The following is a 72089-nucleotide window of genomic DNA, read 5'->3' as shown; positions in this document are numbered from 1 at the left end:
ATATCATAAAATAATATATTACGAGGACTTTAAAATTAGTTTTCCCATTTTCCATTGGCTGCATCTATGAGGGCACAACTCTTTCTTTTTATTTTTTACATTTTAATTTGTTTCTTTCCCATTTCTAAGACAAATTAAAGGGTTATGCGTCTTTAAAATTACTGCTGCCCTAAGAAAGAACTATTATTATTATTACTAATTATTTATTTTTTACACTCAGATACACACAGGCAAGTCAGACAGACAGATACAAACAGGCACACACAGATAAAGAATTGTGCAAACAAGCACAGACAGCGAAAAGCACAGACAAACACAGACAGGTACAACCTTGCTCATGGCCACCTCCTTACTAATGATAGGGTTCACAGAGAGCAGTGCAGCCTGCCAGGACAAAAAGATCAGAGGCTTCAAGTCCCCACATTTGGGTCTCTTCATTAGTGACACCCCAGTCATGTACATCACCCGATTATTTTACCCCATGTGGTATGGAGCCTTTCGGACTTAAGTGAACAACCCTGAAAATGAATTCAAAGTAATTCAAATGAAGGCACAAATAACGAAACTGTTAAAAATCTCCAAGTCAGCTATGATTCAAGTTCGGATGAATCAGTGCTCCCTGCAGGGTATGCCCTCAGTGGACTAACCCAACATGATTGGCAGGCAGTCTGGCCTGTATTCTCCTTTCACTTCTGTAAGCTGCTAAAGTATTGTTTTCTTATTTTATTAGGAGAATATTTTACAACTAAAAATGTCAATGCCAGCTGTCCATTTACTTCTAGGCTCAGTGTCTGTGATTACATATGCACTCTAATAATTTATAATAAATATTTAAATTAAAAATGTATGAATATATCATCTTTATACACTCTAATTCATATTAACATTGTAAATTAATCTACTCAGCTACTTCTGATTTCTTCCAACCCTTGTTTTCATGGAGAGGCAGTCTATTAAATCACTCTTTTCACATATGCAAAGAGAGAGTGACTGCTAGCAAGTGGCAAAGTGGTGGTCCTTGGAAATTTCTTACTGTACCTTGGCCTTAATAAAAAAGCATACCTCTTAACACTGGGAAGCATGAGATCACGACAGGCCTTGATAACCCCCAAGGAAAGGGGGATATATTTGGACAGCTGCGGAAGCAGCACCGGGGGGCCGCATCATGCGGGGGCCCATTGGGTGACTCATGCACTTAGTGCCACCAGGTGGGCATGTGCCTTCCAGGGCCCAGTTGTGCACTGCAGCACCTTAACAGAGCGACCAGGCCCCTTTAATAAGAGTCGATCAGTTCCTCCAAGCTAACCAACATGTAACCACAGAGACAGGAGGACAGAGGAGAAAGCAGACAGGAGGGGGCGCAGACTGCAAGAGCCATACCCTACCACCCAACAGCCTCAGCCAGCAGATTGAACCCCAAGCAAGTCACCCTCCTGCACCCAGAAGGAAGGAAGCTGGAGGGTGGCTTAACAAGTGTACATTTTGACCAGCATGTGTGTCTATGTCAGGCCCGGACTGGCCATCGGGCACACCGGGCAAATGCCCGGTGGGCCGCGGTGGCCAGGGGCCGAGGCCGGCAGGGAGATCACAGGATCTCCCCTGCCGGTCTATGCAGGGCCTGCACTATCCTATCGCCGGCCCTGCAGTAGTCCATGGCGGGCCGGTGGGGAGATCAAAGATCTCCCTCACCGGCCCACCTGCAGTCCAACGCGGCTGCCGGCGGGGAGAGAGGGAAGGAGCCAGCCTACCAGCAGAGGAACCCGGCGGAGCTCTATCTTGCAGCTCCGCCGGGTTCCTCTCGCGAAATCCGGAGCGTTGCCATGGCAACGACCGGATCTCGCGAGAGTGAACTCTAGCCCGCAGGCTAGAGTTCACTCACCACTGGACCACCAGGGATGAAAGAGTGCCGGTCCCCCCCTCCCAGATACCACAACACCGGTCCCCCCGTCCCAGATACCACAACGCCGGTCCCCCCCTCCCAGATACCACAATGTCGGTCCCCCCCTCCCAGGCTAAAAGGTAAGAAGGGACATAATGCCTGTTATTTTATTTGTTTATTTACCCCCCTCCCCACACACACACACACAATCCATTCTAACATTTATACACAGCAGCATTCACACTCAGCACTGTTACACGCAGCACACACAGCACTCTCACACACATCATACACAGCACTCTCACACACCGCACTGTCACACACAGCACTCTCACACATCATACACAGCACTGTCACACACATCATACACAGCACTCTCACACACCGCACTGTCACACACAGCACTCTCAAACATCATACACAGCACTGTCACACACATCATACACAGCACTCTCACACACATCATACACAGCACTCTCACACACATCATACACAGCACTCTCACACACATCACACACCGCACCCTCACACACAGCACTCTCACACACATCACACACCACACCCTCACACACCACACACATCACCCCTCACACACAGCATCCATCACACACACTCTCACACCCATCACACACAGCACAGACACACCCATCACACTCAGCACTGTCACACACATCACACACAGCACTCTCACACACATCATACACAGCACTCTCACACACATCACACACAGAACTCTCACACACATCACACACAGCACTCTCACACACATCACACACAGCACTCTCACACACATCACTCTCTCACACACACCGCACCCTCACACACACCGCACCGTCACACACCGCACACACAGCACCCCTCACACACAGCATCCATCACACACACATACTGCACCCCTAGATCCCTATATACACTCTGAATCCGTTATAAATACACACTCACTAGATCTCCTATACACATTCTGGGTCCTTCAAACACACACTAGACTATATATATATACACATACACACACACACACACTACACTCTTAACACACACACTCTGGATCCCCTATACACACACTAGATTCCTTGTAAGCAAACACATACTACACCCCTAAACACATACTTTCTACAAACACTACATCACCTATACACACACACACACACTATAGCCTGTATGCACACACTTGCTATATCCCCTATACACACACATTCTCTACAGCCCCTAGCCACATATGCATCACATTACACCACAAACACAACAGGACTAAAACCAACCTTATTACACAATACCACACCACAATCCGCTCACTCTACACACACGCAATACCACAAGCAGGCTCCAAACACATGCACAGTACTCTTTAATGGCATTTTTGTCTCCTGGTATCCATTTATAGAGACACCAGAGACAAATTGCAAGGAAACACAGTGCAAGCATGTTATTAAATTTGCTTGCGCTGTGCAGAACAAATACAGGGCTTTTTTTCTCATGCTAGAGCTCTTCAGCAGAGCTCTGGGCATGGTCTGCCCTGGAAGAGCATTGAACCAACATGCTCACTTTGAGAGGGGGCGTGTTTGTCATTGGTGATGACAAAACACACCGCCTCTGCCCCGCCCCCTTCTTAGTGGGCCGCTGTGATAAAAAATGCCCGGGCCGAATTTTTCTCCCAGTCCGGCCCTGGTCTATGTGTTAGTGTGTGTATCTGTATTAGTGATGTCCCGAACGGTTCGCTGGCGAATAGTTCCTGGCAAACATGTGAATTTGTGCGTCTGTGTATTTGTATGTGTGTCACTGCATGTATCAGTATGTCTGTGTATCTGTATGAGTCACTGTTTGTATCTGTGGGTAAAGTGGAAAAATCAGACAAACAGAATAACAATGATGGGCTGTTAGCATAAATATCTCGGCCTCCTCAGCTAAGAGTGTCAATGACAATGACAATACTACTGGTACTAGCTCCAGTGTGCAACAATGACCAACAGAAACAAAGTTTGCCTGCGGTTTCAGTTGAATGTAGTTTTTATTCCATGCCATCAAACATTCCAAAGCATGACCCAGTCTGCGAAATTACAAAAAATAGATTAGAACACCAGGCTCAATTATCCAAAGGTCATTATCAGCTTAAATTGAGTATGTTTCCTAGGAATAATATTAATTTAAAAGGTTTTCAATCCGCTGCGTATGAAAAATATAAGTGGACAATATTTAGCCCTTCAGGTTATGCAGCATTTTGATTTTGTTACCGTCCTTTTTATCAATAGGGGATTCAGAAACTGCCATAAGGCAAATATACGGTTTCAAATCCATCAGTTTCAGATATGTAACTATGTAACAGTTGTCAAAATGTTATGTGCTAAGTTGGTCTTCATGGTGGAGTTTTAAAGACGGTAAACCTACTGATGTATCGTTGGATGAAATCTTGTCTGTCTAAACAAGAAGTACATATCTGAAGTGTAATGGAGCAACTAATTGAAATAGTGCTTTGGTAGACTGGGGTCAATGTGAAAAAGTTATCAATTTTGAGAAAATTATATTTCAAGATTTTGTCTTTACAAAACCAAACAGTTCAGTCGAACATTTTTGGGATTATTTACTAGAGTCGCAATAGCCCCATATAAAGGGCCATTCAGAAGGTAAAATCCAGAAATTATATAAACTATACATCAATGTCCAGATTTTGCAATTCAGGCCCCGAATGGGCAAGAATTTGGACTGGATTTCAATCAGATCGAAAGCTGAATTTATCCATGAACTAAACTCATCCACGTTTGTGTTATGACACTTGTGTTCCAGGAGGTGGCACCGCAAACACCACTAGAGAGGGACTTAAATAGGTTAAGGTAGCGTTTCCCAATTGGTGTTCTGCGGAACCCTACTAATTGGGGGTTCCGCCAAATTTAGTAAAAATAAAATGGCCACGGGCGGCGAGGGAGCAGTGGGCAGTGATCTCCCTGCTAAGCTCCCTCGCGCGCACAGCAGTGATGCCGGAGCCGGAATATGACTTCACTACGGCATCACTAAGAGGTGCGCGAGGGAGCTGAGCAGGGAGATCACTCCTCCCTCGCCGCCTGCACGCCTGCTGCTCAGCAGCACCACTGGACACCAAGGACTCCATGCCAGCCACCCAGCAGCCCCACTGGACCCCAGCGACTCCATGCCAGCACTCCTAAAGGTAGGGGGGCTGGGTGGAGTAAAATGTAAATAAAAGAAAAATTGTATGTGTGTCTGTTAGGGAGTTTGTATGTGTTTGTGTGTCTGTCAAAGAGTATATGTTTGTTTGTCAGTGAGAGTGAATGTATGCTTGTCAGTGAGTGTATGTGTCTGTCAGTGAGAGTGTATATGTGTTTGTATGTGGGTCTGTAAAAGAGTATGTGTGTTTGTCAGTGAGAGCAGGGCCATCTTTAACACGGGGCAAAAGGGGCACCGGGCCCAGTCAATCTTAGGGGGACCAAAGCAGCAGCAAGCGCTCTCAGCCTTGCAGCGGCAAAGCTGACCAAGGACTTTGGCTACAGAAGCATTTCTTACCCTCTTTAGTGTTTCCCCCCTCTTGAATGTTTAACCCCATTTTGGCTCTTGTGTCGTAAACCCCCTTTAATGCATTTGATCCCTTACACCCTCTTGTGTGTCTCTTACTTCCCTCAGCCCCTTTCTGTGGCAATGCACAGCAACGCTCTGATAGTAGGAGGGAGAATTTCCAACTCCCCCTACCCAGGTGGCCGTGGATCATCACCCTCTGCCCTAAGCCGGCGTTAGACAAGAGTCGACCCATTAGGACAGGTAGATTTCTTGATCTCTGTCGATCCCATGTGCCGGGCCTGGAACACGGCCATGCTACATAAAGGGACTGGCAGGAGAAGAGCGCTGTGCGCTTTCCTCCTGCAGGTCATACGGAAATTTGCATCCCCTGGCCGATGTGCCCTAAGGTGGCCACCTGTGACGCCTTCTGATAGCGCTGGCCTCAGTGGCACCCAGTTCAAGGCTTCAAACCTTTAGAAGAAGTGTTTGGGGTTAAACTGTTAATGGTTTAATACCTTAAGGTGAGATGGTGCCATGGACTTCATCACACCATAACAACTCCATTGTGATGAAGGTGTTATGGTTGCTGGAGTATCCCTTTAATACCACAACCACAACTTGGTCAATTAAGTTGTTTATTTAAATGCAAAAAAAAATATTTTGGTATTTAAATACCCCTCTCTGTCTCATTAAATATATCTTTGCCAGAAGCTCAAGGAGGCAAAGTGAATATTCAATGTAGGACCCAACTAAGAGGTCTGCCTTGACGTGGCAGGTGGGCATCGCCTCTCATTGCCATTGGAGTAACTAAATAACCTCCATTTGTTTAAATATCCATATGTATTTGGGAAGAGCGCAGGTAACTTTTTTCTTAAGTTATTTATGTGCCTGTCATTTAAACGCTATTTTAATTTTCAATTGGATTTCATTTCCATAGACCATCATGCAGTCAGCCATTTTTTGCTACATCATAGATCAGCAGGTTCTATTGTGATGTCACTGAGCAGATAACACATTGTGATGTCACTGAGCAGATAACAGAAAACCCTGTTACTGCTGGTTACACTGGCATTTCACAAGCAGTTTCATTGCAGTGAGATGATTTACAGAGACAATGGGTAACGTTATTTCTACGATTAAACGTCCCCTGGTTTCATGGCTGGGGGGTACTCAACCCCCACCCAGGAATTCTACTAAAAAAGAATTCAGAAAACAGCCAAACATCCAGCCTTCTACGGACAGGTAAGTGGTCAGCGGCTGCATGTATATTAGATGGGGGTCAGAGTTTGATTAAGAGTAGAATAAAGGATGGTTTATAAATGGGCATCATTTCTATAAATAACACATCTTTCTTGTAGATTGAATAGTGTTGTCATTAAACGAAAGGGATTAATATAAGGGTTAAAATCCTTAAAATGTGAATTTGTGTTTGATCTTTTAGTTATTTTTCTTAACAAATGAGATAAAAAAAAATGAACCCAACAATGAATGTGTATAGCTCAGCCCATTTGTAGTGATTGATATAAAATAAGCATCCATATACAGGGGTGCAGAAAAAAAAAAGGGAAATATATAGGAATTAATAAAGGTGTTTAGAGTCCATAATCAGACAGCACCATCCTGGGATGAAAATGAGTGTCGAAGAGTTTCACAGGTTTTACACATTAAATCAAATTATTTAACAATTACAATACAACCCAAATAACAACGCATAATATATAATGACTTATTTTATCATCTCCTAAACACACTCAGTTATTCCAAACACAAAACATCAAATGTGTGAAATATGAAACTTCACTAATCACTTTTTCTTTCCTAAACAGGCTACCTCTTAAAGCAGAGCCCCAGACATTCCCCCAATTATCATCTAATCTGGATATTTCTCCAGAAACTGAGAAGGGGAATAGATGGGAGCCACGGGAGCAGAATGGTGGGTTTGTGGAAGAAACTCTAAAATGTTGCCAACAAGGCACAGAGAGACGTCGCCTTCCCCCTTCTGTTTATTCTAAATTTGCTGTGCTTGACAAAAGGTAAATACTATATGATCACATTAACAAATTGCGATAATAACCTCTAGGCTGGGTGCTGTAAGAATTAGCCTGATCATTTTTGTTTTTGTGTTTTTCTTCAAAAGCTTTAGGCATTATGATACTTTCTACTATGACAGATATAGAAAAGAGGAGAAGAAACCCGATGTACCATACTATATTCGGGTGACTCCAAAAAAATCCAACTTGGAAATTCGATATGCTCGACCACCTAGGTAAGTGTATCATGAAACACAGAATGACCGACCATAATCTTATAAGGTTATCCAAATAAAACTGCAGTGTCCTCAGTAGGTCAATACCCTGGTTCTCTCACTGGCTGTCTGTGTACACCGGAAACCAATGAGAGAAGAGCCACAGATAGAGAAAGATGTCAATGGTCTTTCTGAGCCAACATCACAAATCACTGGGGAGTACTATAGCAATGTGACTTACCAGGCATTACCTAATTTCTATAAGATATGTATTTTAAAATAAACAAAAGCTTTAATGGTACAAAATAAACCATTTACTGGAATTACATCATAATTGCATCATAAATGATCTGATAGTGTCACTAAAAGCTGTACAATAATGACTGATAGATAACGAGTGATAGGGTAGCTGACGGACTGAAAGTGAGAGGAAAGCTGAAGAGGAATAAGATAAGTGACAGAATGGGCTGATGGATGGAAAGGGAGAAAAGGATATAATTGTTACAACTGCATTTTAACTATTCCTATTTTAATTGCAGGGACCCATTCCTATTCTCTAAGGTGAAGCCTAAATTACTTCCAAAACAATACAAAACAACTAAAAAGGCTGAAAGTGGAAATTATTGTGCAGAGTGTCATAAACAGGATAATATTCTACAGCCTGAACCTGTCACAAGTCTAAAGTATATTCCTTATCAGCCTTCTACGGACAGGTAAGTGGACAGTTTCTGCAGGTATATTAGATGGGGTTATTGGAAGATGGGGATCAGAGTTCAATAGAGATTAGAATAAAAGATGGTTTGTTACTGGGCATCATTTCTGTAAATAACAGAACTTTCCAGTAGATTTAATAATGTTATCTTTAAATGAATGGTAGTACTCCACGAGGTAAAATGCTTAAAATTGAATTTGAGTTTCACCTTTTAGTTATTGCTTTGCCTTATCTTATAGTTAGGATAGCCTTAAAGCCTATCCCAGGCATGCGTAAACTCCTTTACCGTGTTAACCTCTACCACTTCAGCTGGAAGGCTATTCCATGCATCCACTACCCTCTCAGTAAAGTAATACTTCCTGATATTATTTTTAAACCTTTACTGTGTTGATTCCCTTTATGTATTTAAATGTTTCTATCATATCCCCCCTGTCACGTTTCTAACCGCGACATAAAGACAGCGTCGTCCCTGGATTTGAACCGAGGAACTTCGCAGTCCTGGTCCTGCTTCCTACCTCTGAGCCACAGCAGCTTTGTAAATTTTCTAAACAGATGAGATAAAAAAAAAATATATATTTTTTTAACAAATCCATTAATTTTTGCAGCCTAGCTCATTTGTAGTGATGGCATTTACAATAAAATAAGCAGGCATGATATACAGGGGTGAAAAAAAAGTTAAATATATAGGAATTAAAGGGACACTATAGACACCAGAACAACTACAGCTCAATGTAGTGGTTCTGGTGTCTATAGTCTGTCCCTGAAGTTTTTTTAATGTAAACAATGTGTTTACATTGCTCCCTAGGGACACCTACAGTGGCAGTCCCTCAGACAGCCACTATATGTGCTTCCTGTGGCAGTGCTGCAGAGTGTGCAGAACTGACATTCAGCATCTCCACGCTCTGCATGAAGACACTGAACATTCCTCTTCAAGATGCTTCAATTTATGATTGGCCAGGGCAGCGTTGCCTCTGCCCCCAGAATGCCTTCTTGGCTGGGATCATTAAAATTGACTAACTCAGTCAATCCAATGCTTTCTAAAAGTCAAGCATTGGATTGGCTGAGTTCATCGATTCTGTTTTTCAGCTAAGGAGGCAGTTTAGGGATGGAGACAGACGTGAGGAGCCCTGCGTGACACTGGGAAAAAAATGAGTTTTAACCCCTTTAAATTCTTGACAGGGGGCTGAGGCATTAAATAGTTATATTAGAACAATAGTGTCAGGAATACATATTTGTGTTTCTGACTCAATAATGCCCCATTTATTAAATGTGTTTTGAGACCCCGAATAGACAGCACCATCCTGGGATGAAATGCAGAATGTAATTAGTCCAGACGTGTCAAAGGTTTTAAACATCAAATTGAATTATTTAATCATTACAATAGAACCCAAATAGCAATGCATAGTATCTAATGGCTTCTTGTATCATCTCCTAAACTCACTCTGTTATTCCAGAGATATCACATCACATTATTAATGACCTTTTTGTTTTTTTGTGGGTTTTTCTTCAAAATCTTTAGACATTATAATAACTATGTCAGATATGGAAAAGTGGAGAAGATTCCCGATGTACCATACTATATTCGGGTGACTCCAAGAGAAACCAACAAACTAATGACATATGCTCGGCCACCTAGGTAAGTGTTTAATAAGACACAAAATGACTGACCATAATCCTATAAGGTAATCCAAATAAACCTTTAGTGTCCCCAGTAAGCCAATGCCTTGGTTCTCTCACTGGCTGTCTGTGTACACAGGAAACCAATGAGAGAAGAAACACAGATAGAGAAAGATGTCAATGGTCTTTCTGAGCCAACATCACAAATCTCAAATTGGAATACTTAATCATTACAATATGACCCAATATAATGGCTTCTTCTATCATTTCCTAAACACACTCGGTTATTCCAGAAATATAACATCAAACGTGTGAAATATGAAACTCCAATAATCACTTCTTTCCTAAACAGGCTGCCACTTAAAGCTGAGCCCCAGAGATCACCTAATCTTGAAATTTCTCCAGATCCCGAGAAGGGAAAGAAATGGGAGCCACGGGAACAGAATGGTGGATTTGTGGAAGGAAGTCTAAAATGTTGCCAAAAAAGCACAAAGAGACTTTGCTTGCCCCCTTCTGTTACATCTAAATTTGCAGTGCTTGATGAAAGGTAAATACTGTGTGAGTGCATTAAAGGACCACTATAGGCACCCAGACCACTTCAGCTTAATGAAGTGGTCCGGGTGCCTAGTCCAGCTAGGATTAACCCTTTTTTTTCATTTTTATAAACATAGCAGTTTCAGAGAAACTGCTATGTTTACACTGAGGGTTAATCCAGCCTCTAGAGCCTCTAGTGGCTGTCTCATTGACAGCCGCTAGAGGCGCTTGCGTGCTTCTCACTGTGAAAATCACAGTGAGAAGACGCCAGCATCCATAGGAAAGCATTGTAAATGCTTTCCTATGAGACCGGCTGAATGCGCGCGCGGCTCCTGCCGCGCATGCGCATTCAGCCGATGACGTCGCTAGGAAGGAGGAGAGGAGGAGGAAATCTCCCCGCCTGGCGCTGGAGAAAGGTAAGATTTTAACCCCTTCCTCTCTCCAGAGCCCGACGGGAGGGGGACCCTGAGTGTGGGTGCACCCTCAGGGCACTATAGTGCCAGGAAAACAAGTATGTTTTCCTGGCACTATAGTGGTCCTTTAATCAAAGGGGAGAGATCTTTTTTCTTTCTATTGTTGATGTTTGTTTTAACAAATTGAGATTTTAGCCTCTCCACTGGGTGCTGGAAGAAATAGCCTGACCTTTTGTTTTTGTGTGTGTTTTTCTTCAAAAGCTTTAGACATTATAATAACTATGTCAGATATGGAAAAGAGGAGAAGATTCCCGATGTACCATACTATATTCGGGTGACTCCAAAAGAAACCAACAAACTAATGACATATGCTCGGCCACCAAGGTAAGTGTTTATTGAGACACAGAATGACCGACCATAATCCTATAAAGTAATCCAAATAAACCTTCAGTGTCCTCAGTAGGCCAATATCTTGGTTCTCTCACTGGCTGTCTGTGTACACAGGAAACCAATGAGAGAAGAACCACAGATAGAGAAAGATGTCAATGGTCTTTCTGAGCCAACATCACAAATCTCAAATTGGAATACTTAATCATTACAATATGACCCAATATAATGGCTTCTTCTATCATTTCCTAAACACACTCGGTTATTCCAGAAATATAACATCAAACGTGTGAAATATGAAACTCCAATAATCACTTCTTCTTTCCTAAACAGGCTGCCACTTAAAGCTGAGCCCCAGATATCACCTAATCTTGAAATTTCTCCAGATCCCGAGAAGGGAAAGAAATGGGAGCCACGGGAACAGAATGGTGGATTTGTGGAAGGAAGTCTAAAATGTTGCCAAAAAAGCACAAAGAGACTTTGCTTGCCCCCTTCTGTTACATCTAAATTTGCAGTGCTTGATGAAAGGTAAATACTGTGTGATTACATTAACCAAAGGGGAGAGATCTTTTTTTTTTCTATTGTTGATGTTTGTTTTAACAAATTCAGATTTTAGCCTCTCCACTGGGTGCTGGAAGAATTAGCCTGACCTTTTGTTTTTTTGTGTGTTTTTCTTCAAATTCTTTAGACATTATAATAACTATGTCAGATATGGAAAAGAGGAGAAGATTCCCGATGTACCATACTATATTCGGGTGACTCCAAAAGAAACCAACAAGCTAATGACATATGCTTGGCCACCTAGGTAAGTGTTTATTGAGACACAGAATGACCGATCATAATCCTATAACTTTATCCAAATAAACTTCAGTGTCCTCAGTAGGCCAATACCCTGGTTCTCTCACTGGCTGTCTGCGTACACAGGAAACCAATGAGAGAAGAGCCACAGATAGAGAAGGATGTCAATGGTCTTTCTAAACCAACATCACAAATCACTGGGGAGTACTACAGCAAGTGACTTACCAGGCATTACCTAATTTCCATAAGATATGTATTTTAATATAAACAGAAGCTTTAATTGTACAAAATAAACCATTTACTGGAATTACTGTAACCAAATTGTAATATATGTAACATAAATGATCTGATCGTGTCACTAAAAGCTGTACAATAATGACTGATAGATAACGAGTGATAGGGTAGCTGACGGACTGAAAGTGAGAGGAAAGCTGACGAGGAATAAGATAAGTGACAGAATGGGCTGATGGATGGAAAGGGAGGAAAGAACAATTATTACAACTGTATTTTAACTTTTTCTATTTTTTTTATTGCAGGGACCCATTCATTTTCTCTATGGTAAAGCCTGCATTACCTCCAAAGCAATCTAAAACTAAAAAGGCTACAAATGTCCAAGAAAAAGAAGTAGTCAAAAAAGAACTGGAAAATGAAACAACGTATTCTGCAGAGCATTATAAACACAATATTATTCTACAGCCTGAACCTATCACAAGTCTAGATGATATTCCCTGTCACTTGCTGCAGACTAGGTCTCTAGAGCCTACAGAGGTTATCACACATCTAGAACACAACACTTCTCTAGAATGCCCTGTTTCTACTATCAAACCTCATCCAAGTGGAATGACAGAGGAGTTGCCAGTAAACCTTGGTCAGTCACAGTTCACTTTAGATTGTCCACCTGAGCCTGCAAATCTAGATTCTCAGAACCCAGTTACAGCTATTTTACTACAGCCTCCCTCTCTAGAGCCTGCAGAGATTATCACACATCTAGAAGACAACACTTCTCTAGAATGCCCTGTTTCTACTATCGAACCTCATACAAGTGGATTGACAGGGGAGTTGCCAGTAAACCTTGGTCAGTCACAGTCCACTTTAGATTGTCCACCTGAACCTGCAAATCTAGATTCTCAGAACCCAGTTACAGCTATTTTACTACAGCCTACCTCTCTAGAGCCTACAGAGATTATCACACATCTAGAAGACAACACTTCTCTAGAATGCCCTGTTTCTACTATCGAACCTCATACAAGTGGATTGACAGAGGAGTTGCCAGTAAACCTTGGTCAGCCACAGTCCACTTTAGATTGTCCACCTCAGCTTGCAAATCTAGATTCTCAGAACCCAGTTACATCTTTTTTACTACAGCCTATCTCTCTAGAGCCTACAGAGGTTATCACACATCTAGAAGACACCAATTATTCTACTATCGAACCTCATACAAGTGGATTGACAGAGGAGTTGCCAGTAAACCTTGGTCAGCCACAGTTCACTTTGGATTGTCAACCTGAGTCTATGAATCTAGATTCTCGGGAGGCTGTCAAAGATCAAGATCCAGGCATTCTTCTAGTGGGCCCAGTTTGTCCTGTCAAATCGAGCACTGGTGAAATGTTAGAGGAGCTGCCAGTAAGCTCTGACACTGTGCTTCATCACTCTGAGACTTCTTTGGATTGCCCCACTGTACAGCCAGAGGAGTTGCTTCTAATCAATCAAGAGGGCACCCCTGAGCAGGAACAAACTGAGATAAAGAATAATCAGCCAGGAACACATGTGAGTCTGAGCAGTGACCACGAAGAGCAGCCATTGCAAGAAGACAAAGAAGAAGAACCACCTCTTGAGGCTGATATAGTACGAAAGAAAAGCCAAAACCTTGCAGTACCTTTACTCCAAGAGAGGACAAATATTAAATCAAAGTTAGAAAGGATACGCTATGACAGGGAATCGTTACTTAGATTTAAATCTATCACACAGGAGCCAAAGGACTTGTCTGAAATTGCTAAAATCTATCAAGGTAGGCTCATTAGACCTCACCTTCGACCAGTGGATCCATCACAATTGACCATCAGGAAATGTAAACCTCTAACTGCAAATTTCTCCCATCTTGCTAAGGATAATTACACACTGCCATCTGGAATGGGCCAAATTAGGTCTCAGCAAGCTCCTGGTAAGGAACCTCGCAAAATCCTTCAAGTAACTGAGAATGTAAAACAGCATACATCTGAAAAGGCTTGGAAACCTCCCATGAAAAGAGCAACTGAAGATCCCACTATTGCCAAGGCTCAAGAATTGGTTCGCAAAGTACGCAGTATACTGAATAAAATCACACCTCAGACATTCCAGAATTTAATCAAGCAAGTTAAAGACCTCTCTATACACACAGAGTATCAACTGAAAGCTGTTGTAGAAGTCATCTTTGAAAAAGCAATCGCAGAGTCACATTTCTCAGTTGTATATGCAAACATGTGCAACTGGCTAAGGATGCTTGAGGTCCCAACAGAAGACAACCCTGAAGAAAGCATTACATTCCGCAGGTTGCTAATAAGGCTCAGCCAGAAGGAGTTTGAGAGAGGTGAAAATGGGAATGAAAGAACTGAGAAGCTGCAAAAGGAACTGGATGAAGCCACGTCACCGAAAGAAAAGACTCAACTAAAAGAGGAATTGAGTGATGCTTGTAACAAAGCACGCAGGCGATACCAAGGGAATATCAAATTTATTGGGGAGCTATTTAAATTAAAATTGCTGTCTGAAGAGACCATGAAAGATTGTCTAATGAAACTACTGAACAGGAACAGCGAGGAGTCCATGGAATGTATCTGTCTTTTGCTCACTACAATTGGAAAATCCTTGGAAAATGGACAGTGCCGCTTGGACAACTATATCAGCAAGATTGACATCTTTATCAAAAAACAGAAAACCTCTTCGCGGATTCGATTTTTGGTCCAGGATGTGATGGAATTAAGAAAAAATAACTGGGTACCTCGACATAAACCTCAAGGACCGAAAACAATAGACCAAATCCATAAAGAGGTAGAACTGGAATCTAGACGAAAAGAGCAGTGAAACAAACAAAAACAAAAAAGCACTACTCATTGCAAGGACACATGGATAAACACTATGTATGTACAGGGACAAGGCTGCAGATTCATTCACATAAATACATTCAAAATCATTCAGGCAGCGACACCAACTTTTATGCACAAAGAAACACATATGCACAAGCACAAACATTTATCCAAAGACAAATTCAGACAATCCTGCAAAGTCAAACACATACAGTCATACACTGCCTATCGGCAGCTTTAACACGTGAGCAAACAAAATATTTATTTAGATAAAAAGGCAATCCCATGTTAGGAAACAAACACATTAATGGTGGCATAAAAACATGATTTAGAATTGCACTTGGTAGTTTCATCAATGCCAAATAAAATACACAGTGAAACTCACATTAACAACATGCATGGTTCACTGGCCTGAACCTGCAGGATTCACACTTGTCAGAACCACTACACACATGTTCCTACACACATATATTTTGTATATTGTTAATTTTATTAAAACAATAAAGTATTTTTTTTCAAATTTACTCTGTTATACTGATGTTGGTTTCTACTTTGGAGTGTTTTATTTCTGTGGCCGTTGCTAGGTTTCAAATATACCTATCGATTCAGTCCATACTATATCTCACAGACTCCATCCTAAGGCCTCGTCCCTTGGTTTCTCTGTATAGTACCCAGTCCCTTAAAGGAATCCTCCAATCACCAGCAGTCTGTAGTGGTTATGGTGCCTCGAACGCCCTGTTCCCCTCACAGGATAAGTATACAGAATTAAACAGAGTGGAAGCCTACTATAGCATAGATCATTAGGGCAGTGAAGGGGTTAACCCCGATTTAGGAATATGAAACAAGAAGGAAAGAAACACTGTCCTAAGTTGGGATTGATAATTAAAACATAACTTTAATAATGAAACAGATATAGATAAAAATAATTAATGTGTAAAGAGATGATTACTCTCAAAAGAACCCGAATACGAGATAAAGGAATAGAGAGGAGATAATACATGAAAAAAAAGTATTAAACTAATAGACATTAATGTGCTAAGACAAAATGTCTATGTAAACAGACCTAAGGAAAATATATATGTCTTACTATAGATATAGAAGTGGGGCTGGACTGAATAGCTGGTAAATGTTGCAATAAAGTAGCTAATAAATATTGGAATGAAGTATGCAATGAAGAGCAAAGATACACATTAGCACAATCCCAAGTGTTTGTTGGCAACAATTGTGATCATGCCAAGTTCCGACAATAATACTGATCAGTCCGACACAAAATCTATCTATCTATATATATGTGTGTATTGCCTAAACCGTAATCTTTAAGATTCAGACAGTATATACTATAATGTGTCTGTCAATCGAGAACAGCTAAACAAAAGGAATACCATTTTCCGGTCTGCCTACTAACTCCAATCATTACCGGAGTTGCAGGCAATGCTGGAGAATCTGTTAGTGCCGGTTAGCGTTATAGATAAGATTACAAAGTTGAACTATAAGCTATATGTAGAAATCTTCTTTACTTTGAGGGGCAACTGTCAATATTATCAGTTGCTGAGTTCACTTCCTAACGGAAGATACTGTCTAATGCTGATGTGGACGTAACGAAACCTCCAATAGTAAATTCTAATAGCTATATAAGGTACAACTGTGCCTTCGAGGGCACCTATCTCATGAAATAACTACTCAACTAGCTAACTAACAAGAGAAACCCCCTGCAAGACACAACTCTGCATAATCTTAATGGTATCTATGCTTCTTTGCAGGGTGTATGCGCTGTATCAGCGCTTGCCGTGGTTTTGCAGACGGCTAAGTCTGTCCGCAGCCACAAACCACGTTCAGTTTTAAATCAAGTATCAAAGAAAATCCCAAAATATAACGTTAATCTAATAAGGAGAGGTCTAAAGAAATGGGAGGCTGAGGGTGTCAGATGGTGACGAGCCTGTGAATTCAGGTTTAAATATCGCGCTCTAGATCATGATTGGTGAATGAGGATGATGACATCACCAATTGGTGCCTGACGTGGGATGGTGGTCAGAGTGGACCACAAAGATCTTTATTATTTGCAGATTATTGTTTGTGCATTTAAAATGATTATCAAGCATTTTAAATGGCTATTGATTTTTATGCATTTCAAAAATTTCCAATGGCTGTTGATTTTATCAGTCAGATATACTTATCATACTCATACACAATGTTCATAATTAGCTATTGGTTTATATATCAAACACCTCAAATAGAGAGAACACTTGAAAAATCATAATAAATGAAAATAAATATCAATATGAAAGTAGGGATAGAAAATAGAAATGAAATAAAATAAAATAAATATTAATATAAATATTAAATAGAGGAGGGCTATAAATGTTTTTTTTGATACAGTGATATTCAATATCATATCACATGTTGAAAAAGTAATCTCAAGAATAAACAGATAAATACATAAAAATAATATAAATAATGAAAATGATAATTAATAATAATGAAAAATGATTGTAATTAGTTCGTATATATATGTATATTTTATGTGCCAATTAGAGAGCAAACATCAGAATATTTGGAAAATAGTTGAAAGGTACATTGAGGGGACAGAAGGATGCCATTGAGGGGACAGAAGGAGAACTGTTCAGGTTTGCTAGAAGTGGTCTTTTAAAACTCAGACTGAGGAAGACAGAGATGATAGGGTCAAAACAGGACTGCAATAAAAGCTATGGAATGGAGATGCACAGAGGAGGTGAGGATTGGTAAAGCAAGACATTCGGGTGGGTATCAATAAAATAAGGGGGGGGGGAGCAGAAATAACAGAGAAAGTCTTTAGAGATAAGCAGAATGTTGAATAACATTTAAGTTAACAAACCAATGATGAGCAGGGCAGGGACCAACTAGGGAGCAACTAGCTTTAGCATGCAGGACAAGACAAACTGCAGAATATATGTATGTATGAACAAACACTTTTATATATATATACATGGATGGCATTGTGTCTCGGGGCTCTATTGATCACTGAAAACAATCTCTGACACCTGTGATAATTAGATTGCCAGATGAGCCCAATTTAAGGAAAAACTACTAAAGGAGGGGGTTCCACATATTAAGCAGAGCACCATTTTTATGCAATATGGGGAAGAAAAAGAAACTATCTGCTGCCGAAAAGAGTGAAATTGTTCAATGCCTTGGACGAGGTATAAAAACATTAGATATTTCACGAAAACTTAAGCGTGATCATCGCACTATTAAGAGATTTGTGGCTGATTCAGAGCACAGACGGGTTTGTGCAGATAAAGGCACATTGAGGAAGATTTCTGCCAGATTAATGCATCGGATCAAGAGAGCAGCTGCTAAAATACCATTGCATAGCAGCAAACAGATATTTGAAGCTGCTGGTGCCTCTGGAGTCCCACAGACATCAAGGTGTAGATTCCTCCAGAGTCTTGCAACTGTGCATAAACCTTCTATTCGGCCACCACGAACCGATGCTCACAAGCAGAAACGGCTGCATTGGGCAGAAAAATACATGAAGACTAATTTTCAAACAGTCCTGTTCACTGATGAGTGCTGTGCAACCCTGGATCGTCCAGATGGATGGAGTAGTGGGTGGTTGGTGGACGGCCACCCTGTTCCAACAAGGCTGCGACGTGAGCAAGTCGGTGGTGGAGTCATGTTTTGGGCCGGAATCATGGGAAGAGAGCTGGCCGGCCCCTTTAGGGTTCCCGAAGGTGTACAGATGACCTCTGCAAAGTATGTGGAGTTTCTGACTGACCACTTTTTTTTTCCTTGGTATAGAAAGAATAACTATGCTTTCCGTAATAAAATCATCTTCATGCATGACAATGTATCATCTCATGCTGCAGAGAATACCTCTGCATCAATGTCTGCTATGGGGATAAAAGGAGAGAAAGTCATGGTGTGGCCTCCATCCTCCCCTGACCTCAATCCTATTGAGAACCTTTGGAGCATCCTCAAGCAAAAGGTCTATGAGGGTGGGAGGCAGTTTACATCCAAACAGCAGCTCTGGGAGGCTATTCTGATATCTTGCAAACAAATTCAAGCCGCAACTGTCCAAAAACTAACAAGTTCAATGGATGCAAGACTTGTGAAGCTGCTATCAAATAAGGGGTCCTATGTTAAAATGTAATGTGACCTGTTAAAATGTTTAAAACGTTAAAATGTTGTTATAAGTTTGATTGAAATAACTTTTGATTTCAATAAATATGCTGCAAACACAACAAATGACAATTTTCAGTCCTTTACAACCTATAAAGTGTTTTGAAACTTAGTGTGCATAATAATTTGGAACAGTGCATTGTAAGTTTTTTATGTTTAAAAAAATACTGTTATCATTAGAGGTTTGTTCAATAAAATTTGAATTGTACTCTTAATAGTTGATAACATGAGAATTGTGCTGACTGTTTTTTACATCAATTATTTAGGTAAATGAGAAAAATATCATTTGCATAATAATTTGGAACAGGGTGTATATTACCTGCCTCCTACAACGCTTTGCTTCTACCACTGCTCGAGTTTAAAAATTTACATGTTTGTTATATTTTATTGCTTCCTTTAGCACCATTTGGATAACACTTAATATTGTTCATCTAAATTACAAGACACTTATTAAATAACACTTACCTGTGCACAACCCCTCACTTAGACCTAAGACGCCTGTCATTATCACAGTTAACGTTGGTGCTTCTGCTTAGCATGGGCACCCGGTTATAGTGTGGCACAGAGTTCACCTGCTGATTTGGCGACTACCTACATAATTTTTTACCACACATAGACACACTGATGACGACTGTCTTGAACGCACCATGCATCAGAAATCTGACAATCTGGATGGTCTTAACATCAGAAATACACTTTATTCCCCCATACTGTAACATACTCAGCTTTTCACTGCATTATAACTGTACTTACGCAAGCTACACGCATATCTGCATTATATTATAGCTTTCACTATGTCTGTGTACTTTGACCTATATGCCTCTGCGAAGGCGACCGTGTGCTTTATATTGTAATTTGACATATGTCTGCTATTACTCTGCTCTCAAAATAAAATAAAAAAAACATTTAACACAAGTGTGTATTGCCTACAGTCAAGCATGGTGGTGGCAGTGTCATGGTCTGGGCCTGCATGAGTGCTGCCAGCACTGGGGAGCTACAGTTCATTGAGTGAACCAGGAATGCCAACATGTACTGTGACATACTGAAGCAGAGCAGGATTCCCTCCCTTCGGAGACTGTCTAATCAGCATCTTGAGATGCCACACCTGTGAGGTGGATGGATTATCTCGGCAAAAGAGAAGTGCTCACTAACACAGATTTAGACAGATTTGTGAACAATATTTGAGAGAAACAGGCCTTTTGTGTACCTAGAAAAAGTCTTAGATCTATCAGTTCAGCTCATGAAAAATGGGGGCAAAAACAAAAGTGTTGCGTTTATAAATTTGTTCAGTGTTTATAAAATGTATTTTCACATTTATATATATTTTCTTATATCTTTCTAGTGCCATTATATTTTTTTAATAATGCTACTCAGAATCATTAATCTTTGTCAAGCTTTTTTCTTTTAAAAAAATAATCTGTTATCACCATTTATCAATAAGTTTTTAGTATGTATGTGTCTAATTTGCTATGTTGTATCTTTATTTTGTAACATTTATCGTTTTGTATGAGTTTGTTTTCGTTAACTGAGTCCTATATACAGTTCTGTTCTGTATTGCATGCTTGTCTTGATAAAGTCCCTACCAGACAAAACTCGTAGACCAAATATAACGCTATCTTTCTGAAGGAGATTGGCTCATCTATCTTTTTGCTGCATTCTGTTATCTGTACACATTATTTGCTTTGAGGAGGCAAAGCAAATATCAATTTGTATGTACCTTTTTACCTATTTACTTTACCTATTTATATTTTATGCTTATTTGTTGCTTATATATGCTGTCTAAGGTTACCATTTCTATAAGAATACACTTTAAGTTCATTAAAATGCACATCGATATAATTCTATGTCAAGTTATTTTATCACTTTAAGAAGGAACTTATAGTGTACACTTAAATCAGGCATAATGTGCTGCAATATGTAAATTAGGGTCTTCGAGATTTGATCAATGAGGAGAATTCTCGCAGCTACTGTGACCCTATAATAGACCTTTTCCATGATGGAGATTCCAGACTCTTTCGTCCTGAAGAAGCTGGAATGTCTGGTAAAACGCGTAGACGTCACACGCATAGTATGTGGTATGTTTACTGATTAATCTGATCATTGAGTACATGGATTCATAGAGCCGCATGTTGGGCCCATCGAATGATCTTTAAAGTAACAAAGCTTGGCAATGAGTAGCGGTGTATACCGTATGTACTCACCACATACTCCTGTAAGAGACTGTGTGTTTGATGTTTGATATTGATTTTATTTGAAATAAAGCCGGTAATGCACTCTTTGCTTAAACAGCTTCCTTTATATGTTCAATACATCTACATCGTGGACCTTTGCATTATCTTTTATTACTTATTTATTAGCAAGACAGTCTACACTATTATTTCTATTTTTTCTTTTCCATGTCCTTATGAAATGAGATGGTTGTTTGGTGCCATCTATTGTCTAATAAGTATAACACAGCACTTTGAGTTTCAGTGAGGTATTTTCTACTGAATGTGTATTTGTGACTTATAAATTTGGTTACAGTATGGTGGGCAATAATGCATTTTTCAATTCGCAGCGGTCAAATTGCGAATACGTCACATGCTCAGTCCGATATCATATCACGTGACCACGCGTGCCTCGTAAAATGGCGGTTTAGGACCTGATGGCGTCTGGACACTCATCTCCATTGTGGGTGGGATTAGGTTGATTGTTTTTTTGCACTTCTGTTAGAATATATCTGTACGGGTGAGTGTGGTTTCTTTATGTACTTTGCATAGACAAAGGAGAAACATTTTTGGGTATTGCAGTAACCCGCCTCTATCTCAATGCGGCCCACTCTGCTGCAGACTGGCTTCCTTTACAAAGACTGGGCCTTTACTCCTGCAGATCAGTCTTTGTAAACAAAGTCAGGCCTAGTTGATTTATAGCAAGCCAGTCTGAAGCAGTGAAGGCCTAGTTCCTGTATAGCAAGCCACTTTGCAGCAGCGAGGGACCAGTCCCTGTATAGGATGCCTTTTACTGATTCAGTCACACTAGCTTCCTGGGCTTTCCTGGGCCTTCACTGCTGCAGAGTGGCTTCCTTTACAAAGACTGGACCTTTACTCCTACAGAGTGGCTTCCTATTACATATTTGGCATCTGTTGCTGCAATGTAGATTGAGCTTTCACTGCTGCAGATTGGCTTTCCTATAACAAGATTGAGCAATTACAGCACAGCCCTGGATTTTAAATATTAAACAGTAAAGGCTCCATGACTGGACCCAGATTGGGGGAAGAGGTTATGAAGTTTATCTAAGTGAATGGGTTTTTGGCCAACACCGGCTTTGAGTGACAGGTTAGTAAGCCAATGGTGAGTGTCCTGAGGGTGGCAACTAATAACCAGGTCCCCAGGTAATATACCAGGTCCCCTCATGGCAAGTCATCACTTTCAATAAGATTATGGTGTTGAAGTTCCCCAAGGGGTACCTGGAGCTGCCAGACACTCAGAAAGGGCACAAGCTAGATGAGTATGGAGTCCCAGCATGTTTAAAAATGCTTACTATCAGATGTCTTCTTTGTTTTTTGTTTTTTTAAACCTTCTTGTCCCAAAAAAGGGCAAATAAAAATACAGAAATCCAGTCGAACTAATAAAAAAGAAAAAGACCCGGTTACAAAAATAAAAAAAAATGCGGAAAAAAAACAAATCCTGACGATAAAAAATAATCCATCTTCACCCATGTATGGGCTCAGTGCAGTGACTGAGCTCTGCAGGGAGGAAAAGGGGTTATATAGCCTTCCCACGGCCTGCCATTTGACTCAGAGCGCTCTGATTGGTTGACCTGCAAGTGCACTCTGAGTCAAATTGCAGAGTGTGGGAAGGCTTTATAAGCCTTTCCCCACCCTGTGGAGCTCAGTGTGAGTGGAGCCATCTCTGGGTGAAGATGGATTAATTTTTAGGGAATAGTAGAGCCCCCCCTTTATCACTTAGGGCCCTCCCCCACCACTAATGGGTGGGGGGGAGATAGTTGGTCCCCCCCTTTTGTCACTGAGGACCTCAACCCACCACTAATTAGTGGAGGTTTCTTATCCGACAAGGTCCCATGAGCGCCAGGAAGCAATGGATTCTGAGTCAGTTGCTCTCTCCATCAAGCCCCATCCGTTCTTAATTCAGAATGCTGCCTTTCTTGTGAATATTGGAGGAAGCAACTGTGTCAGCCAGCTCTGGGTCTGCGGCATAGGAAGGAGCACTTACCTGTGCTGGCTGAGTGAGTCAGTCTGTCTGTCAGAAGAAAGGGAGGAGAGTTAGGGCTTGATGCATGGCTGGTAATACTGTCAAGGACAGTTTGCTTCCTTGATACTTTAATGTGTCAAAATAATTTAATTCATCTGCAAAATGTCAAACATGTGGAATATCTGTGTACTGCATGAGGTTTGTGTGAAACGCGTGGTGTGGTGTGTACTGCATAGAGCGGGGTCTTGCTTTGTATAGCATTCAGGGTGTCTGTGAGGTGCATAGTATGGCTCTGTATAGTACACGGAAGTTGTTTGAGAGCTGCATGTAGTGTGAATGTGTGTCATGATGTGTGTTTGTGTCACTGGAACGTGTCCTAGTGAGTTATATTTTCATCAGCATTACATAGACTGGAATGTCAATCATTATTTCTTGGAAACAAAACACACTATTTAAAAAAAAAATTAAGCTTTGGGAAATATTTATTTAAGTGCACAAAATGACAGGATGGTTTCCTAATTAGCTGTAAAAGAGCAGGACAGCTGCCTCCGTTATCTCCTTGCTGGCACTCGATCCTGTGTGTGTCCCATATCCGTCCCAGTCATAGGCAGCAAAATCTCCACATTGACGGGGATTCCCCTCTGGGAAGAAGCCCCCACCTCCAATACAGAACTGTGAGAAATAAGGCTACAATTAATTAAAAAAAATCATAACAAATATGTTTTATATATTTAACCCCTTCGCGACCGTGGACGGTTCAGGACCATCATTGAAAAAATCGCCTTGAGGACCGGTGACGGTCCTGAACCGTCATAACGGTATCATGTACTGGTGTGGGGAGACTGCCTGACAGCCCCAGGCAGTCTCCCCGTGGCAAATCAGGACCCTGTGGCCACGTGATCGCTCAACAGAGCGGTCATATGGTCACAATAGGTGTCCATGTATCTGCCTGTGCTGACAGGCAGTCTCCCTGCTGCTGTAAAATAAAAAAATTTCAAATGTTAATGTTAATAAAAAAATATAATTATGAGACACAGAGGGAGGAAGAGGGGGAATAGATAGATGGTGGAGGGAGAAGAAAGAGACACAGGGGGGAGAAAGAGACACAGGGGGAAGAGTGAGACACAGGGAGAGAAAGAGGGGGAATAGAGAGATGGTGGAGGGAGGAGAAAGAGACAGAGGGGAAGAGAGATGTGGAGGAGGAAAGGGGGAGAAAAAGACAGAGGAAAGAGAGATGTGGAGGAGAGAGAGACACAGGGAAAGGGGGGAGAGAGAGACAGAGGGGAAGAGAGAGACAAAGAGGGAGAAAGGAGAGAGACACACAAGGGGAGGGGGAGAAAGAGGCAGAAGGGGAAGAGAGAGACTGGGAATGAGAGGGGAGACATTGACACAGAGGAGCAGTGAGGGGGAGAAATAAACATACAGAGGGACTGGGGGGAGACAAAAAGGCACACAGAGGGGCTGGAGATAAAAAGAGACACACATAGGGGCTGTATATATCACTGGTGGATGGGGGGGCAACGGGGCAATTCCCCCCCCACGAGGCTCTCCCCTGCTGGCCGATCTCCCTCCCTGTTCCACAGGCACCGTGCGGGCAGCCATCAGGGGAGGGAGGAAGAGAGGACCCGGGAGCTCAGCCTGCAGCTCCTCTGGGTCCTTCTCGCGCGAGCACACGGCAATTACCACGGCAACGCTCCAGCTCGCACGAGAGTGAACTCTAGCCCTGGAGCTACGGGCTAGAGTTTACTCTCACCAGTACGACCACCAGGGATTCCTGGTGGTCACAGTAGTGAGAGTGAACTCTAGCCCCATACACACACTGCCCCCACAAACACACACCATACACATTCACACACTGCCCCCACACACACCATACACATTCACAAACTGTCCCCCCATACACACATTGCCCCACACACGCTACACATTCACACACTACCCCCCCCCCACACACACACACTGAACCTTTCACACACATTGCACCACTGCTTCTATACCCTACTACAGCCCCATATCCCAGCAGACCCCAGGTAAGTATTAAACTGTTCTTAAACGGTTTGACTACTTACTCTGGGAGGGGGTCCCGGGACTCCTGGCACCATAACCACTACACAGAGGAGTAGTGGTTATTGTGCATGGAATACTTCTTTAAATAATCTACAAGTGCCCCTCCCGGGATCAGGCTCTGGATCCGCCACTGGTATATGACATGTATATTAATGTGTGTATTGACTACCATTATTTTACTTTAGGGCCCCCACGCACTTTTTTTTTTTTTTTTAACAGTGAGCAGCCACAGGCTGCTCACTGTTTAATAGACATGCCCCTACTCGCGGTATAGCGAGTAGGGGCAAAATTTACTAATACTAAGTAATCTTTACTTAGTATTAGTAAATTTGGCTGAAAGACCAAGTTAGGTCTTTCAGCCTTTTGGTAGATAACTCCCTAATACCGTGGGAATTAGGGAGTTATCTACTAAGCGGCTGCAAGAGAAGTTCCGAAGTCCTGAAATTCTGAAATGCCAAAGTTGCCGAAGTCCCGAATTTCGGAATGCCGAACCGAACCAAAAATTTTCCCCATTCACATGCCTAGTTGATTGACTCGACCATTGCAGAATATTCCACTTCTTTGCCTTACACGCCTGGGTTGCTGTCACAGTATGTTTTGGGTCTTTGTCCATCTGTAAAGTGAAGCACCGTCCAATCGACTTCGCTGAATTTGGCTAAATCTGAACAGACAATATATCCCTATACACTTCAGAATTCGTCTGGCTGCTTCTGTCTTATCATGAATAAACACAAGTGAACCAATGACATTGAAAGCCATGCATGCCCATACCATCAAACTGCCTGCTTAGTGTTTTACAGACGATGAGGGATTTTTCTGATCATGAGCCTTTCCACGCCTATCCATAGTTTTTTCTTCCCATGATTCTGGTACAGGTTGATCTTAGTTTCATCTGTCTAAAGAATGGTGTTCCAGAACTGGGTTGGCTTTTTTTCAATGTTTTTTTAGCAACGTCTAATCTTGCTCGTTTATTCTTGAGGCTTACGGTTTGCACCTTTTGGTGAACCCTCTGTATTTGCGCTCATGAAGTCTACTCTTTGTGGAAGACTTGGATAATGATATGCATACCTCCTGGAGAGTGTTCTTCACTTGACTGGATGTTGTAAAGGGTTTTTTCTTTACCATGGAAAGGATCCTACAATCATCCACCATTGTTGTTTTCTGTGGACGTCCAGGCCTTTATATGTTGCAGAGCTCACTAGTACCAAACTGTTGACTTGGACACTCATATTCTTCCGGCTATCTCTCTGATGGATTCTTTTTTCTTGCAGCCCAAGGATGGCCTGCTTCACTTACATTGAGAGCTTTGAGCACCTTTGAGTGCATGGTAAGGGTTCACAGCAACAGCTTCCAAATGTGAATGCCACACCTGAATCAACTCCAGATCTATTACCTGCTTAAATGGTGAAGGAATAACCTGCACCTGTCCATGAAACAGTTCTTGAGTCAATTGTGCTATTACTTTTGGCCCCTTGAAAAAGAAATCCTACACATCAAAGTGCTGTAATTCCTTAACCTTTCCTCCAATTTGTATGTGATTACCCTAAAATTAATGCTGAGAGTTCGCACTTTAACCCCTTAAGGACACGTGACATGTCTGACATGTCATGATTCCCTTTTATTCCAGAAGTTTGGTCCTTAAGGGGTTAAGCCCATTATTTTACTGTAACTTGAATTTATTTTCGTAAACAGACAATACAACACAACTTGTCAGTCTCCAAATATTTCTGGACCTAACTGTACCTCTTAACACTGGCGTCAGGAGAATCGGGACACCAGTGGGAGTGGGACGGGAGGTGCTCTGTGCAGGGTCTTAGTGCCCAAACTCGGGATGGATGGAAGGAATGAAGATATTTCTGGTAAATTTTTCAGTAAACCATTCCACCATGTTTGTTTTCTAGAAGTTCTATTACCGTATATACTTGTGTATAAGTCGAGAAAGTTTAGTTGTAAACTACATTTTACAATGCAGAGTCGACTCCACGGGTCAGTGCTAGTTTTGATAGAATTTTGTACATTGGATGCAGGGCAATGTCAACTCCCAAACACTGTTCTCCTAATTGGTGAGAGGTCGAACGGGCAGGGTTACAAGTTTCATCGGGGTTCGCAACTTGCATAGCCGACTCAGAGATCCATGCTGTTGATGACCATGTACCGCTGCCTGCGTTCAGGAGGCAAGATGGACACCAATTGTTCGAACACGTGCGTTCTTTTATACGAAAGGCTGGCCACCCAGGGAATGCTTGTTTGTGGTTAACAGCCAGGGTCGGTTGGTGATTACGAGGTGTTAACAAGGAGGACAACACAGAGTCTGTTCGGTAACTGAACAGAAGGGGACCAATTCCATTCGAATGCAGGGGGAAACAAGACAAACAAGTTACAAATAAGGGAACACGTACCCTCGACTTATCCATGAATCATCGCATATTTCACAATTGTTGGTCAAAAAACTGCACTTGACTTATAGACGAGAACGACTAATAGACAAGACTATACGGTATGTGCTGGGTTGTTTTTTTCCCCTTTGTGAATACCATAATCTTGCTAGGGGCTATTAATGTCTAGAGTTCAATGATTATTGTTATATGTAAATTGTAAGAAATGGATTCCAGGATCACAGGGACAGCTGTCTTGGTATGGTCACACTATTTCTCCAGAAACTAATGTGAGAAAGATTTCACAGTCCTTCACCATACAATAGGGAACTAGACTATTGCACTTTAGGGCAGACTGACAGCCAATGTAAGCAAGAATAGAGGGACGAAATTAGTTTGGACCCAAATTGGGTAAAATATTAGGGACAGGATTCGTTTGTGTCATCGTCACAATGAATCTCCTGATCTGAGATATTAACCTATAAATTCTGCTAGGCTAGTGTATCCTGCATGGTCACAGTTTGCATGGATTTCATATGTATAGTTTGTGTCTATGGAAGGTTCTAACATGCACTCCTGGTGTACATGCCCAGGTGGTGACCTGGTCGGCCAAACATAAATGTATACTTGCCCTGCCCAAAATTATGCCCTGTATTATTTGTGTCTGTGACTGCTTCAACCATACATTCCTGCTGTAAATACGTACATGTTCAGTATGGCATGACTTCGCCTTCATTCCTGGGCACAGAGCCAGTGGTGCTCTTTCATAGTTAAAAACACGAAACTGGATAAAGCCAGGAGTAAAATAACCTGCATAATGAGACAGAGGGAGGACATTGTATGAACAAACCTGCTAGTCCTGACTTAGGGTCTAAACGCATACATAAAATGATGATTAGGACTAAAAGAGTTGAAGGACCAGAAGGGTACAGGGTTGGATGATAAAACCTTGGGACACACCTTCTAGTGGGCAGGTCCTAAACACATCCACATGGGTAGCCATGACTACTCCTTGTTCGATATACGTGTGACCCCTAATTTCATCCTCCTTGTATCACCCTATTTCTTTTACGTATTCTGATGTTACTTTATGTACCTTTCTACTACCGTCTATATTTTTGTCTTAAAAGGTTTGTGTATTTCAGCGGGGCATATGTGTAGCCTGATACTCTCCACAATGCAGTTTGCCAATATTAATAGCATGGCGTGATAGACACGACTTTATGTTATCAGTTTGCTATATGGTATTTCCCTTGTTTTCCCTCTTGTGATGTACTGGGGTGGTTCCCTTGATTCCCAGGTATGTGGGGGGTTTCCTTGCCAACCCACATCATTCACTTGCAGATGCCGGCCCTGATTGCTTCCATTACCTGCAGCATGCACATTACCTGCAGGATGTCTACAGCTGTTTAACCGTGGGGATCGCCTGATTTCACCACATGCAATGGAGACTGCGATGTGATCATAGTATGGGAGGCATTTTTTGACAGAGTGCAGCTCTGATCACATGGAGTACAACCGATGAGCAATCAACTGGTGTTTATAGTTTCCATAGTGATTGTACAAGGCCTTTGAAAACTACCCCTAATGTCTCCTCTACATTCTGATGTCCACACTTACACTAAGGTAGATGTTCGGTTGGGATTCCACCTAAGTGTATTCCACAACCCTGTACATAACTAAAGCCTAATTATTCATTAATTAACCCCTTCAGGACGGAGTCAATAGTGCACGTGTTATGGTAACCCACTTTATAAGTCTCACTACCACGTGATGCGGAAAACAAGCAATGCCTACTTGAATCCCCCCAGGAAACTGAGTCCCCTGCCACAAGACTAAGTCCCCTACCACAATTAAATAATCAGGAAGCCCCCAACTCAACTAGAGCCGGAGGGTCCGGGTCAGGAAGCCCCCAACTTAACTAGAGCCGGAGGGTCCGGGTCAGGAAGCCCCCAACTCAACTAGAGCCGGAGGGTCCGAAAGCGCACAGTGAAGCTAGCTAAGCTATCAAAGTGACACAAAATGGATCACAGGAAACTATGATTCTACACAGATCCCACAATTCCGCAAACTTCTTTTTCCATACAGCCACAGCCACGAGGCTCCTAAAAGAAGTAAACAGGCAAAGAAGACCCCCAGGAAACTTCCACAGGTCAACCCCCCTTTTTCCCTACAGCCACAGACACGTGGCTCCTAAAAGGAGTAAAACAGGCAACAGGACTCCAGGCAAATCCCCCGGGTCCACCCCCCCTTTATCCCAAAAGGGGCAACATACAAACACAGGACCCCCAGGCAAACTACCACAGGTCCACCCCCCCTTTTATCCCAAAAAGGGGAAACAAATAAACATTCAGCCCGGGCAACCAAACTAGACCATGCCAATACAGACACACCCAGGTAACAGATAGACTGAATGCAGGTAACAAATGGGTAATGAGACCCCGGGCAAGATATTACCTGTCTTTGATGTCCTCCCGGGAAGCAGTCACAGACACGTGGACGGGTCAATCAAAGGGGCCGGAACATACCGGTGGCTCTGCAGAAGTCTCTACCGTGTACCTGGAGGTGATCAATCTCCTTTCCTTCCCCCCGGATTCCTCCGTCCAACTGCGTCTTCCTTAGGATGGCTCACCGGCCAGACATAGCCCGGGGTCCCTGTTCGGGCGCCAAAGTTGTTATGGTACTTTTTCAGTAAACCAAAATGTTTAAATGTCTATCTGTTCCTGTCCAAATTAAAGAGAATTGAATTGCGTATATACGCTGAAGTAATTCAGTCTGACACACGGAGTTCAGGTTAAAATAACTTCGAGGAAATTTATTGGCAAGTGAAGCAAGAGCGGGCGCGCAGGCCCTTTTAAGAGGCATTTTTCGTCATCATTGATTATCAAGATATCAGTGAATAAACATCATTAATTGGATTAATTGTTAAGTGTCTGGATTAGTGTCCACCTATCAATATAATTAATTGGCTCAAAAACTAAGTGGTTAGCTTCGTGTCCACCCACCAAGAGGTGGTATTCTTTTGGACACGGGTGGGGACAAGGGGGCTTGAGCGTCATTTTACACGGTCAGTGATATCAGGTCTTGTGGTCAGGTGCAAGGTCTCTTATGAATAGAACATTTCATTACTACTGTGTTCTCATGGCCTTTAAATTATACTATGTTGCGAGTTAGGGGAAATTCAACAGTTCCTGGGTTAGTCATGTCCTTATGGAGAATACAGTCTTTGTCTATTGTGTTAGATGTGCTGAGAAATTCTGTCATGTAATGTAGTTTTCAAATGGAGAAGTCAGGTTATGAGGACAAAATGGAGGATTTGTCACAGCATCAGGTTAAAATGGAGTTAGTGCAATAATTCAATACAAGTTCAATAAAGATTTTTTAATAATTCTACATCACACGTTCTGATCAAAACAAAACGTAAACAAAAACTGGAATTTGCGCTATATGTCTGTTCAACCGTAATTCACCGCTGTCACATTAAGTGCACCCACACTTATTAGATATCATTTTGTTCAGGAGAAACAGGGCTTTAATTTATCAATAACTATTCATATATGGAACATAATTTATTATAAATAACATTTAAAAAAATTTGAGAAAATAAGATTTTTTTTTAAATTTGTATTTCCGTCTGCCATTTTAGCTGTGAATGTCATAATACTGTTAGGTTTTACTGCATAAAAATGCACATATTTGTAATATTTGTAAATGTCTCACGAGTACAACAGTACCCCCCATTAACAGGTTTTATGGTGTTTTGGAAAATTACAGGGTCAAATATAGAACGTTCCATTTTTAAATTGAAATTTCCCAGATTAGTAATGTTACCTTTGAGATGGTGTGGTAGCCCAGGAATGAGAATTACCCCCATAATGGCATATCATTTGAAAAAGTAGACAAGCCAAGGTATAGAAAGTGGGGTATGTTTAGTCTTTTTTAGTAGCCACTTAGTCACAAACACTGGCCGAAGTTAGCGTTCATATTTGTTTTTGTGTGAAAAAAGCAAAAAACGAATATTTGGCAAGTGTTTGTGACTAAATGGCTACTAAGAAAGACTGGACATACCCCACTTGCAATACCTTGGGTTGTCTACTTTTGCAAATGGTATGCCATCATGGGGGTAATTCTCATTCCTGGGCTACCATATGCTCTCAAAGGCAACATAACTAATCTGGCAAATTTCAATGTGAAAAAAATGAAATACAAACCTTATATGTGACTCTCTAACTTTCCAAAACACCCTAAAACCTGTACATGGGGGGTACTGTTATTCTCGGGGAGACTTCACTAAGCACAAATATTAGTGTTTTAAAACAGTAAAACATATTACAACAATAATATAGTCCATAAAAGTGCAGTTCGTTTGTAAAAAAAAATGCAAAAAACTTAACTTTTACTTAAAATATCATCGTTGTAATACAATTTACCAGTTTTAAACACTAATATTTGAGTTCAGCGAAGTCTCCCGAGTAAAACAGTACCCCCTATGTACAGGTTTTATGGTGTCTTGGAGAGTTACAGGGTCAAATATAGTGCTTGCAAATTAAATTCTCTGCACTTTCTCCCTGTGTTGTCAGGCATGTCAATCAAATTTTAATTAATCAAATCACATAATTATGTTAAAAGATTACTTAAGGGGGCGTGTCCTAACACTCCATGTTAGCGGTCGCATAGCTGGTGAGCTCCCGGTGCCTACACAGCACAGACCCACTTAAACACAGAATTTACCCACAAATGGGGAACAAAAATAAGTCTTTAGCCCCCCCAGGAGCTTCTGGACCAAGGCACGAGCAAAAAATCGGGAGACCCGGACAGATACTTTCGCAAGAAAGTTAAGGCCCTAACGCACGACGAAGACAGCAATATGGCGGCTGCCCCGCGAGACGCGGATTCTCCTCCCCTGAGCCCTGCATCTTCACATCACTCCACTGCCTCTAAAGACATGGATATAAGGGAGATCCTGCAGAACCTGCCCTCTAAATCCGACCTGGCCTCTATGCTGGCGAAGTTGGAGGAATCCATGCAAGAAAAAATCTCTGACATTATCAGAGATGTACATCAAGTGGAACAGAGAGTGGGGGAACTGGAGGATGAAAATCTGCAAACACTTACTGCTATTCAGGCAATAGAAAAAAGGCAAGAGACGTTGGAGTTGAAGTGTATAAATCTGGCCAGAAACTATGAAGAACTGGACAATAGAGGTAGGAGGAATAACTTGCGCTTGAGAGGCCTACCGGAAGCACTACAGGCCTCGGAAGACCTGCAGGCTAAATTACAAAAGCTTTTTAATAACATCCTCCAAAAGCCTGTGGACACACCGATCCTCCTAGACCGGCACACAGAGCCCTGAGACCAAAGGGCCTCAAGACAAGCCACGAGATATCATATGCAGGGTACACTATTTTAACTTAAAAGAAGAAATTATGACATTTTCCAAAGACTCCCCAGCTATGAAGCAAGGCAATGTACAACTTCAATTGTTCCCGGATTTATCCTGGACCACATTACAAGGCCGCAGATTGTTACGCCCCTTAACCGGACTGCTGCAAGAACGCAATATTAGATATCGCTGGGGATACCCATTTTCGTTGTCTGCAACAAAAGATGGAGAAACTATCACCCTACGATCCGCAGCAGATGTCCCAGAGTTTACCCGGAGGCTGAACTTACCTCAAGTCACCATCCCGGACTGGTATGCAGACATGCCACAACGCCAGGCTCCACCACAACCCCAGAGGCAGCGCAGGAGATCCCCCACGAGCACCAAGAGGACCCTACCCCGGCAATCCACGCAACAACAGCAAATGAGACCTAGAAGAGAAACTGTCACACAATGACTTTGAATCGACCAGTTAATTAACTTTTAAAGTTATTGATGAATATTCGGACGATACATAAACATATGGCCGTTTATGGATGTTGGGTATCGTATCAATAGGGACAGTTATTTTACAATAGACAATCAATGTAGAGCCTTCTTAATTGTCCCTCCTAAAGCCCTTTATGTTATCCCAAAGTAAGAATGGTGGCAATGAGTACTCTCTTTGTCCTCCCGGTGACAAGGGGAGACCTCAGAAGCGGGATTTACCATTATACATGCAATAACATTTACTAAATGTTGAGCCGTGGGGAGAAGCCACATGACATCCCATACAGACCCACTGGCTATATATCTCAAAGTTGCGTGAAGGCGAGGGGTTAATAGAAATTAAATAAAAAAAATACAAAATTATGCTAGCCCCCAGACAATTGATAAATTTTTACTTTTAGACAGTACGTAAGTTAAGTATGTACCATATCAGAGCTGATACCCTTCATGTAGGCTGAGACGGGAAATTATAATGGATCGAGAAAAGATAAATTTCATCCGAGTTGCGAATCTGAATGTTCGCTTATAGATAGAATGCTAGGGAACTGACGTTCCAATTAAGGTATCCGGGTCAAACACCACTTACTAGATACCTAAACTTTTAGGCGCCGGGAGCGCAGTAACGCAATTACATACCACCCCGATAGTGTGTTATTCACCATAGACATTATTGTTGCACAAATTACTCACACCAGACTAGAGTGCAAAAACCTGTCGGTAAACCCTCCCCCCCCCCACACCCAATTTAGTTGCGACAGAGCGGTGTAATTAACTCCTTAACGCACGACATACAGCATAAAATTCCTTTCTCCTATCAGCCGACTGATAAGGAGTACCAAGGATCCACACCGACTCCTTCTTTGATGCAGTTGCGTCTATTCGTATTGCAAAAGTAGCAATCTTTTATGTTCATTGTTGTACATAGTTATATATATATATTTTTATTTTTGATTTTTTTTGTTAACATTGTTCAAGATATACAGGGTTTCATCTTCGTGACAGAAGAGCCACAATATGGACAAGCAACTACACATAATATCATATAATGTCAAGGGCCTAAATTTAACTGAAAAAAGACATATGGCAATGAGGGATTTCCATAAAATGAGAGCAGACATTGTATTTTTACAAGAGACCCACCTTAAAGGGCAGTCAGCTCCAAAACTAAAACACAAACAATTCCCAATGGGTTTCTACAGTAACTTTGCCCTCAAGAAATCCAGAGAAGTAGCAATTTTGATAGGAGCCCAAGTCCCCTTCACCCTGACACAACAGATTTCAGACGACTCAGGGCGCTATATCATCCTAATAGGCCGTTTAGGTAATGCTCTGATCACGCTAGTCAACATATATCTACCAAACACTCACCAATGTGCCACCCTAAGACGTATATTGACTAAGGTCAGAAAATACGCCATGGGTATAATTATTATTGGAGGGGATTTTAACTTGTCATTAGATGCCCAATGGGACAGTACATCACAATGCCCTGCACATCTCACTTCAGCGAGGTCCCAGATGAGAAAGATACTTAGGGACAACCAACTAATAGATTGTTGGAGAGTATTGAATCCCAAAACAAAAGACTACTCTTTCTATTCCGCACCGAACCATACATACACGCGTATCGACTATTTCCTCACGACACATAAAGATCTCACTCTTGTACGTAAAGCTACTATTAGTAATATCACGTGGTCGGACCACGCTCCAGTACACCTATGGATGTCTATACCCAATACACCCACGACAAAATACCAATGGAAACTGAACCCCCACCTATTGCTGAATAACAAAGTAAAGGACGCGCTTGAAACATCCATACACCAATACTTTGAATCTAATAGAACCCCAGACACATCACTCACTACACAGTGGGAGGCCCATAAATGCGTAATTAGAGGGGAATTAATCAAATGGGGATCCCACGTGAAACGGGAAAAGTCCAGAACTAGAAAACAATTAGTAAAAGACATTCAAACTTTAGAAGACTCCCACAAGAAGACTCTTTCAGAGTCAGAATTTATTAAATTAACAGCACTGAGATCAGAATTGAAAATACTATTGAATGACATAACTAAGAAAGCTATGCTATGGTCCAAACAGAGATATTTTACACATAGGGATAGATGTGGAAGACTCTTGGCCTCGGCACTTAAAGAGCAACAACAACACACGTATATACCCAAAATGAAAAAAATCAGACGGCACCTTCACGCATACCGCGGAGGATATCGCGGAAGAATTCCGCAAATTTTATAGTTCCTTATACAATCTACAACATACGCCACCAGACAAAGAGACTATGAGACGATACCTAGAGAAACATACACTTAGGAAACTTTCTGAAATGGAAACACAATCCTTAGACACGCCTTTCACGCTAGAGGAACTTCAAAAGGCTATACGAGATACCCCTCATAACAAGGCTCCAGGCCCTGATGGGTTTTCGGCGACTTACTACCAAACATTTCAAGATGAACTCACACCACACTTCCTAGAAACCCTGAACTCCTTGTCCCAACACACACCATTTCCACATTCCAGTCTAGAAGCTACCATCCCTGTAATATCCAAAGCCGGGAAAGATCCAGAGGTATGTGGTAGTTATAGACCTATTTCCCTAATCAACGTTGACATCAAAATTTTAACAAAAATGATGGCGACGCGATTAAGGCCGTTTTTAAATGAGTTAATCCATCCTGATAAGGCAGGATTCGTGCCGAAAAGGGAAGCTAGGGATAATACTACTAAGGCTCTAGACCTGGTCCATTTGGTAAGGGGGAGAGAGGAGCCGTCCATCCTGTTGGCAATTGACGCCGAAAAAGTGTTCAACAGGGTGGATTGGCCCTTTCTAAAGATGTCTCTTGACATTTTGGGATTTGGCCCTAATTGGCAGGCACTGATCGATGCCATATACTCTAAACTCACAGCCCGGATAAAAGTGAATGGGATACTCTCAGGCCCACTGTCCATAACGAACGGAACCAGACAGGGCTGCCCCTTGTCACCTTTGTTGTTTATATTGGCTCTAGAGCCTTTACTCCAGGCAGTTAGGACCCATGACAACATACAAGGCATCAAAGTAGGCTCACAGTCGTACAAAGTATCGGCTTTTGCAGATGATCTCATTTTTACCATTGTGAACCCTCTCCAATCACTGGAACCGTTAATGCAGCTTCTGACGGAATATAGCTCACACTCCAATTTTAAAATTAACCCCACAAAATGTGAGGCACTTAATATAAACGTTCAAAGAGACATTGAAGTGACACTTAAAGGGACGTATACATTCCACTGGAATACAAAGTCCATTAAATATCTGGGTATTAATATTACAACCAGCATAATGGACACATATCAGGCAAACTTTCCCCAATTACTAGACGAGATCAAAAAGGACCTCCATAAATGGGACAAACCCCACTTCAGATGGTTAGCGAGGGTTAATGTCATCTCCATGAATATCCTCCCTCGCTTACTTTATATGCTGAATACGATTCCTATAAGAATTCCACAGAAATTTTTCAACACGGTCAAAGGCATTTTCACTAAGTATATATGGGCGGGAAAAATACCCCGTATTGCTTATCACTTCCTCACACGACCCAGACATCGGGGGGGAGTGGGGTTACCAGACGCCCTTCACTATTACTATACTATACATATGACAAGAATAATAGAATGGTCTTGCCAACCTCCTACGAAGCGTTGGGTCGCGATAGAACAAGCGATATCACATACTCCCTTGGAAGCTCTCCCGTGGGCTTATACGAACGTTATGGACTATCCTACACCTTCCCATCACACCATTGATGCCACGATTAATGTGTGGAAAAAAATCTTACACCTTCCCGACATATCTCCAGGCATATCACTGAGATACCCTGTTTCTCATAACCTAAAATTTCCGATTGGGGCTAAAGGTATCTCACTCCCAATTACAGTCCGATTGGAGAATTCACCATACACACCCTTGGACAGCGTATGGTCCGCCCAAGGGCCACTATCTCTGACCTATATAACACAAACAACCGCACATACTTTAAATAAAAAATTCTCGTATCAATAGGGACAGTTAGGGATGGTTATTTTACAATAGACAATCAATGTAGAGCCTTCTTAATTGTCCCTCCTAAAGCCCTTTATGTTATCCGGAGACATAAGGTCTGGGCGACCAGCCTCGAAAGTCCCGGATCACAAAGTAAGAATGGTGGCAATGAGTACTCTCCTTGTCCTCCCGGTGACAAGGGGAGACCTCAGAAGCGGGATTTACCATTATACATGCAATAAAATTTACTAAATGTTGAGCCGTGGGGGGAAGCCACATGACACCCCATACAGACCCACTGGCTATATATCTCAAAGTTGCGTGAAGGCGAGGGGTTAATAGAAATTAAATAATAAAAAAAAAAATGCTAGCCCCCAGACAATTGATACATTTTTACTTTTAGACAGTACGTAAGTTAAGTATGTACCATATCAGAGCTGATACCCTTCATATAGGCTGAGACGGGAAATTATAATGGATCGAGAAAAGATAAATTTCATCCGTGTTGCGAATCTGAATGTTCTCTTATAGATAGAATGCTAGGGAACTGATGTTCCAATTAAGGTATCCGGGTCAAACACCACTTACTAGATACCTAAACTTTTAGGCGCCGGGAGCGCAGTAACGCAATTACATACCACCCCGACAGTGTGTTATTCACCATAGACATTATTGTTGCACAAAATACTCACACCAGACTAGAGTGCAAAAACCTGTCGGTAAACCCCCCCCATATTCCTGACAAAAATTCCAGAGATGTCACTAAATTCGAACAATTGTGTGGGAGTGGGATGTTGATTCCGAAAACAATATCTAAATGCTTGAGAATACTTCAGACGAATATATACCAGGGTAGGCCATGGTTCACGCGCAAATGGGAAAGACACCTTAATTGCACACTGAGTAATGGAGAATGGGAGCGGGTATTCGACAGAGCCTTTCACTCCCACCCCAGCACTGCCCTACACGAGATTCATTACAAAACCCTATCGACGTGGTATAAAACACCGGCTGACATTCATAGGTTTTCACGTGATGAGCCCCCAAAGTGCTGGCGCTGCGGGGAGGATAACAGGAACTTAGGACACATGTGGTGGCATTGCACATATTTACGGTCATTCTGGGGAATGGTTAACGCAAAAATAAAGGAAATCGATGGTAAGACAATCCCTTGCGAAATAGACACAATGGTACTACTCAATGTAGACATCCCGAAGCAAAAATTAAAATACTCACTTCTGCTGTTTATGTTGACAGCAGCAAAATCAGTTATTGCAACTAACTGGAAAAACGTATCACACATAGGACTCAGGGAGTGGAAGAATTAAGATGGGTAGATTGGATAAGTTCACGGAAATATGGCAGCCGTGGACAACGTACATGTCAAAGAACAGAAATGAGTGATTATATTGGGCATTATACAAACTCTCACATAATGTGGACTGAAATGTGGGTTCTATAGTAGATCAGTAACTAGGTCACATACGAATATGTTATGATATGTTATTATTATTTGCTTGGACAATGTAACACGGTATTATTATTTAGTTTTTAGTATTTAATTAATTTGTTTTGTTTATTTTGTTTTTACCACTTGTATTATCCAATCTCATATCCTACGATATAACTGTAATGGAATGATTTGTATATGGAAAAGACAGTATGGATGTAATAGAGATGTTCCGCTATAACCTGTACACCATGGTTCGTCAACCTGGTCCCTACCGCCCACTAGTGGGCGTTTCAGGATTCCAGGTGGGCGGTAGGGATTTCCAGGTTGATAGTGCGGGCGGGCGGGTGCGAGCCGGCGGTACCCGTGCGACTGGGTACCGCTGTGACCATTTGCGGCTCCGGCCCGCGCGGTAAACCGCCGGGGCCGCCTTCCAAAGTGTCCATCGGGTGGCCCATGCTGTCAGGGCCACCCGATGGATGCGGATTGTAAGGGGGCCCGGTCAGCGCTGGGCGCTTTAACAGCATGACCGGGCCCCCTGTGATGACATCACAGAGCTGGGAGGAAGTGATTCCCCGGTCACTCCTCCCAGCTAAAACTGAGAGCCGCGTGGGAGGAAGCAGAGGGAGTCAGAGTGGGAACTCTGACTCCCATCCACCTGAGCCACCACTGGACCCAGGAAAAGTCACCCTCCTGCACCTTAAAGGTAGGAAACAGGAGGGTGACTTAAATATAATGTGTTTGTTTGTGTGTGTGTGTCTTTGTAGGTATGTCTTGTGTGTGTGTGTCTTTGTATGTCTTGTGTGTGTGTCTGTCTGTATGTGTCTTTGTATGTATGTCTTGTGTGTGTGTATGTGTCTGTCTGTATATATGTGTGTCTTGTCTTTGTATGTATGTGTCATTGTATGTGTGTCTTGTGTGTCTGCATGTGTGTGTGTCTATGTATGTCTTATATGTGTGTCTGCATGTGTGTGTGCATGTCTGTGTGTGTGTGTGTCTGTATGTGTGCCTGTCTGTATGTATGTGTCTTGTGTGTGTGTGTGTGTGTGTATGTGTGCCTGTGTGTGTGTGTGTGTGTATGTGTGCCTGTCTGTGTGTGTGTGTATGTATGCCTGTCTGTGTCTGTATGTGTCCTATGTGTGTCTTGTATGTGTGTGTGTGTGTGTGTGTCTTGTATGTATGTGTGTGTGTCTTGTGTGTGTGTGCATGTCTGTGTGTGTCTGTCTGTATGTGTGCCTGTCTGTTTGTATGTATGTGTCTGTATGTGTGTCGTGTGTGTGTATGGGTGTCTTGTATGTGTGCCAGTCTGTTATAGTGGACTATAGTAAGTGGGCTACCTAGCTTAGCCTTCCTACTGGGCATTGCTATAAGGACGGTTAAAAAATAGAAAAAGGGGGAAAAAAAGGTGGGGAGGGGAATTGAGGAGGGAGAGGAAATGAGCTGACGCACAAATGAGAAATCATATTATGCGCAAACAGAGAAGTCGTCTGAATATCACTGAAAGAGACCTTCGTTTGTTCCTTACGAAAATCGAACCAGATATCAAATATTTAGTCTCGCAGCATCAACCTCAAGGATCTCATTAATCACTAGTAAAGGTAATTTCAATTTACTTTATTGTTTTCTCATTAAACTCTATAAAGTTAGAAACCTTATAAACCTGCATTAAGTAGAAATAAAAAGATAAATGTACGTACATTTCTTTTTTTTTTTAAAACACCCTCCTTTCTTAAAAATATTCCGCATTTGCGCGAAAACTGGTGGGCGGTAAGGAAATTTTTTCAACCAAAAAGATGCATTAGTGGGCGGTAGCTAGAAAAAGGTTGACTACCACTGCTGTACACGATGGATATGCAATGTGTGTTCTTTATGCATTCTAGAATTTTGTGATATTTGAAAACTCAATAAAAAGAGATTAAATAAAAAAAAAGATTACTTAAATATACATGTAGAATTTTAATATATACATATATATGTATTTAAATTCTACGTGTATACTAATGTAATCTTTTATGTAATTATATGTATTTATCTATATATATATATATTTGCGGTTATTTGTATATTATATATAGATAGATATATATAGAATGTCATTCTAAGTGTATTTTGTTACCAATATATATATATTAATAACAAAATACAGTTAGAATGAAATTACATATGGATATATAATTTATATAAAATTTTGTTTCAATATTTTATTTATTTATTTATTATTTTAATTAAACGTGTGTATATATATATATATATATATATATATATATATATATATATACCGTATATACTCGAGTATAAGCCGAGTTTTTCAGCACATTTTTTGTGCTGAAAAACCCCAACTCGGCTTATACTCGAGTCAGTGTCTGTATTATGGCAATTTGCATTGCCATAATACAGACAATGGGGCTGTGGGGGCTGCAGAGATCTTACTTACCTCTCCTGCAGCTCCTGTCAGCTCCCTCCTCCTCCGCGCCGTCCGTTCAGCACAATGTGAGCTGACAGAAGAGCTGAATGGACGGCGCGGAGGAGGAGGGAGCTGACAGGAGCTGCAGGAGAGGTAAGTAAGATCTCTGCAGCCCCCACAGCCCCCATTCTCCCCCCCACTGAACTGCCAATGCCACTGGGCCACCAGGGAAGGAGAGCCCCCCTCCCTGCCATGTATCAAGCAGGGAGGGGGGACGAAAAAAAATAAAAAAAAATCTAAATAATAAAATATTAATAAGTAAAAAAATAATATTACAAATATAATAAAATAATAAAAAATAACAATAAAAAAATATTAAAATAATAAAACAATAATAATAATTAAATAAAATAAAATAATAAAAAATAATCAAATAAAATATTAAAATAATGGCGAAACTACAGGGCCGCCAAGACTCAAACCCCAGACGCAGCCACCAAGATGGCGGAGGCCACATGCACAGGCGATAGGGCCAGTGCCTCCACAGGACGCTTCCTGGCAAAAGCAGAATGCCGAGCAGCTGAGAGTTGCCAAAGGCACGGACAGGACGGCAGCCCGAATTACCGGTACACACACTCAGCAAGCATTCCGCACGTACCTGTCGCGGCTGCAACGACTCCCGCCCGACAGGGACCACAAGAGGGCGCCGACAGCAGAGTCCCTCCGCACACAGCCTAGGCGAACGACCCGACAGGCGAGACTGAGGGGCGAGAGACCCAAGAAAGCACCTGCACCCAAAAGCACAGGGCTTTGCTCCAGCTCCAGGCATGAGAAACCAGCGCAACAGGCAGCCACATCGCCGCACAACACAGGAGCCCTGAGCCCACACACACTGAAAGGGGGCACCCAGCTAAGAAGAGGCATCGGTTAAGGCAAGGCAAAGCACCCACGGACACTCTCTTTCACTGTATCTCAAGTGACTCAACGTTAAATCTAGTCCACAATATTGCAGTGTATGGCTTAAGACGACACACAGCCTTTAACCTTGGCCTACTACTTAAGCCTTGCTTCAATACCCTGCTGCAACTCAGCTATTATGGCTTATTCTGTGTCAGATTTGTGAAACTTGCTTTAATTATTTACTTTAACCTGTTTATATGCATATCTAGAGCGTTAACCCTTTGCAAACTTATGTCGGAAGCATAGCTTAGATGTGTACTTTAGGCATGTTTATATAATCTTGACTCCAGTAATGCGTTCAGTAATATATGTACAAAAAAAAGTGCATTGTCTATCTACCCCCTACTGTAACTAATGTCTTCAAACCTGCATATGGAATGCCGTTGGGGTACCATATGTATGCCTGTGATTAATATATGCACTACAAAAATAAAGAATTAAAAAAAAAAAAATTAAAATAATTAAAAATAATAATAATAAAATTGCCCACCCCCCACCAAGGCTCTGCAACACACACACACACACTGCACACATACTCATACACACACTGCACACATACTCACACACACTGCACACACACACACATACACACACTGCACACATACTCATACACACACTGCACACATACTCACACACACTGCACACACACACATACACACACTGATCACACACACTGCACTCATATACACACACTGCACTCATACACACACGCTGCACTCATATACACACGCTGCATTCATACACACACGCTGCATTCATACACACACGCTACATTCATACACACACGCTGCATTCATACACACACACACACACACACACTGCATTCATACACACTGCACTCATACACACACGCTGCACTCATACACACACGCTGCACTCATACACACACAGCATTCATTATATACACACACTGTAAATAAATATTCAATTAATATAATTTTTTTAGGATCTAATTTTATTTAGAAATTTACCAGTAGCTGCTGCATTTCCCACCCTAGTCTTATACTCGAGTCAATACGTTTTCCCAGTTTTTTGGGGTAAAATTAGGGGCCTCGGCTTATATTCGGGTCGGCTTATACTCGAGTATATACGGTATATAATATATATATGTAGATCTATTATATATATAATATATACATATTATATATATGTAACGTCATTCTAAGTGTATTTTAATACTAATATATGTACTTATATTAGTATTAAAATACACTTTGTATGACGTTACATATGTCAGGCAGCCCTCCAGAAGAGGATCGCGGCGGTGGTGAGTACCTCCTGGCTCCTGGGGCAGAAAGCCGTTACGGCGTTCCATGCCGCCGCAACGGCTTTAAAGCACATTTAAAGCGCGACGGCATGGAACGCCGTAACGGCGTTAAGGGGTTAAGGCCAAGTGATCCAATACATTGTCTTAATGCTCTACATTGTGATGCATTGTCCTCCCATCCCTCACACATAACCTAAACTTTCACAGTCCATTCAACTCCTCTTTGTCACGTATTCATCCGCTTATAAAAATGTGGTTAATGGGGGGCGGAGCCTGGCTGTGGAGCTGATCAGACGTGTGCAGCATGAGCTCCAGCCTGAACTCACACTTTAAGCGACATAAAACGGAATTTTACAGTATAATCTTACTCAAAAAGCACCACCCTGATAGGGGCTGCAGATTAGACCGTATAGAGACTACTCCTGTAACGCTGAGCCGCCGAGAAAGCGGGCTGCATCGTCGGGGCCTACCGCAGCGACTACAAGCCTGACTAGAGGCCTAAGAGGAGGTAAGGGCGTGGGTGAGACGGGCGATCACCCAGCCTGGGACTCCTAGAGGGCCAATACTAACTTTGCGGAGGACCACCCACAGGCCTTCCTCCCCCCCCCCCTTGCCGGTGAGGGATATCCCAGCACCAGCAGCACACCTCCCGCTGATTCACACACGAGGCACCTGAGGCCTAACCAAAATGGCCGCCCAGCAAGGACCTAGGGAAAAGACAGCGGTCGCCCATGCCCCATGCCACCCTCTGGAGGCCCTAGACCGGCTGTGCCTGAACTTCTGCACAACGCTGTTGGACAGGGGGGTGACCTACCGGCGGGCAGCACAACTAGTGGCCTCATGGATTAGGCCAACCACCCGTCGACGCCACTACGAGATCCCATCTCTGGCCTTCCAAGCGGCCGCGCAGACATCGGGTGGCATTGGGTGCACACACCCGCCTTCACCCACAGAGGAGTGAGACAGCCGGGCTGGCCCTCAGACCCAGGAAAGCTTGTGGCATCGTCGGCAACGAAGACCGGGAGGCAGTGAGGCTTGCTACCAGCGGGAGACACAGGCGGGAAGCCACTCCACAGCACACGAATGGGAGGTTGCTGATCCAGGAGACCCACACAACGCAACAACGGCCTAGCTCCTTCAGCATATTACCTCACGCTATCAGAATCACCTCACTGCAGTGGAGCTCTGACCTCGCGGTTGCAACGCCATCCTGCATCTCATGGAGCGGCAGACTACACCACATCGCTGAGCGGATCCCTACCACCAGGCAGCGGGCCTTGAGATCTGGAGTTGGTTGAGTGCCTAATATAAACTGGGTACCTGTGTCCAACAACTAGTTTACGTTTCACTGGGACACCTGTTTCTTTTAACTATACTGCTGTCATGTCTAATTGTTGTTTGCCAAGGACTCTTTACTGCAGCTGAGCATGGTTTTAATTAATTTCTATCATTTTTCATTTTGAAACCTGTTCCCAGTGGTTTAATTCACAGTAAACCTAATTTTGTGTTTAAAATACATAGCAAGGTTACTCTACGTCCAGATAGCACAGCGATGTTATCTGTATAGCTTACTTAATTTACCTGCATTAGCCTGCTTAATTAATTAGCACACTGTACTCACTTATATATTTTACCAGCGTGATGCGTTGATTGCATTCCATTTCATTATTATAGCTATGTGGACCAGCGGAAACCTAATGGCTTATTCGCCCTATTCGCCCTATATGCTAAGTTTATGTTTTTGTTTCTCTCAGTTAGGCATATATTTTAACAGCGTGCATGGATGTATATTGACATCTTAGTCCGTAAGCTGAATAGGTCTGACCATGTCTTTATTAATGTGTCTTATCTACTCACTATCTTTTCCTTTTATTGTTATAAGCTAAATTGTGCACAGGTTGCTTATATGCGAAATCACATTTAGAATCATATTACCTTAAACACCTGAGTCAGTTAGGCTTGTTACCTTACTATTCTATCATATGTCAGTAAGTCAATCTGTATATACACCTGCATTTGTAATCTTCCCTGACACATCAAACTAAAGCTTAGTAAAGCATAGTTTAACATACAAACTACTTATGAGCGATGACATGCAATAGAAACGTTAACCCTAAACTACTGTTACCAAACGAAGATGTAACTCATTATGACTAATGCGAATTACCTACGTGTACCTAGCCTGCCTTATTAATATAAAAAATGTGTACGTTCCATCTAAATGCTATATAACAGCTAACAAATCTGTATGTTCAAAATGTTGGAGAATGCTGTTGTGGCATTGCAGACAAGCGCTTGTCATTCTTATTCATACACAACAAAAATAAAGAATTAAAAAAAAAAAAAATGTGGTTAATGGCATTTACTGTCCACACAGGAAAAGTTGTGCTGAGCAGCAACCAAATCCACAGAAGGGTTAATGCTGAGCAGCAATTATGCAAATGAGAACCTGTTAACTGCCTTTGGGGTCAAAGGACGGTTACAGCCTATCAGATCTAGAGGGGGGGTATTTAAGCCCAGTTCTCCTCTTGCTCAGTGCCCTGTCGTGGTTTCCCTTGTGGTTGTCCGAGAGAGCGTTATTGATTCTGGTTATTTGACTTTGGCATTGTTTTTGACTTCCCTGTTTTCTGGTAACCATGACTCCTGAAGCCCATGGAACAACGCAGTAGGAGGAGTGGGCCTTGACAGAGCCAGGAAGTGGGCAGGTGCTAGTGTTTGGGGGTTGGATTAGTTTAATGGAGCTTGGGGGCGGAGACAGGGAGTATAAAGAGCAGCCATTTTAGAATAGGGGCCATTTTAACCAGAGCCTTTCTTACCTGTAAATTGTGTCAGATCGGCGAGGTTCTTTTTCTTTGTCGTTTCTGCAGGATTATGGCGTCGCTAGATGAGATTCTGGATGGTGTTCGGGCAGCTGTGAAGGACAGAGGACTGGATTGGCTTCATCAGCAGTTGGGGACTGCCGGGCCTGCTCCTGCGGTACCGGGCTGTCGACCGGCGAGGAGGACGAGACCACCTCAGCGTTTGAGCCCGGGCGCTGGGCCCGCAGCGCGGCGGAGGAGGAGCCCTTCGGCGGGATGTGGTGTGACCGACGGTCCGGGTGAGGCCCGGTCAACAGAGCCAGGCAGGCGCACGGCTCGCTCCGGTGGACGCGGCAGCGGCCTGGCGAGGACGGCCGCACAGCGCATGGTGGCGGAAGGATCCAAGCCACGCGGTTCCGCGGCTGGCAGGAGGAACGGTCCGGGCGGATCTCAGAAGACGGCCGGGACGGAGGCCAGGCTGGCTGGGAGTCATGTGAGCGGCGGCACGAAGCAGTCACGTCCCGGTGAGTCAGCCACTAGTGTGAATGCTGGAGGGCAGGGGAGTGATGGTGATGGCGGATATATGACGGCCCCTCAGGCCTTGGGGGGAGGCCAGGACAGCGGAGTGATGGCAGGGACGTCTCAGGCTGAGGCAGGTCGGGGAGACAGATGCAGGGACAAGGGGACCTCACAAGAAGCGAGTGGGTCTGGGCGCACGGCGGGCTGCCAGGATAGTGATGATGAATCTGGCTTGGGGCAGACGGCCGAGGAGAGGCCAGGCTCGGCACTGTCAGTTGAGGGACAGGGTGCTCCTACTGTTAAGCTAGTTCGGGATGTCAGCGGTAGGCGAGAGGGCCCATCTGGCCGCTCCCAGGGTCAGCTTCATGACATGGAGGCCGCAAGGAGTGAGGGGAGAGCAGAACGACGCTTCTCTGGCGTCAGGCACAGCGTATCGAGGAGCAGAACAAGGAGTTCAGGGAGCAGGGAAAGATCACCTGCGCGGAGCGGGTGCAGCGTAGCAGGCTCATGTTGCAGGAGGCGTGATTCCAGGGATAGCAGGAGGAGGAGTCAGCGGAGAAGATCAGGTTCACCGGGAGGGAGGCTCAGTGATCGGTGGAGGGGACCACCTCGTGAGGGCAGTCGCCCTGCGAGACGAAGCGTTGCTGAGGAGGATTGGGAGGAACGTAGGGAGGAAAGGCGGGGGAGGAAGGTTCAGGACAGACTACCCAGATTTCCTTCTCCCTACAGGTCTCGGAGCAATACTCCTACGGTCTCGAGGCGAGTCCAGGCGGATGGGAGTCGGCGACAACGGGATTCTCCGGTGCCTGAAAAGGTGGACGGAAGGACGGCGCCTCTGCAGCCAACTGCGGCCAGAGGTTCGAGTGGTGAGTTCACACACACACGACACCCAGGACAGTTGTTAAATGATTTAAGAACGTTTTTAGATTCTTGGTCTGGGACGGAGGGGTCGCCTGCGCAATTCGGGAAGGTGTGGGCGCGAGAGGGTAGTCGGGACGCGGCGGCAGGGCTCGGGGGGACACGGTTGAGTCAGGAGTGGGGGCTGAGTTGTCTGGGTTGGAAGGAGGGGACGAGGAGCGTGAGGTAGGTGATGTCCCGGATGCGGCGCGGCAGAATGTGCACGTGTCCTTCGCGGGCCCCCTCGGATGTCATTTAAAAGTGGAAGTGAAAGAGAAGATATGGAAAGGTGAGTTTGTGGAGATATTTTCCCTCCTTCCCCTAGAGGAATTCTTAGACTTGAAAGAGGAGGATAAGAAGGATGCCAAAAAGGAGGAGGAAGAAAAGAGGCGGAGGTATCGCAAGATACCTAAGACCTTTGGGAATTGGTTGAGGGCCTTCTGCATTCTAGCTAGTGTAATCGGGGAGAAGGCTCCAGGACGTTGCTCAGAACTATTTTGTTATTTGGATGGGATAGGAGACGCGTACCGAACCTACGGAGGTTTGGCTTGGTGGAGGTACGACGAACAATTTAGTCAACGGCTGGCAGCGAATGCGAGCATGCGGTGGGACCAAATGGACCTGCCGTTATGGATGCGCCTTATGATGGCCCAGAAGACGGCGCCCTTTCCCGGGGCAGCCGGCGCGGCCTCAGGGGCCGGGTCGGCTGGGCAAAAGAAAGGTTTCTGTTGGATGTTCAACGAGGGACATTGCAAATGGGGAAATAATTGCAGGTTTCGGCACGAATGTTCAGGCTGCGGGGGGACCCACGGTGTCAACCGTTGTTTCAAAAAGGGTAAGTCTGGCGGGGGAAGTGGGCCCGCAGGGGCGGCGGCTACCGCAGCTTCCGTTGGGAGTGTCTCCGGTGAAAATAGACGTGATGTTGCCTTGGCTAAGGCGATACGTTAACAGGGAAGATGCTATTTTCTTGTGGCGGGGTTTTCGGGAAGGGTTCTTTATCCCCTACGTAGTTAGGGGACCTGGTACGTTATGTGGGAATCTTAAGTCAGTGCGGGAACACCCGGAGGTAGTGAGGGAAAAGCTAAGTAAGGAAGTGCAACTGGGGAGGATGGCGGGACCGTTCTCGTCACCGCCATTGCCCGATTTGCGAATATCCCCGCTGGGCGTGGTCCCCAAGAAAGAGGCAGGTAAATTCAGGTTGATTCATCATTTATCATACCCGAAAGGGGCTTCGGTGAATGATGACATTGACACGGCTCTTAGCTCCGTCTCTTATACGTCATTTGACAAGGCAGTCGAGTTGGTTCGGAGGCTGGGGCATGGTGCGCTGATGGCAAAGGTAGATGTGGAAGCAGCGTTTCGACTGCTCCCGATACACCCGGACTGCCATCATCTGCTCGGTTGCTGTTTTGAGGGGGAATTTTTTGTTGACCTGTGCTTGCCTATGGGGTGTTCGATCTCGTGCGCCTATTTCGAGAGGTTTAGTACCTTCTTGGAGTGGTTTGTGCGGACAGAATCGGCAGGGGGCGCGGTGGTGCATTACCTTGACGATTTTCTTTGCGTGGGCCCGCGGGACTCGGACCGTTGTAAGCAGATATTGGACGTGTTTCAGTGGGTAACGCACAAAGTAGGGGTTCCCCTGGCGGAGGACAAGACGGTAGGGCCTACGACGTGCCTTAGTTTTTTGGGTTTAGAAATTGACTCCAGTAAATGGGAATGCAGGCTACCGGAGGACAAATTATCACGGCTACGTGAGCTGGTGGCCACGGTAGGGAGGGCCAAGAAGGTGACACTGCGTGGGCTCCAGTCGCTGGTAGGGAGCCTTAATTTCGCATGCCGGGTCATACCCATGGGGAGGGTTTTCTGTAGGCGCCTTGCGCAAGCCACGAGTAAGGTGCGACTGCCGTCGCATTACATTAGGGTTTCGGCGGATATGAAGGCGGATTTAATGGTGTGGGACCGGTTCTTGCAGGCTTTTAATGGGACGGTGATTTTTCGAGAGCCGGCGGCATCAGGGGAGGTTGTTGGTTTATACACCGATGCTTCTGGTAGCATAGGCTTTGGGGCTTACCTGGGGGGTCACTGGTGCGCTGAGCCATGGCCGGAGGCCTGGAGGCGGAGCTCGCTGATTACAAACTTAGCGTTTCTGGAGCTATTCCCGGTGGTGGTAGCGGTGAGTTTGTGGGGGCAGGTGTTGTCCAACAAGCATATTGTATTTCACTCAGATAACATGGCGGTAGTACAGGCGATCAATAGTTTGTCGGCGTCGTCTCCCCCGGTTTTGTGTTTGCTGCGGCGTTTTGTCCTTCTTTGTATGTCTTTTAATTTGGTGTTTAGGGCTAGGCACATCCCTGGTATGATGAATGTGGTAGCTGATGCGCTTTCTCGTTTTCAGTGGGAACGATTTCGGGAAGCGGCGCCGGAAGCTATGGCGCAGGGGCAGGCTTGCCCTGGCGAGATGTGGCAGCTCGGGACCGCATGCTTGGGGAGTGTATAAAGAATTCTCTTGCGCCGAGCACTTGGTCGGGCTACGTCAAGGTTTGGAAAGAATGGGACGAGGCGGTACAGCAGGTAGGGGGTGACAGTTCGCAGGGGCAGAGGGTAGACGTGCTGTTGTGGGTCCTGTGTCGCTTGTTTGCTAAACAGGCATCACCGGCCGTGATTGATAGGTGCATGTCTGCCATGGCGTTTTTGTTCAAGTTCAACGGGTGGGAGGACATTACGAAGAATTTTCTAATACGCCAGGCTTTGAAGGGCTTTAAGAGGGGTAAGAAGCTCGCGGACCCGAGGCGACCGGTGTCGTTTTCGGTCTTGCAAAACCTGTTAGGGGTGTTGATCGATCTGTGTAATTCCCCTTTCGAAGTAACACTATTTTCTGGGGCGTTTGTCTGGGCGTTTTTTGGTGCTTTTCGCATTAGTGAGCTGGCGAGTGCCAACAAGTTGGGGAACGGCGGTTTGATGTTCGAGGACGTGGTCATAGGTAATGATCGGGTGCAGATATGGCTGCGCCGGTCTAAAACGGACGTTTACGGCAAGGGACGTGCGGTGGTACTATATGAGTTGCCAGGATCAGAGGCTTGCCCGGTGGCTTGTGGCACAAGGTACTGTGAGGTTCGGCCGGAAGGTAAGGGTTGTTTCTTTTTACACGCCGATGGTTCGGCGTTGTCGCGATTTCAGTTTCTGCGGGTCTTTCGAATGGGTTTGCAGAAAATGGGCCTGGAGCCGAGTCAATTTGGGACGCACTCCTTTCGCATTGGGGCAGCGACGGAGGCTGCGTGTTTAGGTTTGGGGGACGAGAAGATCAAACAAATAGGGAGGTGGGAGTCCGTGCGATTCCGCTCGTATGTAAGGCCAGATAAGTTGGTGTAATTGCTAGGGTGCAAGAATATGGGATGGGGACGTTGCCTTTTTTCTGCCACTAATTTTGTCTCTTTTCAGGTTTGGAAGTTTGGTTGCTGGGCCACTCGTATGTGTACTGGGCGGAGAAGAGAGCCGCAGTTCGCAGAAGCGGATCACAGCTGGGCTTTCCTTTGGAACGAGTGTGTCACGACACTCCTTAGTCGACATGCCCTCGTGCAGTACTCGCACTCACGACTCTTTCTGTTTGGCACTGTTCTCATTTCCTTTCGTTAGGCACTACACCTGGCCCTTGTTTAGCACCTATATATTCTGGTTTCTCCCCTCACTCCCGGTCAGATCATTATCCTCTATCCTTGACCCTGTACCTGCTGTTTCCTGGCTCCCGTGATCCTGTCTCCTGTCTCCTGAGTATCCTGAGTATCCTGAGTATCCTGAGTATCCTGAGTATCCTGAGTATCCTGAGTATCCTGAGTATCCTGAGTATCCTGAGTATCCTGAGTATCCTGAGTATCTTGTGTTTCCTGATCCGGTGTTCCGATGTCCTTATGGTCCTGTGTCCAGTGCCTCCTGTTCCAGTGTTCGCCTGCAGTGTTCCTGCCTAGACTCCTTCTCCAGTGATTCTGACCTAGCTGCATTATTTCTTTGTGACCTGCTTAGGGCTTTGCCCCTTGATGTTCATTTAGTCTTGGTGGCTGCACTACCCTGACTAAGCCTTTACCTTTGCCTAGGACTATCGTGGACTCTGCCTGCTCTATTGTATATATTGGGTTATTGTATATATTTATATATTTGTGGCATTGTCATATTTTGTTTTGTATATATTATATATATCTATATCCTTTTGGTTTGCCTTAATACATTTTCTTTATTACTCCATTTATCGTGTCCTAGAATTATTTCTCTGCTAAGTTGGTTCCCACACTTAAAGGGACAGTGCTGTTGCAGGGCAGCACCCCTTCATGCCATGACAGAATGATCTGACCACTTGGAACCGGCAGAGTATAATGTCTAGGATCACAATGAAGAACCTTGTTGGTATTCATGCTGATTCACAGCAAGAGTGTGCTCTCATTGAGACTTGTTGTAATCAGTTAGGAAAAATTCAGCGGCAGATTGGAAAGGCCTCTAATTTATGCTTATCTATTATAGATGTCTCCTGTCAAATCCAGAAATCTGTATTATGTGGATTTATCTATGAACTTCAAACTTTTCACAAAAACATATGTGATTCATTGCTTTTTCAGTTACCTAATTGCGATATATGGTTGAGAGAGCCTCCTGTGATAAGTAGGGTGTATACACTTATCCGTATGTCTCTTAAAGAGATATCACATAAAAAAATCTTTATCATATTTGCAGAGACAAGTGAGAGTAATGCACAATAATCTTGTTGCCTTGTTACCTGAAGTGCAATTTATTATTGATCTTGTACAAGAAAGAATGACTGTCTTTATGCCTGATAATAATGATGGTATTCCCTTTTCTGATGTACATAGCATAACAAATCCTCCTGACTCTGACTTGGGAAAATGGCTTGTTGGTCCTCTCGACTGCAAAACCGAAGTCCCTCTGGAAATTAAAGCTGAATGCCTTCCTGCCCAAACAAAAGACGAAGATGTTGAGGGGTTATACAGCACTGGCGATCCCCTCATGGACCAAGTCTTTGATGAACTGGGTGCTCGTTGCATAGCAGCTTTAGAGGACGAGCAGTCTGAATGGGAAGGTAGTACCAGTACGCAGTTTCCTAATGTTGTCTCAGTACCAGAGACACATAGTACCCATATATTACCATCTCTTTTCTGCAAGATCCACTCACCTATTCCCAAGGTGAAGCTACCGGCTACCAAGATGAACGATCTCAACACCGTTCAAGAGGGTACATGTCTGGTCAGAGAAAGTCTCAAGCAAACTCTGCCCAACCACGAAGCAGAAACAGACTCCCCTGAGTCTGCAACCAGAGATACGAATTCCTACCTCACCGTGCCAATTGAGGAGACCACCAGTGACCTTAACCAGGTAACGGGATCTGATCTGAAGGCCTGTCCCACAAAGGACAATGCATCCGAACTAGAAGAGTCACCTATAACATGTGCTCCGGGTGATGCAAGTGACGACAAGGCTGGACCATCGAAATTGGGGACCAATCTCGTTGAAGGTGAATCTCCTGTCAAAAAGTCACCACGTAAGAGACGTGGTAAACGACCTACTTCTTTCAAGACACTGGCTGAGAAGGCTGAAGAACCAAAGGTGAAAACTTCAGAACAACCAGTGGAAGAAGAGGCTATTGTGCCAAAGGCAGCTCATGACGTTGATGTGGGGAGGCTTGATGATTCCAATTTTAACCCGTCTACCTCTGGGGGTTTGAAGATTGGCACCCCTCTCCCAACCGCAACTGTGGAAAATGAGTTGTCGCCAAGTAAAGACAGTTATCTCCAAATAGAAGACAAAGACTCAAACTGGGTGCAACGTGACAAACCCGTGATGGATCAGCCGCTTAACCAAACGCCAAAGGAAAGGAGTGTAACCGAACAAGGAGGTACCTGTTCCCATGATGAAGGAAGCTCCTTCTATGACATTTCAGTTACCATGATGTCTATCACTCCACCTGAACTCCAGCAAGTGTTAAATGAAGACTTGCCTTCAGTTGAAAGTCTATCTACGGCAAATAAAGAACTACCTCGAGCTGAGTTCACAAGGGAAGAAGAGAAATTTGGGGAACCCTTCCTTGATGCATATCTGCGGTCTGTGGAGGAAGGCTCGCAGAATGTTCTTGATCCTGTACCTATTTATTTAGGGGATTCTCCTTGTTTGGTTCCAGTGGTGCCTACCCAAGATTACGCAGAGACTGTTCTCCCTTCGACTGAAGTTGCATCGCAGTCTTTGTTCCGAGGATCCCACAAGCCAGAGACCAAGTTAGACCCAGGACTTCTGAGTGATGAACCAGTTACTAGCAATAGTCCCAGATCTAGTGGGTTAACACATTTGTCGGTCACTGGTATGGAGTGTTTCTTATCTTATGTGCCTTTACCTTCTGTTTCTGTGTCTGCCCTTCTATTGCTAAATGTTACTCTACAGTCCTTGCTTTTGTATGTTTCTATTCTGCCTCGTTGGTTTCTCCCATGGGATTGTCCACCTCTCATTCCTCCTAAGCCTCCTCCTTGTTTTCCTCTACTGGTTGGGTGGCCCTGATTTTCTTCTGTCACCCGTGGGGGATCTTTGGGTTTTGGAGCGCCGGGAGTCGCTCCTTAAGGGGGGGGTACTGTCACGACACTCCTTAGTCGACATGCCCTCGTGCAGTACTCGCACTCACGACTCTTTCTGTTTGGCACTGTTCTCATTTCCTTTTGTTAGGCACTACACCTGGCCCTTGTTTAGCACCTATATATTCTGGTTTCTCCCCTCACTCCCGGTCAGATCATTATCCTCTATCCTTGACCCTGTACCTGCTGTTTCCTGGCTCCCGTGATCCTGTATCCTGAGTATCCTGAGTATCCTGAGTATCCTGAGTATCCTGAGTATCCTGTGTTTCCTGATCCGGTGTTCCGATGTCCTTATGGTCCTGTGTCCAGTGCCTCCTGTTCCAGTGTTCGCCTGCAGTGTTCCTGCCTAGACTCCTTCTCCAGTGATTCTGACCTAGCTGCATTATTTCTTTGTGACCTGCTTAGGGCTTTGCCCCTTGATGTTCATTTAGTCTTGGTGGCTGCACTACCCTGACTAAGCCTTTACCTTTGCCTAGGACTATCGTGGACTCTGCCTGCTCTATTGTATATATTGGGTTATTGTATATATTTATATATTTGTGGCATTGTCATATTTTGTTTTGTATATATTATATATATCTATATCCTTTTGGTTTGCCTTAATACATTTTCTTTATTACTCCATTTATCGTGTCCTAGAATTATTTCTCTGCTAAGTTGGTTCCCACACTTAAAGGGACAGTGCTGTTGCAGGGCAGCACCCCTTCATGTCATGACAGAGTGACTCTATGTTGGTTTGGTTTTAGGGGCGCTAGTTGGCAGAGTTTGTGTAATTTCTTGTTTCAGAAAGTGGTTGGTGGGTCGGTCCCGGATGTGGTATTGATTCATGGAGGGGGGAACGACTTAGGTGGGATTCCGCAAAGGGAATTGGTGAGAAGGATGAAAAGGGATGTGGATCGGCTGAGGGAGCTGGTTCCTGGTGTGGTGGTGGTATGGTCCGAGATGGTTCCACGCTTTGCGTGGAGACACGCCAGGGATCCGGCTGCAATAGCTCGATCGAGGGGTAAGGTTAATAAGATTATGGCAGTTTTTATTAGACGTTCTGGGGGCGTAGTGGTGCGTCACAGAGAGTTGGAGGGCATGTTACCTGGGTATTTCAGGAGGGACGGTGTACACCTGTCAGACGTGGGGAATGATTTGTTGAACCTTGGCTTCCACGAAGGTATTGAGCAGGCCCTGTTTAGGTGTGGTGGGGGTCGCACATGCGCTTAAGGAGGTCAAGCCATGTGCTGTGGCGGAACAGGGCATAGTAAAAATTGGAATTTGGCGTGGAGTTTGAACTGGACAGGCCGAGGTGTAGGCCTGATGGAATTAAGGACTGGTTGGTTCTAGCTCTTTGGTGGCGACGAACCTGTGGGTGTAGGGGTGTCTGAGGTACACCCCTACAGTTAACAATATGATGTGGGGCCTCTTTGGTAGGCCGTGTTTCAAGTGAATTGTTGTTTGGTTATATATTGTTCAATTGGTAGGGTCATTGTCAGGGGTACTGTGTGGAGGGTATAGTAATTTAATGTATAGTTGGACAATGACCCTAAATTATGTTAATTATGTTAATTTATGATAATTTAATTAATTATTTAATTAATAAAAGCTGTGGACTTTATACTCCAACAGAATTAACTGTGTCCGTGTCTTATTTAGTATAAGGTTATAGTGCATGACGAATAACGTCTGTACAAAGGTTTATATAAAGTTTTAGCACATGCCGAATAACGTCTGTGCAAATGTCATGGCTTTTCCTTATCGTTGTGCCTCTTTCTGTGTCCCTTGACCTCGGCTATTCCGGACTATTCTTTGGTACGTTAGTCCGGCCATTCTAAAGTCCGGTATGCGTTACCTATCAGTCCTCTGTGTTACACAATTCTACGTGCTGGATCATTCTGTAATCCTGACACTTTTCTTCTACCCTACATTACCTCTACTAACTAGTCCCACACGGTTAACTAAAGGTATGGGTAATATCCATCAACCTCTTCTCTTTTTAAATGTTTTCATTCTCTTTTATTCCTCTTCCCTTCCTCTTAGATAGTGAGCTTGTTTGAGCATGGCCCTCTTCACTTACTGTATCTGTCAACACTACTTTGTAAATCAATACTTGTTGTTTTATATCCGTAATGTATTATGGTACAGCGATGCCGAATATGTTGGCGCTATATAAATTATAATTATCATGTAGACTTACTTTTCACCAGTGGAGAGAAATAATTAGCTGTTTTTTCAGCATTTCCCAAGTCGTACACAACTGGCACAACAGGTCCATTGTTGGTCGGGCAGCTCCTAGCGTTATAACTCACTGGATATTTCTAAGTGCAGAGAGATAAAATGGCTCCTTAAGTGAATATTAGAATTCTGCATGATTATACACTATGCAACAAAAGAGCAAAGAATTTACTTTTTAAAAAATCTTAAAATAGTAATGTAATAATATATTACAGAAAGACCATCAGACCATCAGCTCAACCTTTACACTACCCGGTTTATGCTGCTGGTCTAAACAGAAGAAAGAGCCCATCACAAAGCACTTTCTAATTTTGCTACCATGAAGGAAAAAAATATGGCCATTAGATTTCTCTTTTGAGCTGTTAGCCATGATCACATTAAAAGGAACATACATAAATTTGAGACTACTGTCTGATTCAAAAGTCTTAGCTTTAAATGAGAAAGTTGCCTCCCTCTGCAGGCTGAAAAAGCAGGCAAATATGATTTTGTTTTTCATATTTACCTGCTTTGTCCGTCTTGTGCTTTCCACACCCACTTCAGGGTGGACACAGATCTAACCAATCTGTGTCCTATCCCTAGGAATGCTGTAAAAGTACATTGAGCATGCCTGACAGATTTACACATGTGCAGTTTGAAGGAAGACCCTTTCACCTTGCAACATCTGACGGAGGGAGATTATTTCCTACGTTTTTAAATTCTACCAAGTTAAACTTAGTTACCTAAATAAAAACAGCTGTGGAAAATAAAAAAAATCGCCTATCCCTTTCTTTAATGAATACCATATGTGTTAAAGCGATTTCCGTCTTAAGCATCTGACATCATTTCTTACGCTATAAGTCAAATTTCCTTTATGTTTCAGAAAAATATTGTACCTTATATAACTTAAAAAGGTTTCCTCCTTCTGCAGTTAAGAAGCCATTTGCTGTACGATATCTCAGCAGAGCTGTGTTCCTCCATTGAGAAAGCGGAGTCCGGTTGGGCACATGCCATAGACCCAAATCCTTGGCGAGATCATAATATCCTGGATTCTGGGAATATAAATTGTCATTAAATCAGGATACCTTTACTCAACCAGAAACTCAGAAAGAGACTCATATGGTTTTATAGTATATGAAGTATAACAAAGGCACATATTAATCTAATTTGCGCACCAAGGTAACATAGTGATATCAAGCCCCAGAGACCCTTGAATGTAAAAATGTGTGGGGTCCATTTGTAATGTTTTTAAGTCACCGGTTACCGCAATTCAAGAATATCATTACAATTTCAAGTTATGGCAATACATATAAATCCTTATCTGGTTATGTACACCAAAATTCAGTTTAACTATATATCAGTATGGACCCTAAGATAAAACAAACTCTTTTAGAAATTTACATACAGTATAAGGTGGAGTATCACTCTTATTCGAATGTTAGAACAATTTGATGGCGGTATATTTCTAAAAATAAGAATATAAACAGACAGATAATAGTGCAATATAGCCAATCTTTCACAATAAAGTGCAATAATAGATGGAAAAGCACTCACAAGCGCAGAGCCAGTAAGTAAGGCTCAAATTTCCAGCTCTGTGGGATATGAAGGTTCCCACTCCCTTCTTTCTGCTGATAAGAGGTCTCAAGTCCTTTAAGTAAAGTCCTTAAGGGGAAAACGCGTTTTGGCTCATTCAGAGGCTTCCTCAGTTGCTGATGTGCTGTGTTAATTGATTTTCTTTAAATCATCCAAGAATGGCGGGATTTCCTCGGCCGGCGTCAACTCGTATCGGTACTTCCGCTTCCGGGTTGTGCGTTCCAACATTGGATCGCAAACGTCATATGTTGGTGTTAAGACGCATCTTTGCGTTCCACTGTGGTCGCAAGTTGATGTAGCGATCTCTCATGGTCTATTCTGAAGCAGTATTCGGAACAGTTCATAATTAAGTCCATTGAAAAAGAGTAGGCAGCAAAAGACATATGTATATTACAACCATGAATGGGAATTACATATTTAAAAATGATTTTGTTGAATACTGTAATATGGTAGAAAGGTAGAATTGAGAACAAATAATTAATTCCCATTCGTGGTTGTAATATACATTATTTAAAGAAAATCAATTAACACAGCACATCAGCAACTGAGGAAGCCTCTGAATGAGGCAAAACTTAAAGGACTTACCTTCAACATTGTTAGTTTTTATTATTTTCTTTTATTACATTTTTTACTTATTGTACACTTTATAATAAAGCACTTTACATTCAAATCGATTACTGAGAGGACATCCCATTACTTGAGACCTCTTATCAGCAGAAAGAAGGGAGTGAGAACCTTCATATCCCACAGAGCTGGAAATTTGAGCCTTACTTAGTGGCTCTGCGCTTGTGAGTGCTTTTCCATCTATTATTGCACTTTATTGTGAAAGATCGGCTATATTGCACTATTACCTGTCTGTTTATATTCTTATTTTTAGGAATATACCGCCATCAAATTGTTCTAACATTCGAATAAGAGTGATATCCGCCTTATATTGTATGTATATTTCTGTTTGTTGTGAGGTATAAGGGAAAACTCACAAAGGTGTTTGAGTATCTGCTTATATTGGTATAGCTCACTGGCATATTGTAACTATTCACTGTTATCTTTTAGAAATTTAGAAAAAAAAATCCTATATTGTTGTATACCTTGAGATATTTAAAAAAAAATACATCTATGCATACAATTAAAAAAAACATTCTTAAATTTTTAAAAAATTTTGCTTTTGCAAAAAAAATAACAAAAATACGCATTAAAAATCTGTGCAAAGTATGTATTGTAAGATCCAACAATCTGACAGCAGCTCAATATTAACCCCTTAACCCCTTAAGGACAGAGCTTCAGAAGCTTGTCTTTCACTTAATGACACAAGCATTTTTTGCATTTTTTGCTGTTTGCGTTCAACTGCAATTTGCATTTTACTAATTTATTGCACCGACGGATATTATATACCGTTTTTTAAAGGACAGAAAGGGCTTTAATTTGATGTAACATATATTTACATAAATGCTTATTTATTATTAAAAAATATAGAAAAATGCAAAAAAAATGTTTTTTCAATAATAATGTGTGCACAATTAGTGCAGGTTAAGGAAAGTAATTAAAAATAAATGCATTTAGTTGTTCTCATTTACAGAATATATAATGTGTCTGGGATTTTAAGTTTTTTTTGGTAGTTACAGGTCACAAAGCACAAGGAGTAAAATAAACTTTTAATGTGGAGCGATTTTAGAATTTGGTATGTTTGTCTTGTAAGCTTAATAGCCATAAAGGAAAAAAAAATTGCCACACAAAAGTATATATTTATATAAAGTAGACACCACAGGCTATTTACCTAAGGTTGTTTTGACACTTTCTACGTAGCCATTTTACCGCCAACCTCTGCTAAATATTGGAGTAAAATTGTGTTTTTGGGGGGTTTTCGCACACAAACTTATAACAAAGAACTTCTCATGTGTATTTTGTAAAGTTGGTGTGTGCTATTCCTGTACAAAGTTTTATTATGTGTTCAGTTACTTCTGCTGAGTACAACGGTACCCCCATTGTATGTCTTTGGCACTATTTCGTGAAGCTACAGTGCCATACAGGAGACCTGTCCCTTTCAGTATTCACAGTAGAATTTTGAGAGACGGATTTAATGAGCCTATGCTTCCATTTGGGGTATTAGAACAGTTTGACTGTTCAAAAAAAAACCACACAGGCCTACCATTTGTAAAAGTAGACACTCCAGGGTATATCATAAGGTGCATATTGTGCCTTAGCATGCCCCCATTTTTTCACCAATATATGCCAAAGTATGTGGTAAAAAATAATTTGGGGCATTTTTTTACATACGGATTGCATTTTTGCTGGGCATTTTGTATATTTCATATGTGCCACTAAGTTCAAAACCTCCAAATTATGCTCAGCTAAGTCTTCTGAGTAAAAAGACATCCCCAATGAATGTCTTTGGCACTATTTTGTGAAGCTACAGTGCCATATTGGAGACCAAGCCATATCAGTTTTTACAGAACTTTGAATTTTGACGCTGGGCCTATGTGCAATTTCCAAGCATCTTCGAAGGTTTTAAATTCAAACTACCCCACAAAGGCCTACCATTTCTTAAAGTAGACACCCCAGGGTATTTCAAAAGGCATATTTTGAACCTTAGCGTGGGATCATTTTTCCGCTAGCTTGTACCAGGTGTAGTGGTAATAAGCGTTTTTTCTGCCTTTTTGACACACAAAGTGAGTTTGCACAGTATATTTTGCAAACCTTATGTGTACCAACACTCTATAATACTTTATATGTTGCTCAGCTATGTCGGCTGAGTACAAAAATACCCCCGTATGTACCTTTGACAGGTATATGTGAACATCGGAGGGGCACATTTGGGACACAGCCATTCCATTTTTTTTCAAACTTTAAATTTTTACGCTGTGCCCATGTCCCATTTTAGAGTATTTTACGAGGCTATATAATCCAAATACCCCATAAAGCCATACCATTTCTTAAAGAAGACATCCCAGGGTATTTCAAAAGGCATATTTTGAACCTTAGCGTGGGATCATTTTTCCGCTAGCTTGTACCAGGTGTAGTGGTAATAAGCGTTTTTTCTGCCTTTTTGACACACAAAGTGAGTTTGCACAGTATATTTTGCAAACCTTATGTGTACTACCACTGTATAATACTTCATATGTTGCTCAGCTATGTCTGCTGAGTACAAAAATACCCCCGTATGTACCTTTGCCAGGTATATGTGAACATCGGAGGGGCACATTTGGGACACAGCCATTCCATTTTTTTCAAACTTTAAATTTTTACGCTGTGCCCAAGTCCCATTTTAGAGTATGTTACCAGGCTATATAATCCAAATACCCCATAAAGCCATACCATTTCTTAATGAAGACATCCCAAGGTATTTCAAAAGGCATATTTTGAACCTTAGCGTGGGATCATTTTTCCGCTAGCTTGTACCAGGTGTAGTGGTAATAAGCGTTTTTTATGCCTTTTTGACACACAAAGTGAGTTTGCACAGTATATTTTGCAAACCTTATGTGTACTACCACTGTATAATACTTCATATGTTGCTCAGCTATGTCTGCTGAGTACAAAAATACCCCCGTATGTACCTTTGCAAGGTATATGTGGACATCGGAGGGGCACATTTGGGACACAGCCATTCCATGTTTTTTCAAACTTTAAATTTTTACGCTGTGCCCATGTCCCATTTTAGAGTATGTTACCAGGCTATATAATCCAAATACCCCATAAAGCCATACCATTTCTTAAAGAAGACATCCCAAGGTATTTCAAAAGGCATATTTTGAACCTTAGCGTGGGATCATTTTTCCGCTAGCTTGTAAATGTATTTTTTTTACTTTTTAAAACTTTTTTACTTTTTAAAACTATTTTTTAAACTTTTGTTTTGCTTATTAATTTTTTTAAAGTTTCCTAAACTTTCGTAAAACTTTTTTTTTACAGATTTAATATTTTTCTAAGCTTTTTTTTTTTTTTTTTTTTTTACTGTTAACCCCTAACTAGCAGTAAGCAGCACTAACAGTAAATTCCCCATTTTCCCATAACTCCCACCCACCCCAGCTAGCAACATATTTAATTATACAATATTTAAATTAGTTAATTAAATAAATGTAACCCCTGAGGGTTAAAAAATAAATAGAAGTTAATCGTCAGGGGTTAAAAAAAATTAGATCACAGTATAATACTGTGATCTGTATTTTTATCACTGTAGGCAGTGATCGACTGGCAGGGAAGGGGTTAATTTTTATTTGGACTGGGTAAAGGGTTTAAATTTTTTTTATTTTTTACTTAAACGTTATTAAAACTTTTTTTAACTTTTTAAAGCTTATTTTAAAACTTTTTTTTAACGTTAACCCCTAGTTAGCCTAACACTAAATCCCCCAATTCCCCACTAACTTCCACCCTACCCAGCTAGCTAAATTTATAATTTTAAAATATTTAAATTAATTAATAAAATAAATTTAACCCCTGAGGGTTAAAAAAAAATAAGATCATATTAAAATGTAATCCCTGCCAATTGATCACTGTAGTCAGTGATCAATTGGCAGGGAAGGGGTTAATTTTTTTATTAAAGTAAAATTAAAATCCCACCCCCTTTAACCATTTTATTTTTTTTACACTGGGGGCAGGATCAGCACTGATCCGTCTCCCTGCACTTCACACTGAACCCAGAAGTGCAGGGAGGCGGAAGGTAAGTATACAGAGCACATGTGCTCGCTCTGACATGCTGTCAGAGCGGGCAAATGTGCTGGGGCAGCACTATCGGGTGCTCCCGGTCTGCCTCTAATACAGAGGCAGACCGGAGCACCATTAACCCCACGATCGCCGCGATTGCGGCGATCTGGGGTTAATTTTACAGCGTGACGGACAAGGTCCGTCACCCGTCGTTAAGGGTATTCCCAGGATGACAGACCTCGTCCGTCACCCGTCCTGAAGGGGTTAAGGATCAAACTTCTGGAATAAAAGGGAATCATGAGATGTCACACATGTCATGTGTCCTTAAGGGGCTAAACAAAGACAAATCTGGACATGTAAACCGTATCTATTCATGCACCCTGAGATTAAATTAAAAACCTTCTCTGGATACTCACCCCAAGTATGGAATAAAATCCCAATATGCACAGTTGATGGAAAAGATACACCCTCATATTAAAATATAATGGCATGTTGACTGATATCAAAGCAATCAGCCAATCACTGCATCTTGAACTGCATCCCACATCTGAAAAAGGTGCCCAGAGACCAGAAGATTGCTCTATAAAGCCAGAGTATATGGCTATTCACCCTAAGACTCATTTTAGAATAAAAATACTGACATATGTAATTTGAGTACCTTGTAGTCATCACTGGTTGCTCCAGCAGCCTGCCCAAACGTGGCATAGTTTGCCCAGTTGGCGTCTCCTTCAGGGTAGTTAATGGAATTTCCCTGTTGACTGGTCCAGCGATCTCCCACTGTGCACTTCCCATACATATTGTTTTCGTGGATACTGGCCACCAATGTCCACCCTCCTCCATTGGTAGTCATGTCACAGAAGGTCTGATACTGCTCTCCATCTTTGGTTGTCAGAGTATAAATTCCATCTGTGATAATAACAAGAGTGGAACACGTTTACTGGTGCTCATCAATAATATATTTAGTCTGTTATTCTCAAGAACAGTTTTTCCATTGTAGATACTCACTCACCTGTTGCAGAGCTATCGATTTGCTTGATGTCTTTGCAGCTCCTGTACCCCATGTAAATGCCTCCAGTGGGGTAGTCATCAACAGCATGTCCACTGGTAAATACCACGGCCAGCACTAACAGACTGTACTGCAACATCTTCTGCTAGCATGAGAGAAAAAAAAAAACATTCTTAAACACAGCACAGAATTTTATACCAATAAATACTTTCAGTATTAGATTATAAGTATAAGTATAAGATTCAGTATCAGATTATACTAAACACAGTGTGTGTATAGATTACCCTGCATTAATGTGATAACTGTACTAATGTAACATTTCATCAAGGGACTGGCTGCACAGTCTACCCAGTGTGTGAACACAATGGTACCCAATCAGGCCCGGACTGGCCATCGGGCACACCGGGCAAATGCCCGGTGGGCCGCGATGGCCGTGGGGCCGAGGGCGGCAGGGGAGATCACAGGATCTCCCCTGCCAGCCCCTGCAGGGCCAGCGCTACCCGAGCGCCAGCCCTGCTGTCTGCCTCCATGGGCCGGTGGGGAGATCAAAGATCTCCCTCACCGGCCCACAGGCACTCAGATGCGGCCGCTTGGGGAGGGAGGGAGGAGAAGACCCGGCGAGCTCTATCCAGCAGCTCCGCCGGGTCCTCTCGCGGGATTCTGAGCGTTGCCGCGGTTATCGCGGCAACGGTCAGATCTCGCGAGAGTGAACTCTAGCCTGCAGGCTAGAGTTCACTCTCACCACTGGACCACCAGGGAAGGAAGCACCCTCCATGGCAGCAGGCCCCTCCTCATGGTTGAACGGACTCCCCCCTCTCAGGATAACGGTAAGAAGGGGGGAAGGGGGGGTCATTTAACATTTTATTTTATTAATAAAAAAATATATTTTAATTTAAATAAAAAAATACACTCACACAAACAGCACCCCAGACACACACACAGCACCCTCAGACACACACACAGCACACACAGCACCCCCAGACACACACACAGCACCCCCAGACACACACACAGCACCCCCAGACACACACACAGCACCCAGACACACACACACAGCAGCCCCAGACACACACACAGCACCCCCAGACACACACACAACACCCCCAGACACACACAGCACCCCCAGACACACACACAGCACCCCCAGACACACACACAGCACCCAGACACACACAGCAACCCCAGACACACAGCGCATCCAGACACACAGCGCATCCAGACACACAGCGCATCCAGACACACAGTTCATCCAGACACACAGCGCATCCAGACACACAGCGCACCCCCAGACACACAGCGCACCCCCAGACACACAGCGCACCCCAAACACACACAGCGCACCCCAAACACACACAGCGCACCCAGACACACACAGCAACCCCAGACACACAGCGCACCCAGACACACAGCGCACCCAGACACACAGCGCACCAAGACACACAGCGCACCCCCAGACACACAGCGCACCCCCAGACACACAGTGCGACACCCAAACACACACAGCACCCAAATAACCCTCAGTGAGTTAACAGACAAAGAAAATTAAAAACCTAGAATGTGACGGCAGATAAAAACACCCTCACACACAGCACCCCTCTTACAGACACACACACTGTGCCCCTCAAACATACAATACGTCCAAATATAATATACACACTACAGCACCCCTCACACTGCACCACTACACACATTACGCTCCAGATACACGCTAGATCCCTTACCCTATATGCACTCTTAATCCCCTACACACACACACACACAATCTCCTATACACACTCTAGGTCCTTTACGCAGTAGATCTCCTACACACACACACACACACACTGCACCACCTACACACACACTACATTCCTTATCAGCAAACACATACAACATTCTCTAAACACACCCTCTCTACAACCCCTACACACACTACGTCACCTACACACACACACACACACACACACACACTACAGCCCGTATGCACACACTCGCTACATCCCCTATAACACTATGCCCCCTATACACACACTCTCTACAGCCCCTAGCCACACATTACACCACAAACACAAATGAAATTGACCTATTTACACAATACCACACCACACTCTACACACACGCAATCCCACAAGCAGGCTCCAAACATATGCACCATGCACTTTCCTGGCCCTTTTGTCCTCTGGTATCCCACTTGTGGAGACACCAGAGACAATTTAAAAGCAAACACAGCGCAAGCATGTTATTAAATTTGCTTGCGCTGTGCAGAACAAATTCAGGGCCTTTTTCTAATGCCAGAGCTCTTCAGTGGGGCTCTGCGCATTGAACCAACATGCTCACTTTGCGAGGGGGCGTGCTTGTCATTAGTGATGACAAAACACACCCTCTCTGGCCCCGCCCCCTTCTTAGGGGGCCGCTCCGATTGAAAAATGCCCGGGCCTAATTTTTTTCCCAGTCCGGCCCTGTACCCAATCCTTACCATGTCTAAGAGTCTAATGTTAATGTAGGTGCTCTGCTCCTGTTTATAAAGAAATGCACCTAATAAACCGGTCCATCAGCATTTTTCGGAATATACATATTTTTTTTCTACAGAATTGTTTTAAACAAAGACAAACTACAATATATGAAGCAATAAAAATAAGTTCTGACCATAGAGTACATATGAAGTGCAAACACCCTTTGTATAAACACCAATAACTGCTCCATTACATTTAAATGAGTCAATTGACATAATTTATCTGATTAAAACAATCTACTTCTGTTAGGGTTATTGTAACAGGACTTAAGTCTGGCAGCATTCTTGGCACTTCCTGCTCTGTTCATTTTTCTACTGTAAATTCTATCTTATCTCCTGTCAGTGGTGATAGTGGCTGGCCGCACCCATGTGTGTACACATGAATAATCTGGCGCAATAATACATCCAAATCCTGAGCTATTAAAGTCAAAACCAAACTTTTTGTATTCTTTATTTTTGAAAGCAGTTCTGTATAAGTGCACCATACAAGTCAATACGAGTCATAGGAACTACAATTTTGTATAATGGCAGCAAAAATTAAAGCTGAGCATAGGACACTCATGCTAAACTCAAAGGGGTAAAACAACCAGAAGTAGATGTCTATACAGGTGATACTCGAAAAATTAGAATATCGTTCAAAAGTTCATTTATTTCAGTAATGCAACGTAAAAGGGGAAACTAATATATGAGATAAAATAAAAATAAAAGCTGCGCCAAACAACCCAATAGAAATAAAAAACAAAATAAAATAGTCCAAATAAAAGTCCCAATAAAATATAAATAAGTCTTAGCTGAGTAAATCTTCTTTGTATAGAATAATCTATATAGTGATGAATGTGGGATAATATCCTCGTTGTCCTTCCTCAGGTTGGTCCAATGATATGAAAAGATAAAACAAATATCCAAAATAGTGTAACAAGTTCACTAAAATATAACGGATAATAAAAAGGAATAGTATAGCACTCACATTTGATAGAGCTCTAACTAGCTCTGGTGTGGAAAGGCGTACAGCGGTATAAATCCCCGCTTATGGGATACAATGCAGTTTTCTTTTCTTCAGGGGTAAGTGCCACTCAAAAAAAAACATAAAAAACACAACCAATAGTGTTCTCTGTGTAAAAGTAGGAATAAAATAAATAAATGAAATGGTACTCACAAGGATGGAGCAGGCTGACTGCTCCTTGATGATAGCGTAGGTGGAATAATCCCCACCAAGGATTGCTTGGAGTCCAGAGGTAGAGAATGCCAGGTAACAATAAAGTGTATATAGAGATTATTGGCACAAGCAAAAAAGTGACCCAAAAAATCTTTAATATTTAAAATACACAATATAAAAATCCATAAACGCGTTTCGCCTATAATGGCTTTATCAATATGGAATAAAACTATTTTTATATTGTGTATTTTAAATATTAAAGATTTTTTTGGTCACTTTTTTGCTTGTGCCAATAATCTCTATATACACTTTATTGTTACCTGGCATTTTCTACCTCTGGACTCCAAGCAATCCTTGGTGGGGATTATTCCACCTACGCTATCTTCAAGGAGCAGTCAGCCTCAGTCAGTCAGACTCAAACGAACGCTGCTACACCAACCGAAGGCCCAAGGGGGAGTGGGACTTCCCTCCCTGCTGACCTACTGCCGAGCAACGCACCTGCTCCGCATAGTGGACTGGTGTGTCCCAAGGACGTGCAAGAAATGGATACTTATGGAGCGAGCTCAGGCGGAAGGGAATATACCGGCAACAATATGGTTGAGTGGTCATCTGAGGAGCCCGCGTACCCGGACTCACCCATTTATCGGGGCGACGCTGATAACCTGGAACCTCATTAGCACCAAATTCTCCCTAACCACGACACCCAGACCGCTGACTCCACTCACCTATAACCCTGAAATCGCAGGAGGGCTCACGCCGCGGGACATCGGGACATTCTGGACGACGGATCAGCCACACATGCGACAATGGTCCACAAATGATGAGCTGAAACCGCTACCAGGACTAATAGAGGACAGAACCCCGACAGGCATAGAAAGACTACGCTACCTTCAGATTAAAGCTTACTACATGTCACACAATGGTAGGCGCCTGTTCCACAGACCACTCACACAGTTCGAGGAAATCTGCCAAGCGAGAACACACATAGCCAGAGGCATCTCTATGATCTACGCACTACTCCAAGCTGCAGTCCGACCCGGGCCGGCAAGATATATGGCACGGTGGGAGGAAGCCACCGGCGTCCCTCTCACGGAACCACAGTGGATGAAAATCCATATACTAACACACCAAAGCACAATGAGCTCCAAACAACAGGAACTTAATTACAAGCTACTAACTGGGTGGTACAGAACGCCCGAGAGGATACACAGAATGAATGCGGACGCACCCAACACCTGCTGGAGATGCGGAGAGGAGACTGGATCAGACATCCATATATGGTGGACATGTAGAAAAATAGCCCCGTTCTGGAGCCAAGTCCATGCCCAGATCAAAGCCATCCTAGACTCTGATCTCCAGCTTTGACCGCTCCAGATGCTCCTCCACCACACGGAGATGCCCATATCGAGATATAAAAAGACACTCACGAAACACCTTTTAAATGCGGCCAAATTACTGATCCCAATCAACTGGCGGACTACACGGACACCAACCATCCAACAATGCATAGACAAGGTAGAGGACATACACGGGATGGAGACCCTCACAGCGACCATGAAAGGGACGGTAGACAAATACATGCAGACATGGACCCCTTGGATGGATTTTCTCTCGCGCAACGGGACGTGAGGGTGCCGGACCCTGGGTGCTGCCTGGGGGGACGGGGGAACCCGCCATTCTCTCTCTTTTTTTTTTTCTTCTTCTTCTTCTTCTTCTTCTCCTTTTCTCTCCTTCTCCTCTCTTTCTCCTCTCTTCTGTGTCCACTCCCCCCCTCCTCTCTGCCCTTCTCCCCCTATATACGTTGAACCGGGTTGACGGAACCTGCACAGGAGAGAGGGCGGAGGGAAAAACCAAAGGCTTCTGAAACACAAAACAAACAAATTAGCGGTCAACCCAAAACACACTAACACCACAAGAGAGACCTATAGGCTGGTGATGGGAGGCAAAACGGATCCGATAGCCCACACAACCGATAAGACAAATCTGGAAGAAATACACTGGACATGGACGCGGGGGGGGGGGGGGAGGTGGGGAGGGGAAGGGTGCCCCTGGCATAGAGGACAGGAACAGAAAGCCACAACCGAGAACGACAACTCGCCCCTATCCCACGACAAGGGACTACTCTACAATATACGACGTGAGTATAGGGGAAGCATAAATGCACACTCCTGGGCCCCGAGAATCACGTAGTAACAAAAGGTAACCCCATACTGCAGTAGTGCACAATAGGGCCACACAGAAGAGGGGTGGGTGACTAGCTATCAAGCATGTGGAGCAGAAAGTCTCATAAAACAAGATACGACACTTACACAAAGCTACAATCATTTCTCAAAACCAGCGGTGCAGGAGAAAGTAGCAAGCCTCGAAGAAAAGGATATTGAATAGCTACACAATGTGTAAATGGCATAGCAATAGCACTTCAACAATGCTAGCTAGACATGTCTAGAAATGTACACATGAGAAGTTATTTGTTTCAATGTTTTACCATACCATTTTGACCAAATGGCTTTGCAACTGACAAACACAAGACCGTGTGCGACTACTTAAATATGAAAATAAAAATAAAGATTGCCAAAAAGGGAGGGGGGGGGGGGGGGGGAGGGAGAAAAAAGGGGAAGAAAACTAACAGGGATGCAGGCTTTGATACATTACCGTAACCCAAGCGATCATTGTATGTTTCACCGATGTCTCTACCCTTGTTTAGTACGCATGTCTGTAACCAATCTGCTTACCCTATATGTACACTTTATTACTTGTAACCACTGTACTAAAACCTTTCAATAAAAATGAGATTGTCAAAAAAAAAAAAAAAGATAGAGAACTATCGGCAATTATTCCAGACAAACCTTTTATTACTTTTAGAGGTGCGCCTAGTTTAAAGCAGATTTTAAGTTTTAATCATCCAAGAAAAGAGGTGCCCGAAACGTTTTTTAAATGTAAATAAAAAAGGTTTTTACTCATGTGGAAAATGTGCAGGGTGTAAGTGCAGTAAAAACAATACTGTAAAAGGGATTAGTAAATTTAAGACTAAATATACAACAGAAGAATACATTATTAAAGATTTTATTACTTGTTTTACTAAAAACATGATATACCTTTTAATATGCCCATGTGGGTAACAATACGTGGGTAGGACCATCCGTCCTTTACATAAGAGGATTTATGAACACGTTAATAACATTCGGAAGGGTTTAGATCACCATAGTGTGTCTGCTCATTTCAAAAGGTACCATAATAAAGACCCTAGTGGCCTCACTTTTTTAGGAATTCAAATTGTTAAAAAAATCATGTCGAGGAGGTAATTTCATTTAACATTTAGGGAAAGAAGAAATGAAATGGGTCCACACATTAGATACCCTTGAACCAAAAGGTCTTAATATTGAATTTGATTTGTATAATTTTATGTAATTTTTATGCTGTCTTTTAGTATAAATTTTAATATATATTATAATATTAATTATCCTCTTTTTTCCTCAATTTCTAGTAGGTGTTCTTTATATAATATATTGTATTTTTTGGAATGTATTATTTTTTCATATATCTCTTGTCTAGTATTCTTCTCTTATTTAGACTGGTGTATTTTTAATATATATGCAATATATCTATGTTATCTTACTATTTTTAAAAAAAAAATATTTGTATGGACATTTATGGAAAAGCTATCTCTGAGAAAGTGGATTAGTTTTTTTGCTTTTTTCTATTTTTTTTGTATGCACTATATGATTTCCCAATAGAGACATTTAGGGGATCTACCCCTTTCTGTGGATAAGATATGGGAAGCTAATACAATCAATGAACTCCACGCCCATAGTATGGGCTTTAAAAGACAGGACCAGCTACATCAGGACGTGATCTGAGGAAGCCAATTGGGCAAAACGCGTCATCACGTCAATTACGTCATCATGTGATCGGACGGAACTCCGAGTTTCAGGAAGTGTAACCTGCAGTGCCGAAATTCACAAAAGACTGGTAGATATCTTTTATACAGCACTGACATTTGGTTATTAAACCTCTGTATGGGAACGGCGATCTTGGATTTTTATCATAACAAATAAAGGCTGTTTTACTTCTGATTGAGCTGGCGTCCTGCTATTTTGCACCATCTATCAAGTCCTGGATTGAGGACTAAGAGCTGTTTAAGTTAGAGCAGGCTTCTACTGCTCTTCCTTTGTGAGTGATATTCCTATTTTAATTTGCTGGTTTTAATACCTATTTCTCATACAATATTATACTATGTT

At 42.9% G+C, this 72089-nt stretch overlaps 1 protein-coding gene across 1 annotated transcript; it reads right to left on the bottom strand.

Annotated features, from left to right (window-relative positions):
• Window positions 1-23960: 23960 nt before the first annotated feature.
• LOC134583342 (intelectin-1-like) lies at window positions 23961-64344 on the bottom strand. Its single transcript, XM_063440227.1, has 6 exons — window positions 64208-64344; window positions 63857-64104; window positions 57867-58022; window positions 56957-57077; window positions 28643-28746; window positions 23961-24166 (listed from the first exon to the last, which is right to left on the bottom strand). The coding sequence occupies exons 1-6, from the start codon at window positions 64341-64343 to the stop codon at window positions 24014-24016; spliced, it is 918 nt and encodes a 305-aa protein (XP_063296297.1). The 5' UTR covers window position 64344; the 3' UTR covers window positions 23961-24013.
• Between the last annotated feature and the right edge of the window lie 7745 nt (window positions 64345-72089).

The sequence above is a fragment of the Pelobates fuscus genome, chromosome 13 (assembly GCF_036172605.1).
Source record: "Pelobates fuscus isolate aPelFus1 chromosome 13, aPelFus1.pri, whole genome shotgun sequence".
Lineage (NCBI taxonomy): Eukaryota > Metazoa > Chordata > Amphibia > Anura > Pelobatidae > Pelobates > Pelobates fuscus.
This window is presented reverse-complemented; position numbering and strand designations above follow the sequence as displayed.

Excerpts from the sequence above, each read along its gene's own strand:
- LOC134583342 (XM_063440227.1), bottom strand. The coding sequence starts at position 64,343 with ATGTTGCAGTACAGTCTGTTAGTGCTGGCCGTGGTATTTACCAGTGGA. Across the intron at positions 57,078-57,866 it reads ACCTTTTTAAGTTATATAAG|AAATATCCAGTGAGTTATAA; the intron begins GTACAATATTTT and ends CTCTGCACTTAG. Across the intron at positions 24,167-28,642 it reads AGTCATGCCATACTGAACAT|TTCTGTATTGGAGGTGGGGG; the intron begins GTACGTATTTAC and ends TATTTCTCACAG.